General features: G+C 43.8%; 3 protein-coding genes and 2 long non-coding RNA genes across 7 annotated transcripts; 1 reads left to right on the top strand and 4 right to left on the bottom strand.

Moving 5' to 3' along the window:
* Window positions 1-18,788: 18,788 nt before the first annotated feature.
* On the bottom strand, window positions 18,789-21,234 carry LOC127321694 (uncharacterized). Its single transcript, XR_011745895.1, has 5 exons — window positions 20,703-21,234; window positions 20,055-20,322; window positions 19,782-19,829; window positions 19,579-19,694; window positions 18,789-19,399 (listed from the first exon to the last, which is right to left on the bottom strand). It is a non-coding gene; the product is annotated as an uncharacterized lncRNA (long non-coding RNA).
* Window positions 21,235-33,546: 12,312 nt separating this feature from the next.
* LOC139830966 (uncharacterized) lies at window positions 33,547-36,945 on the bottom strand. 3 transcript variants are annotated; one of them, XR_011744603.1, is made up of 3 exons: window positions 36,340-36,942; window positions 35,041-36,148; window positions 33,547-33,820 (listed from the first exon to the last, which is right to left on the bottom strand). It is a non-coding gene; the product is annotated as an uncharacterized lncRNA (long non-coding RNA). The 3 variants fall into 3 exon arrangements; XR_011744604.1 differs by having other exon boundaries at window positions 33,547-33,790; XR_011744602.1 differs by lacking the exon at window positions 33,547-33,820 and having other exon boundaries at window positions 34,467-36,148; window positions 36,340-36,945.
* Window positions 36,946-40,019: 3,074 nt separating this feature from the next.
* On the top strand, window positions 40,020-40,885 carry LOC127321695 (agamous-like MADS-box protein AGL61). Its single transcript, XM_051350720.1, has one exon. It carries the CDS (start codon window positions 40,063-40,065, stop codon window positions 40,852-40,854), a length of 792 nt encoding a protein of 263 aa, XP_051206680.1. The 5' UTR covers window positions 40,020-40,062; the 3' UTR covers window positions 40,855-40,885.
* A 765-nt stretch (window positions 40,886-41,650) lies between these two features.
* Window positions 41,651-46,706, bottom strand: LOC127321700 (protein DA1-related 1). The gene is made up of 12 exons (XM_051350723.2): window positions 46,474-46,706; window positions 45,317-45,455; window positions 44,984-45,074; window positions 44,628-44,793; window positions 43,953-44,073; window positions 43,797-43,880; window positions 43,580-43,699; window positions 42,934-43,146; window positions 42,788-42,847; window positions 42,559-42,677; window positions 42,361-42,419; window positions 41,651-42,262 (listed from the first exon to the last, which is right to left on the bottom strand). Exons 2-12 carry the CDS (start codon window positions 45,416-45,418, stop codon window positions 41,928-41,930), a joined length of 1,470 nt encoding a protein of 489 aa, XP_051206683.1. The 5' UTR covers window positions 45,419-45,455; window positions 46,474-46,706; the 3' UTR covers window positions 41,651-41,927.
* Window positions 46,707-55,651: 8,945 nt separating this feature from the next.
* Window positions 55,652-58,195, bottom strand: LOC127321693 (BTB/POZ domain-containing protein At3g50780). Its single transcript, XM_051350719.2, has 3 exons — window positions 57,973-58,195; window positions 57,070-57,784; window positions 55,652-56,810 (listed from the first exon to the last, which is right to left on the bottom strand). Exons 2-3 carry the CDS (start codon window positions 57,715-57,717, stop codon window positions 55,911-55,913), a joined length of 1,548 nt encoding a protein of 515 aa, XP_051206679.1. The 5' UTR covers window positions 57,718-57,784; window positions 57,973-58,195; the 3' UTR covers window positions 55,652-55,910.
* Window positions 58,196-72,089: the final 13,894 nt, after the last annotated feature.

Below are 72,089 nucleotides of genomic sequence, written 5' to 3'. Positions count from 1 at the left end.
CTTCTACATTTTAAGTGACCAAGACAAGTATTTAGTTGCTACTATGGTTCTTATGATTTGAAAGAAGGTACCATGATCACATGATAACTTGGGTTTAGGTTTGGAACCATCTAGGGTTCACATGTAATAATGGAACTAGGGTTCCTAATTGAATTAGGGTTTTAGGTTTCACATGAAATGATAGGGTTGTAATATCATTCAACATGGAGTTAGGGTTTACTATTTACCAGGTAGTTCTATGATTAATAACTTCATTTTTTAAGTTGAAGTTATTAGTAACTTGGAAATAAAAATAATATTGAATTTGGCATTTTATTATTTTTAAACAATTAATAATTAGGGTTATTATTAATTAAGGTTTAAATCTCTCTAATAATGATTTAACAAAATAACAAATAAAGAAAATTAGTTTTAATGTTTTATTTATTTATTTACTGGATTTTATTTAATTTGGACATTTTTCTTAATTACTGAATTTTAATTGCATTTTGAATAAAAGAAAAGACTTAATTATTAAGTTTAAAACAATTAATTTTTTATTAAAAATAAAAAAGTTCAAATTATATTTTTAATGGATATAGTTTATTTTTAGGAACATTTTGATATCTCATTTGTATTTTTCTGAGCTAAATTGAATTAGATATGAATTTCTAAAGTTTCTGCTATTTTCAGGAATATTGAAATAACTCTAAATTCTAAAGGTACCGGTTTGGTTTGTACCCACAGCCGCAGACATGTGGGGTCTGGTCCCAGTCAGCTGCCTCGTTGGCAGTTGACTGGTTCAACCCAGTTTCGGACCCCACCGCCACCTCACCTCGCCGGTCAACACGCCGACGGCGAGTCAGCGGACAACGACGACGACGATACAGGCCACGGGAGGACGGCCGAGTGGTCTCATTCGGCGCGTATTGTCGTGCTGAGTAAGATAGTGGTTTTACCGCCAAGAAATGGTCACCGGAAGAACTCCGGCGAACCTTCCTGCGGCGGCGCTCGCCGGCCGAGTTGCTAGATCTTGCTACGGTGGATTAAATGGCGTAATTTAGGAATCTAAAGACGCACAAGATCAACCTGGAGCTGATGAGATGCTCGACGAAGCCCGGGGTAGTCGGAGATGATGGTGAGGCCGCGGATTCCGGCGATGGCCGGCAGAAGGGCAACGTTCGATTCTCGGTACCCCGTGCTCCCCTCGATGCGTGACTTGGCCAGAAGAAGGAGGACATCAAGGCGCACCTTCAAGACCTAACCTCGACCTCCGGAATGGCTTATATCGGCGGCTAGCCGGAGAACTCTCCGAGAGCAGCCCCGGTGTGTGGAGATGATTGAGAGAGGTGGATGGTCTGAGAAAGATTGTGGAGGGGCGATAAGCATCAAGGGTTCATTGGAGGTGCTCCCTGTGCTTTTATAGCTCCCGTTGATGTCGGCAATGACGGTGAGCGTTGGTGACGAGCGACTGAGATTCGGCGACGTTGGTTGGGGTTTTTAGGGCGTGAATCTTGGCACAATTTGGATAGGACAGACGCAATGATTCTTGTATGTGCCTTGGGCTTGGTCTCTGGCATCCGTGCACCCTTATCCTCGACGAGGAGGTGGCCGGCGAACTCGTTCACGACTTCGTCGTGTCGACCATGAGCAGGAGGAAGACGATGCCCTCCCCTGCGAATCGGTACGGTGGGCTGATCTGGTTCCTGGCTGTTGGGTGGGTTCTGGGCTGCTTGATGGGCTGCGCTGCTGGGCTCGTTTGGGCTGTGCTGGCCTGGTGCGGTTAGGCTGCTGGTGGGCTACTCCACGGGCAGGTGAGTCCAGGTAAGGCTCCTTTCCTTTTATTTTTTGTTTATTTATTTTCTGTTTTCAATTTCATTGATTCAAATTCTGTTGGAATTCAATCATGTTTTGTACTTTTTTTATTGTTTGAATCTTGCTGTAATTCACTCAAGATTCGTTAAAAATTATTGTTGTGTATTATACACTTCAATATGGGCATTGAAACATTGGTCTATTAGTTACTATTTGACTTTGAATTAAATATCCATATGGCATGAATTTGAGTATCATCTTGGAAGGACTCAAAGTAGTTTCCAAATGATATTGTTCTTATTTGATGATAGGTAGGGTTTTATTGAGTATTACTTTGTAAGAAACAAGTCACCAAGTAAGGCTTGTTTATGGAGTCCTATTAAGTAAGTGACTAAGTGGCATGATTTCATGTGCTGAAATATTTCTAAGGACTTGATCTCCCATTTGAGAATGTTGGTCACTTACACATGAATTTATGTGAACACCTGTTTATTAAGGTCTTGTGAGGTTTATCTTAATTTTATTTCAAGTTTAATACTGGTACTATTATTTTAATAACACCTTGAAATACTTAGAGTAGGTATTCCTCCCATCATGGTTTTGTCCTGATGGTATATGGTTTGGAACTTCATTGTGGCTTATGTTTTAGTTGTGATCACCCAAATGATGCACCAACTAATTTTTATTCTCCCAATCCATTATAAGGTGGTTACTTGCTTAATAGTTGATGTTCTCCTTTAGTTATTAAGGACTTGAGAGTTGGTTTTATCTTCTACCAATTGACTTTCATTACTATCCTCAATTTATCATTAAAGTAACTGAAGTGGTTATGGTCTTTTTATAGTTACTTTGGTTATATGGATGAATGGTTTCTCACCATATAAAGTATAGAGTTTGACTCTAACGTTTGTTTAGGTTCTTAATATCCTCTACCTTAAGTTCTTAGGGTTTATGATCCCTTCAAAAAAATTATAATGATTCAGGTTTGTCTTCCTAAGTTATCTCTCATGGAATGGGTTCTCACTTCCATGATCAAGCTTTGTCTTGATCAACTAGGATATAACACTTCTATTTTACTTTCTTGGATGGGGCTACTATGGTTGCCTCAATAATTTATATCCCAGGAGAATTCCTGAGATATTCTGTTATGGTTCTACTTAAACAATGTTGACATAATCATCTGGGTATATGGATAGTTCTCTCCCTCAATTTCAAGTGTTGCCTCAACTTTCTTGAGTGTAACACCTTAGCTTGAGCTCTCTCTCATAGGAATAGTTATTCTAGGGTTTATGGTGTATTCCTAATATTTCCTTAGGTATCTAGGCTAAGACTCCACTTGGCTATCTTGGTTGGATTAGTCTCATTCTTACTTTATCAATTCATGGATATAATTTTGTTCCACTTGATATTAGGTTATCCCACCACTCCAAGAGGAAATGGTTTACAACCTAATATTTTAGTTCAATGGTTGTCCTTTATTCATGAATAGGTAGAACTAGGATTAGTATGGATGGTCTCTCTCATTTGGGAAGGACTTCAATGCTAACCTAATATTAGGCTCCATAGAGGTTGATGTGATCATCAATATTTATGTTTAACCTAATTAGGTCCTCTCTATTGGTAATGTCTTAAATAATATCTTAGGGCTTCTCTTAAAGATGATGATTTGAATACTTGGATGTATACCCAAGGTTTAGCTCAAGGTTAGTTATTGCTTCTCTAATAATTATAATAGAACTCTCACCTCTCTAAGTTGGATGCATAATAATTTGGAATAGAGAAGAATTATATTCCTTAGTTGGATCTCCTTGTCTTGTTTCCAAGATTTAAAATAGAATGGATATCATAGGGTCTATGATAAGATCATGAATTAGTTTAAGACATGGAGAAGATAAGTGAAGAATAGTTTCTCCAATTATTGTTACTTGATTTCCAATTAAATGGATGTTCAGATGTTATGGCAAGGAGTATCATGTTGTGATCTTTAATAAGATCAAGTAGTTGACCCTTGATTAATAAGTTCTTGTGTTGGTTTTAATTCCATTTGATCTAACCTCTTAGATCAAATTATCTCTACCCAAAACAAGGTTTTAGCAAAGGCACACTGAGGTTTATAGCGCTTGACTTGATGAGCTACTTCAATTCCACAAAGGTCAAGTGAAACTTCAGTTACTGTGACTGTTTTACTTTAAAGCGCGAAAATTCACCAGATTTTCTATGCATGAATGCAATGCACACATCTGTTTCCTCTATTTTTGTAACCCCAATACCTGGGATATTACATATATGACATAAGAATAATATGTGCTCATTTTATTGATTAATTTTCGAATTTTTATCCCCATTTGTTGAATCTTGGTCAAATCCTAGGTTTGACCAAGATTTAAACAAGTTTAAAACATGAATATGAAAAAGTAAGCCAGTATCGATCCTTCTTAGTCACTCCAAAATGAAGCTCGTGGGAGGTTTTTGAAATTTCCATGATTTTTCTGGTTTGAATATGTCTAGACCTTGTTTATCAACTTGAATGCTTACTATATGGCATACAAAGACTATGTGCTTTGGTTTATGATTTTGTTTTTGAATTTTTATGCCCATTTAAATCTTTGTCAAATCTTAGGTTTGACCATGACTTAAAAAAGTTTAAAGCACGAATATGAAAAAGTAAGCATGTATCCTTCTTAGTCACTCCAAAATGAAGCTCTTAATTAGTAGGGTTTTTGAAATTTCCATGTTTGAAACCAAAAACCACTTATCTTCACCATGCATGCTTGACTTCATAAGACAGAGTTTAGGGTTAGGGGTAGATACATGATTTTTCAGGTTTAATATGTCTAGACCTAGTTTATCAACTTAATTGAATATTTACTATATGACATATATAAGAAGACCTTGGTTTTTCATTTTTTTTGAATTTTTATGCCCATTTGAATCTTGGTCAAATCCTAGGTTTGACCAAGATTTGAACAAGTTTTAAACATGAATATGAAAAGGTAAGCATGTATGCTTCTTAGTCACTCCAAAATGAAGCTCTTGGGAGGGTTTTTGAAATTTCCATGTTTGAAACCAAAAACCACATCTCTTCATGCTTGACTTCATAAGAAAGAGTTTAGGGTTAGGGGTAGCCACATACATGATTTTTCTGGTTTGAATATGTCTAGACCTTGTATATCAACTTAATTTTATGCTTATTATATGACATAAGAAGACTATGTGCATTGGTTTTTCATTTTATTGATTTTTTTGAATTTTATCCCCATTTGTTGAATCTTAGTCAAATCCTAGGTTTGACCAAGATTTAAACAAGCTTAAAACATGAATATGAAAAGTAACATGCATCGATCCTTCTTAGTCACTCCAAAATGAAGCTCGCGAGAGGTTTTTGAAATTTCCATGATTTTTCTGGTTTGAATATGTCTAGACCTTGTTTATCAACTTGAATGCTTACTATATGACATACACAGACTATGTGCTTTGGTTTTTGATTTTTTTTGAATTTTTATGCCCATTTGAATCTTGGTCAAATCCTAGGTTTGACCATGACTTAAAGAAGTTCAGAACATGAATATGACAAAGTAAGCATGTATCCTTCTTAGTAACTCCAAAATGAAGCTCTTGGGAGGGTTTTTGAAATTTCCATGTTTGAAACCAAAAACCACTTCTCTTCACCATGCATGCTTGACTTCATAAGACAAAGTTTAGGGTTAGGGGGTAGATACATGATTTTTCAGGTTTAATATGTCTAGACCTTGTTTATCGACTTAATTGAATGCTTACTATATGACATAAGAAGACCTTGGTTTTTCATTTTTTCATTTTTTTGAGTTTTTATGCCCATTTGAATCTTGGTCAAATCCTAGGTTTGACCAAGATTTGAACAAGTTTAAAACATGAATATGAAAAAGTAAGCATGTATGCTTCTTAGTCACTCCAAAATGAAGCTCTTGGGAGGGTTTTCGAAATTTCCATCTTTGAAACCAAAAACCACATCTCTTCATGCTTGACTTCATAAGACAGAGTTTAGGGTTAGGGGGAGATACATGATTTTTCAGGTTTGAATATGTCTAGACCTTGTTTATCAACTTAATTGAATGCTTACTATATGACATAAGAAGATTATGTGCCTTGGTTTTTCATTTATTTTGATTTATTTTGAATTTTATGCCCATTTTTATGCCCATTTAAACAAGTTTAAATCATGAATATGAATAATTAGTCACTCCAAAATGTAGCTCTTGGGAGCGTTTTTGAAATTTCCATGTTTGAAACCAAAAACCACTTCTCTTCATGCGTGCTTGACTTCATAAGACAGAGTTTAGGGTTTGGGGTAGAAAGCACGCGCCGACGCGTGGACGCAATTCATTCTTTGTCCCCCTGACATGCACTAGCCAGTATCTTCAATAGTCTGACACGAGCAGTGAAGCTTTTATTGGAGCCCAGCGAAGAGGGGCTCCATTTCTCGAGCGGTAGCGAGGTGACATGCACCCCGTGTGACATGCGGCCTAAATCCAAATTTAAACATTGCGAAAAAATCTGAAAACCCATGCACGTTCGCAACACATATTAAGATAACCCCTAAAAATTTCAGATCAAAATTCGAAACATACATCGAGAAACAAAAAAGAGAAACTCAGATGTGAATGGTCTACAGAGAAACTCAGATTTGAATTTGGGAACTATTCATGACAGATTTATCTTTTTTGTTTCTCGATGTATGTTTCGAATTTTGATCTGAAAATTTTAGGGGTTATTTTAATATGTGCTGTGAACATGCATGATTTTTTTCAGATTTGTTCGCAATGTTTAAATTTGAATTTAAACCGCATGTTACACGGTGACATGCAATAGGTGCATGTCACCTGATCTGCGGTGACGCTGGGGCTAAAAAGAAGACCTTTTTTCTCCATCAAGTCAATGAAAAAAATACCCCTTTTTCACCTTGCGCGACATGAGGAGCAGTTCGACCGGGGGGAGTACTGTTATCGGGTCTGGTCGTCGCCCTCCTCCTCCCCACCTCGTTTCCTCCACTGTTTCACATATTTTAGCTTCTATTTATGCGGTGCCGTGGAGGTGGGGGTCTGGTCGTCACCCTCCTCCTCCCCACCTTGTTTCCTCCACTGTCTCGCAACTCCTTGATCTACTACTCCTATCCATATACATGCCACTCAAATGGATGTATTTGTAGATACATCCATTTTAGTGGCAGTTAATATGGATCGGAGGAAGTACTAATAATATGAGGCTTGTTTTTGAGTTGGCCCTGTTTAGTAGAGTTTACATTTAAGAGTTTACATCTTTCTACCACCATTATTTTTGATTTAGCTTGTCTTTTGTGCCCACCATTTTATCGAGCAGGGTTAATGCAAGATCCATAGCAAACTAGCTTGTCATGACATTTTTTTGGCGGAGTGCATCTTCTCATGGCGAGCTAGCGACTTTGCCTACTAGAGTTTTTTTTAGTTGAACTAGATTTTTTGGATTTTCCCATTTTATTTGTGCACAAGCTATGAGCCGCCCGCAATTCAGCACCATATATTGGCGGGATTTTCTAGTTCAATTGTTTTGTACTAGGATATTAGCAGGATGCTATCTTCTAGGGCTTTCTTTTCCCCTATATCCAGCCCCACCCATGGACAAGCAAGTGCTCTCTCCCTACCTCGCTCCTAGTCCGTCTCGCTCCCTCTCAGTCCTCCATCCGTAGCTGACATCCACCGCGCCGGAGCTAGCTCAGCGACGCCGTCAACCACACTCCGTCCGCTTCGTCGGATCTGCTTCCCCAACTCACTGGTTCATCGTACTGGCCGGCGAGATCGGTACACAAAGCGCCACCATGATCCACCGAACCAAACCGAATGGCCAACGCGCCACCTCCCCAGTCGACCAAGGTTGAACACTTTGTCCGGCAGCTTTTGTTATGTATTTGATTTCCGGGACTAGTTTATTGCTTGCTTCCACTGCTTGTTATTAGCATCAGGTTTTTTTGTAATGCCTGCTAGATATTCCACTCGAGAATGCCTACGAAGAATCTCGGAGGCAAAATATCTTGCAGAATAAGATAATTGCAGCCTCGATCGGCATACTGTGGAATGGGACAAAATCACCGCAACCCAAGTCGTTGCCGAGATTTTTCACCCGTGTGATGTGCCGCCAAAAGGACGATCCCGTGGGGCTGCTGCTGAAGAAGGTATTTAGCCGCACTGTCAAATTTCATATGTGTTGTTTGCTGATTGATTTGATGAACTTTGATTTGCAGCAGCTAGCCACTGCTCATGTTCCTAACAAATACAGTGAGCACGCCAGTGATGCAGACATTGGTAGAAAGGAGGCGGGATTTGGTCCTATTGTTCTAGCAAGCAATCATTTGAGGGGCCACCTAGGATCAGCACATCTGGATCCTCCTGAGCTCAACATTAAGGAGGTAATTTTATAATAGTGTTTTAAACATGACATAATCTAATGTACTGAAAGAGATCAAACTGTCAACAGGAGTGGAGTGGTATAGATGGTAGAGATATAGATATAGATTTCAGATTTCCTAATTTTTTCTTCAAAATAGGGTCGCCCCGGCCTCTGCATCCAAATGATGCACCCACCCTTTTATTGCAATGTTTTAGACTCCATTTAAGGTTTAGAAACTCATGGGTTGCTCAAAGTGGTGACATGAATCAACCAACATATTTCCTTTTAATCTGCTGATTGATTTAATGCATGGCAAATCGCAGAAGCAAGTGAATGCTCATGTCCCTGCCAAGCAGCATTGTAGCACATATATCCAGAGTTCCAGTGATGCAAACGTTTGTAGGAACAAAACAGAAGGATGTGGCACTGGGGAAGGTAAGATTAGGCGTCTTCAAAAGGACTTGGATGTGGCCACTTGGCGGAACAAAGAAATGAACCGAGGATCGAATTCTACAATTCAAGATGGCCTACATGCTGTTGCTGATCTGCAGAAGCTAGTGGCTGGCAACTTGGTTACCGCTTTGGCTGATGCAGATGTCCATGAGATCAACTGGACGATCTTGGAACAGGTGAAAGCACGAGCAGAAACTCTGCACTCATCTTTGCAGGTAGATGATTTTCAAAGCGTGATGTAAGAGCCGCTATATGAATAGATTGTTGTTTCAGTTGATGATGTCCCTGGTTCTTTTGTTTACTTATGTGCTGGTAGTACTTAGCGGAACTAGCTTGTACAAGTAATTTTTTACGATAAAGTTGTACAAGTAAATGGCACATGCTTCGCATGTTTGACCAATTAAGTTAAAAAGCTTCACAAAATCCTGCTATCATGTAGGCGGGCTTCCATTCGCTTTCAATCCAAGTGACTGTTGACTGCAATCTGTAATATGTACCCCTGTGTTGCACTTAATGGTATCCAAGCCCTTGGGCCCCCCTCCTTTGTTAAAAAAGATCGAATTCTTATTGCATCGAAGTTGTTTCACTAAAAAAAAAGAGCTCTCACGTGCAAGGCACGTGCAATTTACTAGTATATACTACTAGTAGAGATGGTACACCTAGACATTAGAGATTTGTTTGTTTTAAAGATATTTTTAATTGTGTACAAGATGGAAAATATAACTTTAGTAAATTCCTAGTATTTTTCATGGTCGATGTAAAAAAAATATTTTTCATGGTTGATGTAAAAAAACAAGTTTTTTTCATGGTCGATGTAAAAAAAGAGAGAAAACATGTCTCATAAAAAGCCTTATGGTTAGCACAATTTTTTTACGGAGTAACTCTTTTTTACATAGCCCAAATTACTATTCGATTTTCCATTGAAATATTTTATGTGTATATACCAAGCGAAGAAGTACACATGCATTTTTTGTTTTATTCTTTTTTTACATTTCAAAATGTATAGAAGATGAATTTCGAAATAAAGAGATCATATGTACCCAAGAACCAACAAGCATATCCCCCTGACCCCGAACCTACTCAGGGCCCCTTTGTTGTGGCTTTTTTTGGCTTTTTGGATTTTGGAAGCCAAAAGAAAAGATCCTTTTGTTTTTGGCTTCCAAAATCCAAAATCCAAAAAGCACCTATTTAAGTGCTTTTTTTTTGGCTTTTGCCAAAGCCAAAAAGCCAAAAAAAGCCACAACAAAAGGGCCCTCAGCTTCAGACCTGGGATTTTGTAGGCTAGGGTTCCACAGTTTTCCACCAACCAGTAATAATTTCAACTCAGCCCCAAAATTCCCGCCGAAATCCCCCCCGCTTCCAAAATTCAAAGCGATGTGAAATAAGTACAGTGCCGATCTTATCCCCCGGACCGCTCAATTCATACCTATCACCGGCGGCGCCGAACCCCGCATCTCTCTCTCACGCTTCCACCTTGCATGACCCACCGGATCATCTTACACGTCGGCGCCGGCCCACTCCCACACCAGCATTACTGCCTTCTCATCGTCCACCGTAGTGACCGACAACGTTCCACCGTCTCCCTTGCTTTTTAGCAAGCCGGAGTAGCTTCCACCTCCCCCCACCCCCACCGACGACCACTGTACCATATGAGCTCCTCCGTAGCCGACTTCCACCACCGCCTTGTCAGCGACATTCACCATCGCCGGGTTCTCGTATCTTAATCCCCGACTCCTCTCGACCACCGGACTGGAGAGATGGGTACACAAAGCGCCTCCATGGTCCACGTCAGGAAACCAAAGCGTACACGCGCCCACTCCCAAGAAGGTTGATATGGCCGCTTTCGTTATGCAGGTGATTTCGAAAAGTATTTTTTTGCTTACTTGCACCGCCATCTCATTAGCATTTTTTTTGTAATGCATGCTAGATATTATTGCACTACAGAATGAATTAAAAGAGGAACGGAGACGGAAGATATGTAGCAGATATGCAAGCCGTGTGGGCACAAACATCTGTAACGCTATTGCCTCTAGTGCAAACCTGAACAAAATCGGAGAAGAACCCTTTCCCCTCCCCAAAGATAAAGAACAATGTTATGATTCACAATTTGATCCTGCTGAGCCTCTTGGAGAGCTGACTCGGGAAGATGCCTTGCCTGACCATTCTCCTCAACCCCACCAGGTGATTTCTGTTTTTTTACTTTGAGATATCTGTTGCAACTTCCATGTGGTGTATACTTCTATCCTGAATCCCACCAAACATGTTCACATGCCACCTCTAGGTCTCCTTAACGCATCATATATATGTTTCAGCATGCACGTCATCCTTTACTGTTCTTCATTCTATTTCATTTGCATATAATCATATATGGCACTTCTGTAGACTTAAATATCGTTTATGTGTGCTAGGAATCTGCAGCTTCAAGTAAGAATTTCGCAGGAACCACCAATGAGAGGAAGATCATTCAACAGCCTGAATCGGTGATAGAACAGCTGCAACCAAAAAAGAAATCTGCTTTTGCTACTAGACAGTCTCAGCGATTCATGGCACTAGTTGAAGAAAATAACGCAAATGCTAAGAGTACTGAAATAAAAAAAAAACGTGGTGAACACCCCAAGCGGTTGAATCAGCCACCTGTTACCAATCCAGTCAACCAGCGACAATCGGCAGCAGAACCAGTTTCCACAGCAACTTCTCAGCCACAATTGGCAGCAGAACCAGTTTCCACAGCAACTTCTCAGCCACAATTGGCAGCAGAACCAGTTTCCACAGCAACTTCTCAGCCACAATTGGCAGCAGAACCAGTTTCCACAGCAACTTCTCAACCACAATTGGCAGCAGAACCAGTTTCCACGGCAACTTCTCAGCCACAATTGGGATCAGCAGTAGCTGTGGTAGGAAATACTGCCCAAGGACACACTGTACCAGTCCTAGATGACACAACCACAACTGGCCAAACACTGCTAGCACAACATCAACAAACTGTTGATGATCTCCCACTGACCCATATTAGTCCTGCCATAGACAACTCCCCTGAGGATGAGCCCCACACCGAAGAATGTACATTTTCCAATGCTTATAGTTTCATTCTCTGTTATAAAGTTATACTTTATAGATAAATATATATATATATATCTACCTTGATAGCTTGATGTAATGCTTAACTTTGTAGTTGCACTTGCACCACGATCAAGAAAAACGAGGGGCCCAACAGTAGGGAAAATGTTCGTAGCTAAGCTTGCTGGGATGGAATCAAGATTTCGCCTTTCATCTATCGTAGGTGGCAGAAGGCCACTGGACCCAGAAGAATCTTGTAAATTAGCATCGGATGTAGGAATTTTCGTCAGGAATGAAATTCCTATCTTCCCAACATGGAAAGAGCACGTAGACACATCTGCGCATTTTGAAAAATTAGTGCACAGGTTACACGTAAGTCATCTTTCTCTTGGTAATGTTACTCATACTAGTATACCACATTGGCACGTCCCGTTCCTTCTAGCTTGTTGTTGGCTCTATGTATATCGCACCAATGGTTTATATTGTTGTGAACAGTTAATGTTCGAGTTCGATGATGACCAAGAGGAAGTAAAGCATGTTCTCAACAGTCTATTCTCAGGTATGTCTGCGATGATATCGCAGCAGGCTAAAGAAGAAATACTTCACTGGAAAGATTACTGAGAGTGTTCCAACTGGATCTCCTCTTAAGCAAATGACTGACAAACAGTGGGAAGATCTTTTGAAGCACTGGTCTGATCCAAAGAATATGGTATGATTTGTAAGACTGAGACCAGATCACATCTTGGATTCTTATTTATAGCAGTGTCTCACTAGTCTCCTTTTTGCAGAATTTGGCTAAACAGAATCAGATAAACCGCGGTAAACTACTTTTACCTAGCCGTAAGGGATCTCGTAACCTTATAGTGCACATTCGGCAAAAAGTAAGGACATGTTGTTTTATACTGCTATTTAGAAATATTTTAGTAAAAGATCATGCAGAGTATATACACCAGTGTGCAGCATATATTATGATCCTCCATTTCAATCGCGTTATTCGATTTATAAATGGTAGTACTAAAATGCAGATGTTATATAATGCAAGAGGGAACCAAACAAAGAGATGACTCTGCCAGAGATTTTTGAAGCATGCCAGAAGAACAAACTTGAAGTGATTGGAGAAGTCGCACAGAGTGTTCTTGTAAGTCTTCTCTAAGATTGAAATTTTGTGACGACTCACATCCCAACTTGTAGGAGTAGTAAAGTACATGTCAATATGATATTATAGATGTTTATTAAAATTCATGTGATGTGAATCAGACATGCCAAACTGTAGGAATAAAAGTAGGTTATACACATGATAAATCTACTATCAGCAAGTTTCTCTGTAGTAACTATCATGTTTACACACGTGTACAAACTGAATTTTTTGCAGGAAGATATGAAATTAGAGATGGCAAAACCCGGTAAAAACAGTCTGGAAAAAACCGATGAAGAATGTGTGAAGGCATTTTCCATGGCAATAAAAAAGAAAGGCATTGCCAAAAACACTTTCTTATGGAATGCTGGACCGGTGAAGTGCAAGTCCATGTCCAAGTCAAAGTATTTGCATGCTCAAGTTCTAGAGGAGCAACTCCAAGTAGAACGAGTTGCATCAGCTGAGCTAAGACTGGAAGTCGACAATTTTAGAACGATAGCAGCACAGAAGGAGACCCTACTGGAGCAGCTTAGGAATGCTAGTAAGTAGTAAGAAGAGTATCTGCTAGATAATTGGAGATGAACGGGGACAGTGACAGGTCATTATCTTGGTCTTGTAAAATGGTTCCTTAGTCTGAGCATACTTCGTAGGTGCATTTATCTGCAATTGCTATGATCTTGGTGGTCGTTTCCTTGTTGTGATGTGGTTTTTTTTGAACCGGAACCCTGCTGATTGTTAATATTATAAGTGGATTACCTTGCCCTTTCCATCAGTTCTGACTTGTGGTTCTGTTGGCTTGTGGATGAAGCTTTGACATGGTATCAGAGCCCATAGTCTCAAGTTCGAGTCATCGCTTTCGCAAACCTTCTCTTCTCTTCTCCCAGTCTAGCCCTTTCTGTCAGTTTGGACTTTTTGTTGCGTTGGCTATGTTGAGATGTATAAAGTGGATTGCCTAGCCCTTTCCATCAGTTCGGACTTTTGGTCGCGTTGGCTAATGCATTAAAGCTTGACACTGATGATTTTCTGTGATCCATTGATTTCTAGCTTTCTACATATAGCCCAGGTCTAGAAGCTTGTCAACTGGTCTGGTTCATTCATCGCTGTATTGAGTGCAATGAACGGAACAGTGGCTTCTCCTTTGTGTTGTGCTGCAACTCAACAGCTGTTCTTGCTTCTGTAGAGGCGAGTTGTGAACAGAGATACTTATGTATGCTACCAAATTTCGACTCCATATAATCAATAGCTTAACAACCGTCTAATTCAAAATCTCAACACTGTAGCATTTACCTCCTGCCTATCGAATACAATTATTTCACACACTGAAATATTTTATACGTGTTTTGAATTGGAGAACATGGGAACCGACTTTGGTTCTGATTATGACTTGATGTGACCCTAGGCCCTGGATTCCTGAGCAGAACGTATGTGTTAAAACAAAGAGATTACAAAGTGCTAATTCCCTTTTTTGTAAGTCCTGGTGGCATTGACACTCCTTTCTTACTTGCTAATTTATTTTTTTGGTGTTTATATATAATAGAGAATTACCAGCTTATTGTCGAACCCGTTAGATTTTGGGCAATGATTGTTAAGTGGCTGCTTCCTAATTAAAGTTTATGATGTCATGTAGATGGATTTGTGAAAGATGCAGCGGGTCGTTCTTCAGATCATCTACATGGGATTCCCATCTACATGTATGTTCATGGTTTCATGGAGTACTTCAGCTCATAGGAGCCACATACGATCCTGCAATATTTGCATTTTTTTGACCTTGCACGATATGCATTCAATGTATCGCCAAGGCGCGTCCGTGAAACATCTTCGTCAGACTCGTTTTGGCGCGCGCAGTTCCCGAGCGAATCAAATGAATTTTGACCGTTCTCTTAAAAAAGGGAACTTTGACCGTTGGATCAAGTGTTGGAGAACTGATGTGCCAACGGCCAATAATTGCTTGTGCATCATGGTGATGGCTTATCTGATTTAAAAAACTGAGATTTTTTTATATATATAGTGGATATGTGGACAGATATAGATATAGATGGACAAATACAGATATAGCTTCGACTGTAGCCACACTCAAACTCAAAATCAGTTGAGCTGCAAAACCACTAGCCAATTAACTCCGAAATATTTCAGAGGCATTTTTGAATTGCAGTTCGGAGGAAATGGGAGTAACTGATTTTGTTTGTGATAATGGCTTGATATGACCGCTGGGAATAAATGCCTGAGCAGAGCTACTTCGCATGGTCTACCATTTTTATATTAGACTAGTCATAGTGGTAAGTACTACCTCCGTCCCAAGGAATAAGGCCCACGCGTATTCCAAGACGAACTTTGACAATAAAAATTGAGCAACACAATCTTGATTATATTATACTCCGTATGTAATTAGTATCGTTGGATTCGTATTGAAAAGCACTTTCTAATGATTCTAATTTTCAACGTGATGATGACTTGATGTGACATTTGGCCGTACTAGTACGGTCTCATATTTTTGTATTACTTGGACTGTAGCCAAATTCGAAATCTCATTCCAGCGGCAAAACTTCCCGCCCGAAAAATACAAATATTTCACACGCTTCTAACTTCCCATTCTACCCTCGTAAAGATGACAACAATGTCCATGTATAAGTCGGTTGGTGGGGGGTCTACCCATCATTTTTTTCGATCACCACCTCCCTAGCCCCGGAAACTAACCGAAAAAAATTCATTTCCCTCAGTCTCTCCTCTGAGACCACACCCACCGGAACTTCCCAAGTCCCTCTCTCTCCCACCTCCACGACCACCGCACCGGAACATCCCCGCCGGACTTCCCTGGCCTACCCGAGGCCTCGCGATCCTCGTCATCCGGCTGCCTGCCGGAGCCGCTTCATCGACGCCGTCATCAACCGGACCGGATCATCCCCGCCGAACCTCGAAACCATATGCTCATCCAGCAGTCTACCGCAGTCGCTTCAGCTGCGGTATCGTCCACCCCACCGGAGCCACTTCGCCGGATCCGTCGTCCACCACATCGGATCTTGCTCACCGACACCGCTGTGCATGAACCGGATCTGCTTCACCGGCGCCGTGCATGATCTAAACTCTTCTACTGTCGCTTTTTTATTGCTTGTCTGCAAGTTCTTGTTTAAACTCGGGGGAACCTGTTTGTGCTAACGACGCACCGTTACGTTTTTTGCAGATGAGATGAGTAACCATGAATTGTAATGGCCGTCTCTCCAACCCCAAGTAGCACATGTAGCGTACTTCATCACCGGATCTATCAACCCCAGGAAGATCTGCTGTGACTCCCACAGAGTGCTTCTCCTAATGTAAGTCCCTTGTTTTAGCGTCATGTTCTTGGTTCAGATGCTTGTATGTCTGAAGCTCTTTTAGTTCATTCCTAGATATGACCGTAACACCTTGCTATTTTCTAGTTCATTGCTAACTTTAAGCGATTGAACATTTTGGTTTGCATTCCCTGCTCTGTAGATGTAGCCATCATAACTTCTATCTTGCTCAGTCGTTGTTACAAAAATTATAGGCTGCTACTATTTTGTTCATGCCAATCTTGTTCTCCCTGAACATGTTGGTTTCCATTCCCTGTACTACAGGTGATGCCATTGGTATTTCTATCTACTTCGTCGTAAGCTAACAAAGTAACTGCCTGCTATTAGTTCCTGCATGATATCGCTCTGCCATCCTGCAGTACAAATTTATTTGAACTCATCACAGCAGCTACTTCCATCATAATTTTGTCTGCCATCTGATTCTTCAAAAGCTGCAATATTAACTTGTTTCTCTTAATTGGCATGGCGCTCACATATAGAATGGTGAACATATTGGTGTGCATTCCCTCTTCTACAAGTTCACAGGTGATCCCACTATATTCCGTGTCTGGTCCATCCTAAGCCGTAGCATTAACTATCCTATATGTGTTGCTCATTTCAACTTTATATCCCGAAACAAATTGATTTGTTTCCCTTATCTACAAGTTTATGAGTGATGCCATTATAACTCCTATCTGTTTTATTCCTAGCTATTATAGTAACATCCTGCTATTATTTAGTTCATGGCCAATTTTAAGTAACTAGTACAAATGCCCGTGCGTTGCCACGGGTCTTCAAATTTCATTTCTCAATCCACATATATATAATTTACAACTCACTATGAAAATTCAAAACAAATTAGGGATATTATAATCTACTACTACATGATAATGCCGAACGCAATAACAAGACAACATTATTGTTCATACGTGTGAAGTTAGATCTTCTTGTTACTCATCCACTTAAGTCCCACACCAACCTCTCATTTTGGATGTATTATTGACCGTCATAATCTAGAATAATAATCACCAAAAGTGTTACAGATTTTGTATTGATGTAGTATAAAGCTTAAACTAATAAAATAATCAACACCTATTTTGGATCGGAGGGAGGACATCAATTTTTCCAAATACTCATCAACTAAATTATTTATTTTTTCAAATACTCATCAACTAAATTATTTGAAGTGCATTTTAGACTATTCGCACAAAAATAAACTTAGTTGAACAGTTAATATAAATCCAAAAGGAACATCGCAAACAAGGTAATACATGATGAGCATGTTTGGATAATCTGGAAATTATCTTAATAAATGTCTTACCAAAAACAATAGTGGCAAGCAACTCCCCGGGACAACACAAATAACTATGTAGAAGCCCTGGGAAGCATACCAGGGGCCAAGCATTTAAGCTGAAATGATCAAGGATCATAGTTGATACATGTAAGACAAATTTTAGTGACATGCCCAATTTATCGCCTTAACATGTTGCGACATAATATTGCTTACATCTCACAATTCATATTTAAGAACCGAAGAACCAAGAGGCCATAAATAGACGCCGCAGAAACTGACTTACGTCTCCCTGCAAATCAATCAGAACACAAAATGGCACAACCTGCAAGGGTAAAAAACTCTATTGCCAACCAAGATGTACAACAGTGAAGTTTACAACTGCCAGACCAACCCCAACAGCTCTAGCATTTATATTAGTATTGAATCAGAACATCAGATTAAATCTCATCACACTGGAGGTAGGCATCCAAAGCATGCTGCTGCTTGGGGTTCTTAAGAGTTTGTTCATCTTGGGTAAGAAGGAACTATCTGTTCTCTATCTGCTTTCCCCCAGAAAGCTAGCACGGCACAAACAGTGGTAAATTCCTCTACCAAATGCAAATGTCAGTAAATCGGCCTACGGTTAACTAAGGCATTGTATCCAAAATACACCTCTAGCTTAATCTAGCACTGCTTTGTTTTGATTTGCAAACACATCCGGGATAGTGGTAATCCTACTGGTGTGTTTGGATGCCGTCAGTCAAGACATGCATGCCATTCTCACTCATTTGCTACACTTCTGATGGCGATAAGAGACGTAGTTGATAAATTCTCTACAAACAGAGAGGGAAACCAAATACATTGAGTGAGTGACTTACTATATATGACCACTCAAAGGGAAGAAGAAATGATATATGCTGCGCTGGATATTGACAAAAAAATCAGTGTAGAGCTGACGATACTTACTCCCATGGATCATCGCCGACGAGAAGGACATCGTTTTCGTAGTCAACATAAACAAGCTTCCAATCTGAACTTGCAGGATGCTCAAGCTTCCCCTGGAGTCCAAACATGGATGTGATGGCCGATCTCAGCTCACGGTAATCTCTGTACCGTGTCACATCTATAGATCTTTCAACGGATCCAAACTTCTGAATCTGTTTTCATGAATTAGAATATAGCAATAGCATAAGCAAAAGTGCCAAGTATTATGTTCGCTACCAAAGAACTCAAAAAGCTGAAGGGTCATCCATTGTTCTACCAAAGAATATAGCAATAGCATAATATCGTGATGAAAAATAATAAAAGGAATTACACATTAACTGATTTCTTACTTTCTTGAACCTTGATAGGACAAATATTCTCAACATTAGAATCACCATTATTCAGAAATTAGGAAATAGCATATCAAAACGAGCAAAGAAATAACATTTTAAAAATATATAACAATATTTCCTTTCATCTTTACTATGAATAATTAATGACTGTAGATTGAATGGCTTCTTGCTTTTCTAAAACTTAATATGATAATTTTATCATCATTAGAATTTCTATTGATTAGAAATTAGGAAACTACATATCAAAATAATCAAACAATTTTTTTTTTCAAAATATATAAACGTTGTGCTCAAAGCATCTCGGAAGATCATACCACATATTAGAAGAAGATACTGTTCTACGGACTCATCTTGAAGACATAATACTCACCTACGAGTTTCTATCAAACGCAAGAAAGTAAAAAATTCAGGACTTTGGATATATGATTTGTTATGCATTTTTCAACCATTTGAACAATTCATGGATGTAATTTAAATGAAAGGAGGACAAATGGATCAGACCTCCTGAGCGGCACACTGACGGCCAATCAACCTACGCGATGGTGGCTACCTGGTTGGAGAGGGAAGGACAGTGTAGGCGGCAAACCTCGGCAGCGGCTGTGTCAGTGGGAGACAGTTAAGAGGCAATGGATTCCAGAGATCATCCCTAAAAAATGAAACCAATTAATCTTCAGATGGCATGGCAACACACTGTGTACTACAACCAGATGACATGACTAACACATATCCGCATTATTTCATTCTAGTGCATGTCCTATAACAAAAAATGGATTAGTACAGCTTAATAAACAATCAAATGAACAACAATATGCACCATGGTATCACCTATGTTTCCTCGCAGACTTATCTTGGTGTGAGTCCCCGAGCTGGCACACTCGATATAAGGGCTGGAAGGAGACCAACTTAGCCTCTACAAATATGTATTGATGCCACTCCTAGTGCTGACAACATTTTACATACACATCATTTCAGTTACTGTTTCTAGTACCTAATTGAAATGCATAACCGGCAATGTGCATTGTACTCACCAAAATCTGCAAGCTGACATTATGTGTTACTCCTATTCCGGTGTTCATCTGCAAGAAGACATGAACATGTATTGTACCATGAGAACTATTAAAGCAACGGGCCACAACACTAAACACATAAATCATTGGTTTCATGCTATTAAGATTTTAATCCGGAGAGCAGAGCACCAATTCAATAAAGTAGCAGACTATGGATAAATTTTCCTAAGAATTAAAACAAAACTATTAGGATAACACAGATTACATGAAAATGGTACACTAAAGAGTACTCACCAACAAGATCAGGAAGTGTGTTGTTGCGTGTCCTCTGATACATGGTCAGTCAACAACTCAAGGACCACAACTTGCGAGCAGATGAAGCCGCCTGTCAACTAATAGCTCTGAGCTAGGTAGCTACTGGTGCCCTGGACACCGCTACCGATCTAGCTGTTAGCCTTGTTGGAGCCAAGAGTGTTTAGACCTCAACGACAGTTTGATGCCTCACACCTTGGCAACTTCTTGATAGCAAATTCCAGCATGGAGAGGTAGCAACCCTCTATCTCTGATTGAAGGCATAAAATATAATCAAATTCATCATCATTCTTCTGGAGACGAATAAGAAAAAAGCCATGAAAATTTTGGACAATATTGAGCTCTGCATCCAGTCTTCCCCAAAAGACTGGCTTCTCTCTTCCAAAAATATTCTAGTAAACATGATGGGCATTGTCTATCTCTACTCTTTTATTTGGTATTGCATGGGGGCTTTGTAGTACTGTTCTACTTGACCATGAAATCTAGAGAATTGAGATAAACATATGTTGCTTGATATTTTCTCAATTTACGCTAGCCTGTTGCTGCTGTACCAGTACTTACTGTGCTTGATATTTCTGTTTCCATCTAATTTGATTCTAGTCTGCAAGTTTGCTAGCAGTATGAGACTACCTGATTCCATACTTCCCAGCCCAGAACGCCAACCAGCCGCAGCACAACGGGCAGATTCACAAGTCCTAAATCCCAATCTCCAATCCAAAGCAAAGAAGCTCAGATCGGCCCACGCCGCACGGCTGCAAATGTATGTAGCGACAGCAACATAATAAACAACAACGGTTGCTAGTATAGCTGGAGCCCATGGAGGCATACCTAGGCGGCGCGGACCTCAGCCGATGATCTGGTCCCGCATCCCGTCGATCTAAGCCCCGCAGCCGACGATCTGGCCCCCAAGCCGGGCAGCGACGCGTGCGAGGCTGAGGGTTGCCTTCGTCTCTGGCCATGCCGCCAGGATCAAGGGGGATCCCCACATACATGTGTGGTGGAGAAGAAGGGCGCATCAGCTAATTCCAGGTATGCTCGGCGGCGCACATATGCGGGGTCGGAGAGGTTAGGGGAGGACATAGGGAGGTGGGCTCACCGTCGACGGGGAAGATGGAGTGTCGGCGGTAGTCCACTGCGACCGAGAGGTTCACAGGATAGCCAGTTCGGCGGCGTGGACGGTGCGCTCCGGATTGCACTGGAGACGGCGCTTCCGCCTTGTCTCCATCCTTGTCGTCGTCGTTGCCGCAGTGGTGGTCGGGGTGAGCGGCAGGAGGAGCACAACGGCGGCGGCCTCCGCCTGCCCCTGGTATCGTGAGATCGGATCCAGGGATTGGGGTTGGGGTTGGGGCATGACGAGGAGGTTTCCTGCTGGCTTGCCCACCTGTCAGCGCATGCGTGAGGGCAAGCGATCGATGGACATAGGTAGGTTGGACGACCAAACGTATTGTGGCAGAATAAGAAACCAGTTTAGTCTTTTTAAGTAGTAGAGATTGCACATGTTGGTTCGCATTCCCTGCTCTATAGCTTTTGGAATCGTAACTTCTATATTTGGTTTACATTCCCTGCTCTGTAGATCTAGCCACCATAACTTATCTTGCTCAGTCGTTGTTACAAAAATTATGGCCTACTACTATATTATTTGTGCCAATTTTTTACTCCATGAACATGTTGGCTTGCATTCCCTGTACTACAGGTGATGCCATTGTTTTGTATCTAGTTCATTGTAAGCTAACAAAGTAAGGACTTAGTTTGGCATGCTATCACTCTCCTATCTAGCCTGTAGTACAAATAAACTTGTCATACTACTAGATAATAATTTTGCGTGTCATCTTGTTCTTCAAAAGCTGCATTATTGACTTGTTTCTCTGACTTGGCATGACGCTCACATATGGAATGCTGAACATATTGGTTTGCATTCCCTCTTATACAAGTTCACAGGTAATCCCACTATATTCTGTATCTGGTCCATCCTAAGCTCCAGCATTAACTATCCTCTATGTGTTGCTCATTACAAGTTTATATCCCGAAACATCTTGATTTGCATCCCCTTCACTATAAGTTCAGAAGTATTATTTAGTTCACGGCCAAAATGAAGTAATTTCACTTGGCACATGTTGGTTCACATTCCCTCCTCTTTAGCTTTTGCCATCGTAACTTCTATTTTTGGTTTACATTCTCTGCTCTGTAGATGTAGCCATCATAACTTCATCTTGCTCAGTTGTTGTTACAAAATTTATAGCCTGCTACTATGTTGTTCATGCCAAACTTGTACTCCCTGAACATGTTGGTTTGCATGGGACTCGACAGTAGTAAGTCTGTTGTTTCATTCTAACATGCTCTGTTATATAGGCTATTGGTATGCGGCATGCACTCTTTGTTTGCTTATTGTGCGCATTACAATGATCTTGTTATAACGACGAAATGATGAGTTCCAAATTCTTTGGCAAACAATATTGTAGTGTCTTTGCCTTTCCATTGTTGCTGTCTTAACTTGTAATGTCTTTGTTTCTGATATAGGTGCTGCATGGACAACTTAAAAGATTGCCGGATCGTTTCATTGTATTGCTAGGTTTAATTACCATTCAATTTCTCTGAGTTCTGTAATATTTTTTCAAAGCCTTGCAGCTGATGCAATATTTAGTTAGTTTTTATAGTTCTTTCGCGCATTTTTTCTTTGGTGCTTGTGGTAAGTGAGGCTATCCGACAGAAATCATGTGTTGCGTAAATATTCTCAGTATCTAAATCACAAATTCTCATCACTTAAACGGCCCAATTAAGCGAAATCACATATGTGCCGGCCCGCAAAATCCTAAAGCGCCTATTATGCCGGCATATACACACCAACTAAACGGGCTGGCCCACTTACTTATTGGGCCAGCCCACTTGCTTTAAGGTGGACCCCACCCACTACTGGGCCGGCCCAGTAACAGAAAAGTGGGCCCCACAAGCTTATTGGGCCGGCCCGCTAACTCGTCGGGCCAGCCCACCTGATTTACCGTGGACCCCACATACTAATTGGGCCGGCCCACTAACTTGTTGGGCCAGCCCAAAAGCTTTTGTGGTGGACCCCACACACTAAATGGGCCGGCCCTTTAACAGGATAGTGGGACCCACCTGCGTTTTTGGCCCGGCCCACCATCTTGTTGGGCCGGCCCACTTGCTATATGGTGGACCCCACATACTAAATGGGCCGGCCCTTTAACAGGAAAGTGGGACCGACCTGTGTTTTTGGACCGGCCCACTATCTTGTTGGGCCGGCCCACTTGCTATATGGTGGACCCCACATACTAAATGGGTCGACCCTTTAACAGGAAAGTGGGACCCACCTGTGTTTTTGGCCCGCCCAATATCTTGTTGGGCCGGCCCACTTGCTATATGGTGGACCCCACATACTAAATGGGCCGGCCCTTTAACAGGAAAGTGGGACCCACCTGTGTTTTTGGCCCGGCCCACTATCTTGTTGGGCCAGCCCACTTGCTATATGGTGGACCCCACATACTAAATGGGTTGGCCCTTTAACAGGAAAGTGGGACCCACCTGTGTTTTTGGCCCGACCCACTATTTTCTTGGGCTGGCCCACTTGCTATATGGTGGACCCCACATAATAAATGGGCCGGGCCTTTAACAGGAAAGTGGGACTCACCTGTGTTTTTGGCCCGGCCCACTCTTTTGTTGGGCCAGCCCATTAGATCTATTGTGGACCCCACGTACTAAATGGGCCGACCCGATAGCAGGAAAGTAGGACCCACATGCTAATTGGGCTGGCCCAATAACTTCTTAGGCCGGCCCACTTGCTTTAAGATGGACCCCACTTTGTAAATGGGCCGGCCCGATAACAGGAAAGTGGGTCCCACATGTCTTGTGGACCGGCCCTTTTGCCTGTTGACCGGTCAAGCGAGTGCATTCGGCCCGGCCCACATGCTTAGTGGGCCGGCCCATTAAAGTTTTGACCAGTCAACCTGAGAGGTTAGGCCCGGCCCACGTAACTAATGGACCAGCCTAGCTATATAGTTGACCAGTCAAACTAAGTCAGCTGGCCCGGCCCGTAAACTTAATGGGCCGGCCCGCTTAAGACGTGGCAGGCCTCGTGTGGGCCTACCATCTACCACGGGGTTTCAGCCGGTTAACGCCGTTAACTGCCAGTTAATGGCGTCTGCCACGTGTCAGTTTGCATGACGTCAGCAGTCAACGGGCTCCCGGAAACACTTCTGCAACGGTCCGATTTTCCGTGGCGGAAGGGCGCCCAAGCGCGACGGACCGAAAAAATCGTCGTAGAACTTTGCCTGACGCAGTTTCGACAACAGAACCCATATCGTCTGGTTAGGCCCATAGGCGACGAAAAATACCCCTTAGCGGACGATTTTGGGACGTTGTCTATCAGAACTTTTCTTGTAGTGTATTGCAACACGATAAAATCACAAAGTTCACCATTGCGACAATTCTGAAAGCGTAGTAACCTAATCTGTAGACAGTGAGATCATATCTAATTGTTATCACTGGAGGCTGCTTTGATTGCATCAACCGTAACATGGTAATTAGTTTCTAGGTATTCCTAAGGGATAGGCTGAGGTGTATGTATCAAGATCGGGATTTTTTTCATCCTCATGATGGAGAGATACTCTAGGCCCAATCGGTGAGATTACATCCATAAAGCTGCAGCGTATGACTAGGTCATGAGGATGGAATATCAGGGGAACGAGTTAAGTATTCTTGTCGGTAACGAGAATGAACCAGGTGTAATGTTACCAACGATCAGGTCTCGGACAAGTCTGCTATCGAAGTAACAAAGGGAATAGGACTCAACATTTATGGTTCAACAGCTTATGTATATTTGTGTAATGCATAGGGGTCATTACGGGCATCGTGGTCCCGCTGATGATCATTGATCAAAGAGGCGTCTCGATCATGTCTGTAGTATTCATGAACTGTAGGTTAACACGCTTAAGGGTTTGGTGATGCTTAAAGATGCTTTTGGATTTGTTGGAAACACTAGAGAATAGAGAAGAGAGAACTGAAGGGTTTCGGGAGAGTCCGAAGGGTGTTCCAAGTGATTCGGGAGGTGTCTCGGATCATCGCGGAATGAATAATGTGTATTATATATTAATTAAATGAATTAAATATTATTTATTTATTATTAAAATAAGGCAGCCCACCTTAATGGGCCCCTCTTGGAGGGGAGCCCACTAAGAGGGTCGGCTAGACCCCCCATGGGCCAAGGAGGCTGGCTAGGATTTCGCTAGGGGCGCACCAAGGGGGCCGACCGCCGCGCCAACCCCTCCTCCATGTCGGTCGGCTGACCCCTCCCCCTATATATAGTGGGGGCACGTGGAGGGAGGAGAGCAGACGATTCCCGAGGCCTCCTCTTCAGGGTGCCCCTCTCTCTCTCCCTCTAGTTTTATCTCCCACACGCGATTCCTCGAAGAGATGCCCATGCGAGGGTTCAGTCCATCCCGGTACACCTCCATGATGTTGGGGTTCCGATCCAGAAGATCTACTTCCGCAATATCAGTTGGATGAAAGGTACGGGAGTCACCGCCGGACAGTACGTGTGCGAGACCTCGGAGGTGCTGCCACTTGTGGCACCTGTCATTATACGAGGAGCTTCGCGACCCTGAGGTCGGCGACGAAGTATGACTACATCATCCACGTTCTAGCGGAACGTTAACCGCTTTTATTCTACGAGGGTACATCACCGAAACACTTTCCATTACAACATTACTCTTAGATACATCTGGGCAATCAGATTACACTTGTTACAAAAATTATTGTTTTTGCTACGAACCCCATCGGCGGCATCAGAGCCGATCTATGCGTAGTTATGCTTGTGCGGTTAGAACACTGAATGTGGACATCGAGTTTGAGCCAAGTCGATACCGAAAGCTACTGGTTTAGCTCATGACATTCGACCCAGGCCTAGTCTCATTACAATATAGAAGTGGGGCGTCAATCTCTCATACATCCCATGGTAAGATACATGTTGATTGCCTCTCTCATGGCAATTTAGGGGATTTTATCTAAAATAGGAAAAATACCCATGCGTTGCACCGGAGCGAAAACATTAACTTTTGGCCGAAGATCCAAGACTATTATTCTTAATCTTAGTAGTCATTTGTATATCTCAAGTTAAACAAGCTACTCCATCCGTCTAAAAATAAGTGTCTCAATTTTTTTAGATACTGATGTATCTATAACTAAAATGCATATACATACATTTGTATCTAGGTAAAAGTAAAACATCTATTTTTAGACGGAGAGAGTACTATGTAGACCAAGAAAATTTGACTCGTAAAGTTGCACAACAAAAACTCTAGGCATACCTTGATCGACTAAGAAATCCACAAATAATACCAGTCTCCATTCATTTCGTAGCAACCCTATACACTTAACCCTCATTTCTGAAGAAAAAAGTACATATGGAAATGTATATGGGTTGATTTATTTGTTAACTGAATGTAATACCAAAGCGTCAGTAAACAATATTGAGCCTAATGAGACTATAATTTTGTTTTACAACCACTTTAATTAACTTGACCACGGATAAAATGGAATGACGAACAATGCATTTGCCATGTGTTATTGATGTACCAAAGAAACGCGAGGTGTACCAAAGAAAGATAAAGTGCACATCAGAGTTGGTGTTTGTGCTTTATTATGGGCCATGTGGAATACTCGGAATGATTATATATTTAACAATGCAAAATCAACTTCTTTTATGCAGGTAATATCAATGGCTACACATTGGATCCGTATGTGGTCCTGCCTACAACCAACGGAGAAACGCGAGGACTTGGATATTGGGTGCAACCGGCCAGAGAAGGTTGCACGGGATATATACAACCAGTTCAGCTGGCGTTTTGATCTTAGATTAACATGGTAGCGCAGAGTCGCCACATGTTTTCTCTTGTCTTTAGATGGTTGATTCATGTCTCAACCCTGTGTGACCCATGATGTAATTTTTTGTAAAACATACACTTAAACTTAATAATCATCAATAAAAGCTGTATGCATCACTCGATGCAGAGGCTGGGGGAGAGTCTCCATTTCGAAAGAAAAAAATGTGTTATTGATGTATATCTAGGACGCACAATGCATTTTCTTAGTTCTACTTAGAGTCTTAGACTAAGAATTGTATGGAAATCTTAATATTGTAATCTATCTATACTTTCTCATTCATCGACAACAGTTTGGAAATAACCAGTACAGATTCCCCCTAAAAAGGAAGACAATATGGAATAGCCATCAAACTCTATATTGAATGTAAAATATAAAGTTCAGAACAACGATTTTCCGCCATGATAGTCATCGAACTCTATATTGAATGTAAGCTATAAAATGTAAGCTATAAAATTTAGAACAAATGTTTTTTTGGCATTTTTTAAAATTCCTTTCGGATCTGTAAAGTTTTCTCATTTACCTCGCATAGAAAAACGGATCACGGATGCAACCAGCTTGTCCTAAGGGAAGAACATTCGCAGGGACTCCAAACCGACTTTTCATGACCTTAAACACAGAGAAACTTTATAATTTGTACATTATTACATGAAACAACTGGAAGGCACCGCCGAGAACAAGACCCCTGACCCAGGGCCGCCGAGAACTGGTATGCCCAGCTTACCCGCTGCCGCGTCGGTCTCTCGCCGTGCTGAACCTCGATTCATACAATCTTGGCAGAGGACATTCTCGCGAGCTGATCCAGATTAGTATGTCCAAGGTCCCAGCGATAATGCCATAGAACTAATCTGGAGGTGGGAAGTTACGAAGACATTGCTGGTGCACCAAAATTTACAGTACCAACTGAATCAGCAGAGAGCACGTACAAACCACCGAAACCAGAATCGAACAGAAGTAGTGAAAACGATCTCTTAAATTCTGGATGCGTTCCGCCTTCTCACGAACCTGAATTTTTTCGGATCAAATCATTAAAAAACAGACCAATCTGACAGGGAACATTGCGTTCTTGCCGACCACACAGCCTGAGAGGGAGGCGCGTGGGCGTCACCGTCGCTCTGAATGGCCCTTGTGACGTGCTCCGTCGAGCGCGCGAGCTGCGCGACGCGATCGACTGCACGCTCGCCATCCTACTTGCAGGCGGAGCGCCTCATGCGTGTCCGCAACCGGGTCCAGCTCCAAGATCCTCCCATCGCCGAGTATACGGGCTGGCCGCTCGACGCCGGCGAAGAGGCTAAAGACGCCTCGTCGCGGGAAGGTGGAGAGCGCACCCACGCGCTGCTAGGCAGAGATCGATGGGTGGCGGCCAGATGGGGATAAACCTGTACGGGATCTGTTCAGGGGTGGAAGAAAAGCGAACCTGTACGATGGGTTTTGTATTCGCGCTTCGCGCGACTGCTAGTCTGCTACGGCGTGCGATGAAATTGGGCCAGGCCCAGCCACGTATGATGCAACCGCTACGGAGAAACGTGAACTGCTTTTTAATTACTAGTACAAGTGCCCGTGCGCTTGCTACGGGTCTCAAATTTCATTTCTCAATGTACATATATAGAATAGCACCAAACCTAATGAGCAACATCTTCAACCGAGAAAGAAATATCTCCTAGATGGATACTATTCTAATATCTCCTAGACGGATACTATTCTGGTTACTCCAGTAAGCAGTCATTAGTTGAATCCTCAAATTCTCCAATAGTTTCCACACGATATGTAGTGCCATATCAGCGTTTGTCCAGGCGGTCGTTTATGTCGAACATGCTCCAGTCCATGCTTCCACCACACACCAGGTTAACCTCCTTGCACTTGACGAAAACATGTGCTCCTTCCTCCTAACTTCCATAGTTATATTGCCAAAGAGACACTTGTTGAAGGGGGACAACCTAGACACATAAATAATATTCCAACTATCGTTCACAATTGAGATTTAGATTTAAAGAGAATGGTTCCATACCAACAAGAACTCCAACAACAAAGCTAGCTTGGGCATAACCGCATAAACGTCTGCAACAAATTTCTAGAGGGCAAAGAAGCAAATATGAGTGAAGGGATCCAAACTTCCAGTTGTTAGCTGTTTCGACATGTCGGCTTTGGAGTTGTAGGTTAGTCAGAGGTTGTCAGATCGACCTTGAGCTAATTCCTCTCTCATGCTCTTCCTTTCTTGCATCGTCATGAAGAGAGCAACCTGCGACCACCGCCATTGTCGTGATCAGCCACCTACACCACGCCCTCTGCGTGCATCACAAGTCAAGCTGCCAGCCATCCGTTGACCTGTCCCGCATGCTCCCTATGTTCATCGTTCCCGAGGTCGACAGCCCTCTGGCGTCCCTTCTCGCATGCGTGGCAAGCAGGAACGGGCGGCAGATGTCGCCTCCATCGCGTCCCTCCTCGATCCCCTCGTCGCGCCTTTCCTCCTTCCGGCGCCCATCGACGCCGTCATGCTAGGGCACCACCTGGTCCCACTCTTCACCCTTCCCGGAGGTTGAAGGCCCTCTGACGCCTCTTCTCGCGCACTTCGTGAGCAGGAACAGGCGGTTACCGTGTGGCCTACGATCTTAGTGAGAAGGGGTATAAACTGAACCGGTATCATGGCATGGCAGTATTAATGGATTTAGTGGGAGGGAAAAGCAATCAAAAAAAATTTGGAATCAGAGCACCGACCGAAGAAAATTCCTCCTTTTTAAGTAATAGTACAAATGTCCGTGCCTTACCACGGGTCCTTATATTTCATTTATCAATACATATACACAAATCATAACTGGCAAGAAATAAAAGTAATAAAAGAAAACGCAAAGCAAAGCAAGAAAAGAAAAGAAAATGAAAAAAATGAAATGGCATGGGATGGATGCGTATGGACGGTTAAGATTTAATTTGCTTGTTTAGTTTGCTTTTTGAAGTACTGGAGATAAGTTTAGTTACTTAACTTTCAACACTACCGCTGCACAGCCTCTGGCATCGCCTTGCCGCGCCATCAGGCCATGCCATCATCAGCCGCTCCATAACCGCGCCGCCTCCCGGTGCGCGCGACGACGCTCCTCCGCGCGAAGTGATTTCATAGGGGTGCACCACACAGCCCACCGCCTTTGGCGGCTGGGCGCCGCGCCGCCACCACCTGCGCCGGCCAGGTAGGGTCGCGACACGCTCTTTTAGGGTTTCGTGGTCGTCTCTGGAGTCGCCCGCGCGTGCGACCCGGGAGGCAGGGGAAACTCGTAACCAATCAAAGGATTTCAATAAAGAAGATTGTTATCATTTCACCTTTAACAAATATGAATGGACATATGCTTTTTTCAATGTCTCAATGTGTGCTTGTTTCAACAATGAAGCGGCGTGCTTTACAAAAGTATTCACACCAGGTCTAAATACAGACTGGTATGGTTAATTAGCGAAGTATAATTGGGACACGCCCAAAGTGTTTGTCTAGTAAAAAAAATCCCAAGTATATGACAGCACCACGAAAGACTGTGGCTGTAATATCATTCGTTTGTTCCAAAATCCAGTATCCCATTCTTTAAAGCAGTATACATTCAGCTGCAGGAGTCTCACACCCCATATGACCTAGACAAGATTCTAACTGCTGATAAGCTAGTCATAGATGACCTCATGAGGCTTTCATAACTCTAAGCATACTCACAGAGAGAAAAAAAATCCTAAACCAATAGCAGCATCACCATAAGATTCACGCTTGTTTTCTAAAATACAAGACCAGAAGAACTTGTTAAAGACATATGAGATCATGGTAAAGAAGTTACAGTCCTTGATCCAGAATTGAGATACCTAGATTACTCATTTCTAGAAGCAAATTGATGAGGCCAAACATCGAAAATCGGAGATGGAGAAGAAATTGAAACAAAGGGGCATGTGACAAAGCCGAGACCTTATTGCAGTAAGGCCCCCTGTATTTGGTCAAAAGGAAAATCCAAGGACCCCGACCCCGTGTTGCTCCCGCACGGGGCGACACAGGGAAACCCTAGCCACCGCCCGCGGGCTCCCCTTTCCGGCCACATCCCGCCGCCGCTGCCGCCCCCTCCCTCTCCTTACGAAGCGGTGGCAGCGGCGCCCTTGACGCCGAAGGCTATGGGGGCGACCTGCCGTGGAGGCATAGATGTGTGGTAGAGGTCTTCGTGCCAGGCTCGTCGAAGGCGCTGGTCGCCGGTGCAGCGCCGGGGCGAGCTGGGCGCCGGGGCGGCGGTCCCAGGATCTCGCGGTGGAGGAGGCGGCCTGCCATGGTGTTGGTCGGCCTGGGTGACCCAGTAGGCTGCGGTTCCTATGGTGGCCAGTGAGTCCTCTGCGCACCCTCCTTCCGAAGGCTCATGGCCTTCTTCGGTTTTGGGGGTGGCGGCGGCCGGCAAGGATGGATCTACCATATTTTCCTGGCTTCTTCGACCGTTAGGTCAACATTTTGATAAGTAGTCACTCCACTTCGATAAAGTTGTCATTGTACTTCAGTAAACCCGGCATTGACATTAATTTTGACCAAGGTTAACAAGTTTAATGAGTAATTCGTTAAACTGGATCTTTAAACCAAATGGGTAAAGGAGGAGCAACAAATAATGTATTTACCTGGTAATAAATATTGGTTTTATTTTATACAAGTGAGTTGTGGACATAGTACACCCAATGATGCCATATCAAATAGTACAGTCTTCGAGAGATGTACACAAATTTATCCAAGCACAACCCTCATATCATTATAATCTGTATATGTTGATAATTTGTTGAGGGTCTGACCTGACTGTATGCTCTCCAGTCTGAAAAAGTGGTCAAACCATGACAGATCTTTTAGCTCACAACTTCGTTCATATTTTTCGATAAAGGGCGCTTTCATTACTTATAAAAAGTATTACACCCGGCCTCTGCATATCAAGATGCACACAGCCGCACACTCACGAAAAAACAAAGAAGTATCCGCGCAAGGAAAACAAAAACCAGCACAAAAGTCTGCGACATGGAATGACAGCTACGACTCCTAGGACTCTATCCTTAGATTACGCCGCCATCCATGTTGGGAAAAAATATCCTTCGCCACATCCTCCAACCGTGTAGAAACCTCCATAAAGAGGTCTCGGCTCTCCGGCTTCTGAAGCAAGGACCACGAACGGAGCAAAGCGGTGGATCGGTAGATAACCTGCAAACATGAAGAGTTAGTATCATGGAAAATCTTGTCATTTCTACATAGCCAAAGCGACCAAATAATGGCAATCGCTCCCACCCTAATAAAAGTTTTATACCTACGATCTACCCCATTGAGCCAGTCACCAAAAAAATTGGCCACGCTCTGAGGGGGATACAAGGTCGAACCTATTTGGGTTATTCACCATACAGATCTCGCAAATTGACAGTTGAAAAAAAGATGATCAATTGTCTCGTCGTGATGACAAAAGACACACTTTTTACTACCCTGCCAATTACGCTTTACAAGATTATCCTTAGTAAGAATTATCCCCCTACGAAGATACCACGCAAATATCTTTGTTTTTAGTGGTATCTTCATAGACCAGATTTTTTTATTGGTAAAAACTGGCGTGTCTGATTGGATTAACGCTTTATACATTTAATCTACTGAGAATTTTCCACTCTCATTTAGATTCCATCTAACCACATCGGACCCCTGCATCAATTGAACCCTTTCGAGTCGTTGCAGCAAAGAATTCCAGGATTCTAGCCTAGGGCCTAGAATATCCCTTCTGAATGCCATATTACTCGGAGAATTATGCATCACCGTTGCAATGGTTTCAGATTTGTGGCGGACTATACTGTATAAAGCAGGATACTGTTCCCGAAGGGTGGTATTTCCTAACCATTTATCCTCCCAAAACCGTATCTGAGATCCATCTCTGATCGAGAAAGATGTGTATGGGAAAAAGAATCTCTTTGTCGCCATAAGACCAGCCCAAAAGTGTGAGTCACCAGGTTTCCAAACCACTTGGGACAAAGCCTTTGAACCCATATACTTTCTCTTTAGAATCGTTTGCCATATACCTTCTTCTGAAAGAAGTTTAAATAACCATTTTCCAAGTAAGGCTCGGTTTTTGATCTCAAGATCATGGATACCGAGTCCCCCCTGGTCTTTTGGTCGACAAAGTATATTCCATTTAGCCAGACGATATTTCTTCTTTTCACCATCTCCTTGCCAAAAGAATCTAGATCGAAAATAATCTAATCGATGCAAGACTCCTTTAGGCAATTGGAAGAAGGAAATCATATACAGTACCATATTGCTTAGCACTGAATTAATGAGAACCAACCTTCCACCAAGAGACAGTAGCTTTCCTTTCCAACTCGTTAGACGTTTCTGAAGTCTTTCCTCAACTTGTTTCCACTCAGCTAAAGTGAGTCTCCGATAATGAATCGGAATACCCAGATAGCTAATTGGGAACTGGCCAATCCCACATCCGAAAAGTTCGGCATATGAGGAAGCCTCGTGTTGAGCATCACCGAAGCAGAACAATTCACTTTTATGGAAATTTATTTTAAGCCCAGAAAGCTTTTCAAAAGCTGAAAGTATCAACTTAAGATTTGTCGCTTTCTCAAGGTCATGTTCCATAAATAAGATTGTGTCATCGGCATATTGAAGTATAGAGAGTCCACCATCAACAAGATGTGGGACCACTCCTTCAATAAGACCGTCTGCTTTAGAGCGTTCAATAATAATAGCTAGCATATCCGCCACAATGTTAAACAACTTCGTTCATATGCACTATAGAGTAATAGAGGTCTTGCAAGGCTCTCAGATCAACAACCCAAACCACAATCGGACCTCTTGATGCGTCCATCTGTTATGCGATTTATCAGATCACGCACGTCTAATTAAAAAAGATGAAATGAGAAAGTGTTGACGCGCAGTAGCTTCAAATGAAAACAAATCACCTTACCATACATATATGTATGCAAAAAATATCTAGATATAAGGAAACATTGTACGAACTCCAAAATGATTCAAGTAGTAAAATGATGTGTCAAGCTCTTCTCTAAAACATTCTTGCAATCTTACATTTTGTACTACTAACAATGGCACAACTTGCAAAACAATAGCATGGGTATACATGGGTAGTTATAAATGTTGACAGCCTGCAGGTGACCTGCTCGTCGATTCATCTTTAATCATTGGCAACACCCAAATCAAATTAATTTATCTACCTGGTGCCCAAGTCTATTCAACTTTACGATTCTTTCATTCTAAAGCTCAACAATCTACAAAAGGACATGAGTACTATGTAGCTAATCGTCCAAGAATTACAATCAAGAACAAAATTGACAAATCTTAATACTGTATCCCATTACAACAATAAAATGCAAGAAAATATTAAATGCATGCTAAGTAATAAGTCCATGCATCATTCTGAATCAAAATAAATATTGAAGATGCCCATCTTAGTAAGTATTTGAGAATACAACCCGTGCATACGGGTTAATTTTTATTAAATATTTTCTTCACTACCAGAAAATAACTGACAAAAAATGAATATATCTAGAGGAAGTAGAACATATATACTACACGTTCCTTCACTACTAAATTTGAAAATAAATATTTGCTTCTCTTTGTTCTACCTATGATTTCCAATCTATCTTACTGTTGAAGAAAGAAAATATGCCACCTTTTTTTATTTGTACCAACAAAGAAGAGCCGTAGAAGGCATTGCCTAACCAACGTATCTGAAGTTCTCTACGTAAATCAGTTGAGATCAATGGAAGAAGTATGAAGACTCCAATATTTTGATGTGAAATATGAATAAGATTGTGGCTTTTTGCATACCAAAATTAGGTGTACGGTGCATGCTTTAACCTGAGGATAGTTATGCAAATTAGTACTCCATATTCGTGCAAACATATATATATATGCACCCATCATCATGGAGCCACGCATGTAGCAGATAGAATGCATGCACCTGAAAAGCCAATGTGTAGCAGATAGAATGCATGCACATGAAAATCCACGCATGTAGCAGATAGGAACCTGCCTCACTGTAGTTTGTGACTTGAAAATAATTAGCTTGTGAGCAAAAGATTCAGGTTAAGCACTTACCTGCAGTTGCACTTGGGGCACCTCCGCGCGACAATCCTCAACAACAGGTCCACGCGACCGTGATCACCGTCGTCTTGTCGAGACACTGGTGCCCGGTGCACTCGAACGCCCCAAATCTTCTGAAGTGCTTGATGGTTGAAGTGCAATATAGAATGATTGCATGCTATCTTTAGCTAGTTGTTCAGTTCATGGCTTCATGCCTCTGAATTTACTGTGGCGATTGCGCCGCCGTCCTGCATCAGCGACCCAACACGTTCTGGCCGATGGCCATGGGCATCAGCGACCTGTCGGACAACGCGCACTCTGTACCACCTCCGCCTCTGACTCTGACACCGCACACCCAGATGCACTATTCTCCTGGTGAACCCCGAATGCTGCCGCCATCTTCCCCTTCCCACTGTCACCAGCGCGGCGGCCAGTGATGGAGCGCCGGCTGATGTTGCTTGTCCCTCATCACACATTGCAGACGGATGGGAGGAAGGATTTGTAGCCCTCCATATGCTCCCCATCTCTGTTTATTCTGTTGCGCCTTCCATATCATCACGCCGGGCTCGAACATGTCGGTGGTCAGGTGTTGCCCCCACTGAAGCACCCAGTGCAAGGTGTACGTGTGGATCAGAAGTTCTGAAGTATTAGTCCACGATGGCACCGTCACCACTCGGGACTGCAGCAGCAGGGATATTTCTGAATTTAGCGACTAAATCAACATTACCATATACAATTAGAAGAACACTACAGAGTAGCTCCTGGGATGAGTTTGCATAAACCGGAAGCATGATGTTATTTTTTATTCCATCAACAGTCGCTAAATCTTGTGACCATCGATAGTCCAACACGAGTGCATAGCGATTTCATTCATCCATTGACCTGCCGCAGTTAGAAAATTCAGAGAGAAATAGAGATGAGTTGAATCATTACCATGGAAACATATTGATGATGCGCTTGGCCTGGTGGATGAGGTGTAGAAATAAATATAGAGAGAAGAAAACCTAATCGTCGTGGAGTTGAGACAACTTTACTCTGGTAGCTGCAAATTGCTTTTGACTCTATATTGAACTGCAATAGTGCTTCTTCTCCAAAAAATCACAACCATGTCCAACGAAGCTACCTGAGAAGCGAAAATAGGAGCAAATCGATAGAGCACTCTGATGCAGAATCAACTACAGTACAGAATCACTTTGACGGGACGGGCTGGCGGCGGAGGAACTCGATGTAGGGAGGGCGGGGATTGATTCTCGCTACTTGTCTCCCAGCAATAGTCTTGCCGTATGTTTAAGAAAGTCAAACAGGGAAAATTACCAAATTTGCCAGTAAAATTGAAGCCTTGATTCCCATCGGGAGGAGTAGCGGAACGCCGCCGCGTGGTGATGTCGAAGCCCTCGCCGTCGGATTGCTCTCCTCGCCCATGACCCCGGCTCCTTGAACCGCTCAGATATCTCCGAGATTCAAATTGTAAGGTTGGATCGATTTGATGCAGATCATTCCCATAGTGATGGCGATCTTCTGGAATCGATGCGGTTCCCCAGCCTGCTCCAGAGGGTCCGCATACGCGAGTACTGGGCGTGGGTTGTGGAACTGGTTGAATCGCCAGGCCTCAAGCCCTCAGAGTCCAGCGGCGCTATGGTGGCTGGCGGCGCCGCGGACATTGCTCCACATGTTGACGGCCATCCACTGCAGGATGCATTCAGGCCGTTGCCATGGCGGGGGTGCAGCGCGACATGAGGTGGATGGCGCGGGGAGGGACGTTGGAGGCTGAGAGGTGGATGAGGGAGCCGGAGCTGCGGGCGGCGTGCCGATCGGAGAGGAGCTGTATGGGCGTGGTTGGGGCTGATTGCGGGGAAAGTTTGACGACGCATTTCTTTCGCGAGGCGTTATTTGCGGGGCGGGCGAAGCTACTTGCGAAGGTTCAGCGGACGACGAAAGGAACGACCATGCAACGACGAAACGTATTGTGGATGGCAGAATAAGAAACCATTTTAGTCTTTTTAAGTAAGTAGAGATATAAAGCGGTGGCAATGTTGGTAATTTCGATGGAAAAATAGAGGTAATTAAAAAACGGACGAAAATTTGGGGAGAAACCTTACTTCCTTTATTAGTATGTAAAGAAATACAGGGATTTTATTTAAATACTTTATGTTTGGTGACATCTCATAAAATTGGGTTTATATAGGTGGTGACAATCCGGGTTTATATTGGCTTTAATAAATGAATTTGTGTATGGAGGTAGTGTGGCAATCCGGGTTAATGATGACACCGGCTATTATTTTCAAACACGAAAGGGGTTACGCCAAGGTGATCCGTTATCACCAATGTTATTCAACATTGTGGCGGATATGCTGGCTTTACTCATAGAGCGGGCCATGTCTGATGGTCAGATTGAAGGTGTGATTCCACATCTGGTTGATGGTGGTTTATCTATCCTTCAATATGTCGACGATACAATTCTGTTTATGGATCACGATCTCGAAAAAGCTCACAACCTGAAATTAATTTTGGCGGCTTTTGAGCAGTTGTCGGGTTTGAAAATCAATTTCCATAAAAGTGAATTGTTCTGTTTCGGTGATGCCCAAGATGATACAGCTCTATATAAAGAGTTGTTTGGTTGTGGGCAAGGCCAATTTCCTATTTGCTATTTGGGTATTCCGATTCATTATCGGAGACTTACAATTGCTGAATGGAAAATAGTGGAAGAAAGATTACAGAGGCGCCTTAGCAGTTGGAAAGGTAAATTATTGTCCCTGGGGGGAAGATTGGTACTCATTAATTCGGTACTGACAAATATGGTACTGTATATGTTATCATTCTTCCTATTGCCAAAAGGAATTCTGCATAAACTTGATTATTATCGATCCAGATTCTTTTTGGCAAGGGGACAGTGAGAAGAAGAAATATCGATTGGTTAAATGGAGTATAGTTTGTAGTCCCAAAGATCAAGGCGGGCTTGGAGTTCATCACCTGGAGGTCAAGAATTCAGCTCTGCTGGGTAAATGGCTTTTTAAGCTTCTTACCGAGGATGGGATTTGGCAAACTATTCTTCAGAGAAAATATATCGGCTCCAAGACGTTATCCCAAGTGGTTTGGAAACCTGGGATTCACATTTCTGGGCTGGGCTAATGGCGACAAAAAATGTCTTTTTTCATCATGGTACTTTCTCAATCAAGAATGGAGCAGATACGGTTCTGGGAAGATGTTTGGTTAGACAATGCACCCCTAAGTGAACAGTATCCTGCGTTGTATAGTATTGTTCGTCGCCAAGGTGATACCATTGTTACAGTAATGGCTACCTCGCCACCGAACGTGACGTTCAGAAGAGTTTTGCTAGGACAAAGACTATTGGCATGGAATGCACTAATTCAAAGAGTGGGGGATATTAACCTATCACCTGAATAAGATGAATTTAGGTGGAACTTACATGTAGATGGCTCTTTCTCGGTCAAATCTTTATACATCGCCATACTTCATTCTGATATACCAGTTGATAATAATAAGAAAATTTGGAAGATGAAGATACCATTAAAAATAAAAATATTTGGATGGTATCTTCGTCGAGGTGTTATCCTCACCAAGGACAATCTTGTTAAGCGGAATTGGCACGAAAGTACTCGATGTGTTTTTTTTCATCATGATGAAACCATTAAACATCTTTTCTTCCAGTGCTAATTTGCGAGATCTATTTGGTCTGTCATCCAAGTAGCGTCTACCTTGTATCCTCCGACTAGTGTGACCAATGTCTTTGGCAATTGGCTTCATGGTATAGATTCAAGGTTCAAATTGCTTCTTAGGGCGGGGGCGCTAGCAGTTATCTGGGCGCTTTGGCTTAGTAGAAATGACAAGATTTTTAACGATAAAAATTGCTCTTTGTTGCAGGTCGTCTACAGATGTACATGTATTTTCCGTTTGTGGTTACCTCTTCAGCGCATGGATAACCGAGACCTATTTACGGAGGTCTGTACATGGTTGGAGGCTACGGCAAGGGATACTTTTCCCTACATGGGTGACAGCATAGCCTACGGATTGAAGCCCCACCCACTCCTTAGGCGTTATATGATTCATCGTTGCGACATGTATTTCGCCTAGTTTTTTAGTTTGACATTGTTTGGACTTAAGACTCATAAACGGCTGTGTGCATCCTGGTTATGCAGAGGCTGGATGTAATTGCTTCCAAAAAGTAATAAAACATCCTTTATCAAAAAAAAAAGGTGGTGACATAACCTCACAAATTAATGGGGTAATGGGTCATAGACACGATCGCATGAATGCATGCGTAGCTAGAAACACACCCTTCAGGGCTGTCACCCAAGAGCAATGCATCAATGATCCCTATCAATCTCCAAGAAAAAAAAAGGAAGCACATGAAGATTAGAGTAATGGACATCCTAGCTAGCATCAACTTAACCATTTCCCAGAATAGCAATTCATTAATTACCATTAACCGTCGGCTAGCTCGATCGCATTCACCACCCCATTGTTGTTATTCCGCTAGCAAGGAACTACTGTAGCTAGCTATGCATGAGAAGAGAGTTCATGCGCATGATAAATTTCCAAAAAAAAAAATTTGTCAAAATAAATCCAAAATCGTTTAGAATTAGTAAGAAAAACGTGTGGAGTGCATATCCTTGTATCATCTCAGCTCCCTGGGTTGTGTGGAGAATCGAGAGTGTGATGATCATGGTGACGATCATATGGTTGTGACCTGTCCAAACTAGATGGTCTCGATGATTTGTGCCCACTAAAATTTCGTTCTGACTGTGCCCCTCATCGATCTAAGCTGTTGTGACAGTGTCGAAATCCGGTCATATAGGAGTACATCGATCTTTCTCCTACGCGTGACAACTCAGAGTATATACAGCAGTGGACAGATGAGAATTTGCACTCGCCATGAATGAGTTGCCAACTCGGCATGAGTACCTCGCTCGTCTCTTCTCTCCGTCGCTATATAAGCACGCCACATGACATGACGATGGAGAGCGATCAGCGCTCCTCCCTCTCCTCCTCCGATCCAGAAAGGTTTTGAGTGTGGCAATGGCGCCGCGGCGCACGAGCATGGGCCGGCAGAAGATCGAGATCCGCCGCATCGAGAGCGAGGAGGCGCGTCAGGTGTGCTTCTCCAAGCGCCGCGCCGGGCTGTTCAAGAAGGCCAGCGAGCTGGCAATCCTGTGCGGCGCGGAGGTGGCCGCGGTCGTCTTCTCCCCGGCAGGCAAGGCATTCTCCTTCGGCCACCCCTCCGTCGAGGCCATCCTCGAGCGCTTCGCTCCGACCGGTGCGGCGGCGGCGGCCGGAGGAGGAGGAGGAGAAGACAGCAGGCAGCTGGCGGAGCTGAACCGCCAGGTCGGGGAGCTGAGTGCGCAGCTGGACGCGCAGAAGGCGCGGAAGGAGCGCGCGGAGGCGGCCATGGCCAAGGAGCGCTCCGCGGCGAGCCCCGTGACGGCGTGGCTGGAGGCCGACGTCCGCGACATGGGGGAGGAGGAGCTGATGGCGTTCGCGGCGGCGCTGGCGGAGGTGCAGGACGCTGTCGCCGCGCGCGCCAACCAGGTGCTGCAGGACGCACTCAACCACGGCCGCGCCATGCAGGCCAGGGCCCGCTCCTCCAACAACAACAACCAGGTGCAGCAGTTCCTCGTCAGCAACAGCGCCGTTGGGTTTGATCAGTTCGGCGCAGGCAACGCCAGCAGCAACGACGGAGAGATGGACATGCAGATGCAGCAGATGATGATGATGGCCATGGCGCCGCTGCCGCCGGGGTTAGCCGGTGCCGGCATGGAGACGATGCTGCTGCAGCAGGGGTTGGGGTTCGGCTTACCCGGCCCCTACTGAGTTCCATCATTTCGTGTTTTTCCATAAACTAGCACGGTCTTTAATAATGTAAAACAAAATTATTAATTATCTTATACAAATAGATCCTGCTCCTATCACAAGACGGTTTAGAAATTGAGAGATCAATATCTTACATAACTATTCATTTCTGACTGAAATATGTAAAAAATGTCTAGAAAATATATGGATCAGTTACATGTGCAATTAGGATTAACATGAATCGTGATGTTAACCTTGATGTTATGATGAAGTAAAAAAAAGGATTAACATCTTGTGATAACAAATTTCATGGTGAATAAAAAAGTCACAGAAAATTTAACTTAATCATTTTTTAATTTAGTGGTAAATCATAACTTCAAGATTTAGAATCATATCGGCGAGACAATGTACATTTTGTATGTGGCGATATTAGAAAAATTCATAGAGCTAAATCCACATGGTGAGTTAACACATATTTTTTATTTGATGTTATATCAGTGCATGGCAAAAATACCGCATATATTTCACTTACCTATTCTAGATCAATTTAAAAGTTCAAAAAACAAAGTTGGTCCATATTTTTATCCATTTCCTCTATCCCTTTCCTTGATATGTTCCTTTGTTCAATCGTTCTCACTCACACAAGTAGTCCTTTCATGTAAAATGGCTACATAGATCTTAATTAACCAGTCACTGATTATGTCCTTCGATCCCCAGATGACACTTTTGAAATCGCAAAATACAACTATACCCTAGCTCTACGACCGCAAACCTCCAAGTAAATATGGTTCGCACGATTTTGAACATGTACAGTACATAAGACTCAAGGCACGCACGCCATTATTTAAAGATGTTGGTAATGTGGAAAACAGTTGTAGCACCTCTATATCTGAAGACTTACATAGTATTATTATTTCACAAAACGACAGTAAATTTTACAAATATGTGTACAGACTATCTTTCTTTCTCTTCTTTCTTTACTGTAAACTAATCTTATACTGTGGTATAATGTATGACGTGTCTAATTTAACCCTCCAAAGTATGCAGCCATCTTCACAAATCGAGGAATGTCCTTCGCTTTACTTGAATGATGATCAAATAGGAAAAGACCCTGTGATCTTCATGTGGTCAAGGGTGCTTCTTAATCCGTACCGTTCGACCGCCCGGTTGCCCACCCGAAAACCATCTCCGTACTCCACGGAAGAGTCTGTTTCGATCTGGTTCTTGATGAACGCTCCGAGCTTCTTCTCAAACTCTGTCTTTGCGCCCTTCTTCGAAGAGGTAGCAGTTGAGGAGGAAGACGACGATGATGCTGCCGAGGTGGACGCAGCATTGCTCGTAGCGCCGGCGATGATTTCGGACTCGAGCCACATGTGGGATAGGACTTGACAGATGCCTTCTTCAACCTGAGGACTAAGGGATCGGTATCCTACAGTAAGAAAAAAAGAAGGCGACACTGTCATGGTGAGACTAGGATGCGGATGCGAGTGAATCTTCCTAAAGAATGATGATCATAAGTACACTTACCTTTCAGGCGAAGATATGCGTGCATCATTTCGTGAGCAAGAATGGAGCCTGTTTGCAATCTGCATGACAACTAATTTAATGAGAAAACATATCTGGATAAATCGATACATAAGAATTTTGTGACAGGTAATGAATTTTGAATTAACCAAGGTCTTAAAGAGTAAGGATCAGTCAGGGGAAAGAAATACACAATAATACCTTGGTAGCCCGTACAGTATAAGGATCGCAGTCACTTCACACCGCCTGACCAGCTTGTATGGTCCCGTAATCATATCCATGATTCTGTTTCCTGGTCCAATTGTTGGTCTTCTTAAGATCTGGAACGCATTGGATTACTCAGTATATGGAATTGTAAACCATAATACGGAGTATTGTACATGCTTGTACTCAAATAAATGGAGTACTGCAGCGGCATTTAGAAACTCACAGTTCTGACAATTTGTTCTTCAGAGAGACACAGACCTCTGGTTTCGGGAAGGTGATGTCCCTGAGAGGAAGGAAAGTAAGAAACTCATAAGTTGGGAGTAACTAAGAATTGTACGCACTAGATAACCATATTATCATCTTACTTACACTTTTCTCAGCTTCCAACGCTTCATTAAGAGCCTGCCTCTCTACCAAAAGTAATGGAACTTGCTGTTCTACTTTCATATTCAAACCTTCAAAAAATTCCTGAATATCCATGTAAAGATGTTGGCATTCTGGAGAATCCATTGTTGCAGAAGTCAGACATTCCAAGCAGAGTTTCCTTCCATCCTCCAACGTTATATATTTGACATCTGTTGGCTGAATTCCAGGAAGAAATAAAATGGATTACTCTAAATATAATTCTTATATACCAAAGGAAATAGTTAAGAATATGCCCATACATCAAACGGTAAAAGGAATAACTTTATACTTAACTTAAACAACCAATAGTGACACAGAAAATACTTTGTATAGCTATTAGTTAGTTAGATATATTTGAACATTGTACTAAGGCGGATTTTCAAGACTCATACTAAGCTGTAGTCTGTACGTCACTACTGAGAACCATATGACAAAACCAGGAGTAAGTGCTCTAGCTAGTTCCATCTATGTTACACTGATAATAAGTGGTTATACTGGTACAGAAAACATTACTTAAAATCAACCTTTTTCCAATTTTCAATGAAAGCTACCAGGAACCAGCCAACCTGGAAAAGATGATCTGGTTGAGGAATCTAAAATCTTTACTGACCTCCATCCTTTCACAACTGCAACACCTGGGAGTGCCATCATCTTCATGGGAAGGACAGTACTTCTGCATCCAGAAAGGATGTGCCCGGTATTCGATCAGGCCATTCTTATTTGTTGGAATCTGGGAAGAAAACACAATAATGCAATTCAACTCATATCAAGAACTTAACTCTAGCTAATTTTATGCTCTTCCATAAAAATGGCTGCAGAACACTCACAAAGCTCTTGCAGACATCGCATTTTGGATGGAAAAAATCTTTATAGCAGGATTTGTGGTATGGCTGGTCTTCATGCATGGCGAACTGCATAGAAGAAACACTGGCGTTAATTATTTGATCTTATTGAATGTAGATACAGGCTGTAGGTTTTTGTACCTCATACTCAGATATGGGCTTGTTGCAAGCAAAGCATCTAAAGCACTGAGGGTGCCAGACTGCATCCATACAACTAAGAAAACGTCCATGGCCAATCGGATTTTTGCATCCAGCACAAGTCCTACACAAGTTGTAAATAGCTATGAATAAACAGAAGCATACAATAGTGGGTTCTTCTAATAAAATCAAGACTGGCAATTATACTACTGATGTTGCTTATTTTAAGGCAACAAATGACGGAGAATTTGCACTGGGAGTATGGAGCTAATCATTCTGTGAAAAAGAAAAAGGACTGCTAGCATCCATATGTGAAGGCTAACCATTCCGCAACTTTGTGGAACCTGCAAGCTCGTAGAAAATACAAATTGCAGGCCCTCTTTTACTATTTAAGTGTGAGCTAATCATCCAACTACTACTTATATTTGCATTGTATTTTCAGATAAAACTAAGGGAGTGGTTCTAGTTTTGCAACACTACTATTTTGATAAAACTCCATAGCAACACTATTGTGTTTCAAAACAGAGAAATGGAATGCAGCAGGAGAAGAAACATACATACTGGAGCATTAACCGAATATAACATGTGTTGGGAAAAAAACAATACAACTTGTGATTTTTTGCAACTAAAAATTTGTTAAGATTGAAGATCAAATAAACCATAGCAGCCAGTAGGTACCTGTATCCACTTGAGGGAAAGACAGGCTGAGGCGGCTCCCTTGTTGGGATACTCTCTGATGGAACATTTCTGACAGGAACGTGTTGATGAGGAGGAGACTCGGTATTAAGGCTCTCCTGCAGAGCCCGTGCAAGTTGTTCATCTTCCTCCAAACTGTAATCAGGCTCTGCATTAAAATCACCAATGAGAATGGTAAGCAAAAAAAAACTATACTTAGTAACTGACTGTACTGGGTCATTTCCATTGCAGAGGCGACTGTTCCCAAGGAGCTAACATTTATCATATAAGACAAGATAGTCGGTTACAAATAGAATACACGAAGGGATAATAGGATAAGAATTGATTGGAATACTAACCAACAGCCTTTCCCTTATCAGGATCTCCCTCTGCTAGAGATAATGCAATAGCTCGATCCATATCTTCATTGTCGCTTTCGTCATATGCACCCTACAGCAATCACGACAAGCAACTTGAACGACCATTCTTTCATATCAGGTATATGCATCCTAAAGGTCCTGAATAATCACATGGAACAAAATGTTGATGGCCAGTTGTTTTAACTTCTACTGAATGTGTTTATGCTTAGGTTATATGATCAAGAAAGAACTAGCTGCAATAGAAACTAGAAAGAATAAATGATTGAGAAGTATGCATATGGGTAGACAGAGAGTAAATGGCAAGAAGCTAACTCTGATGTGATCAGGTGAATTGCCTTCATGCCAGTTGCCATCATAGTGACCCCTTGAAACTCTGTTTACTGAGCCTTTGAAGATCTTATTTAACCAACCCATGATCTTGAGCTTATCTGAAGATCAAATTGCTTTTAGCCTGCAACAGGGAAGACGATGAATTCAGAAACAGAGGATCAAATTGCTTTTAGCCTGCAACAGGGAAGACGATGAATTCAGAAACAGAGGATCAAATTGCTTTTAGCCTGCAACGGGGAGGATGGCATATTCAGAAACGGAGCTTGTGGCCACAGCGACATATTTCATTTGTGTTTCAGTAACAGATCTAGGCTTCAGTAATCCAAGGGTTGGCATTTCTGCATTACCTATGGGCCACATCGAAGTATTGAACAAAGGTGGTCAGTGATGAACCAAACCACATGTCACTCACATATCATCAGTGTCATTCTGAGGAGACAAGAAATAACAAGAAAAACATCCCCAATGCAGCAAAGCAACTTTGCATCAGTGATGAACTACTAGTAGGCTCGTTGGCAATCAGTGGAGGCCAACCCTTAAGCGATGATGACCTAATATTTGTCTTCGCAAGGCACCTAACAAGGGGTGGAGATTATTCAACATCCAATGGGACACAACAAATATTCTTGCGATCAATTCAGCAAGGGGGCTCCAAGAGCAACCAATGGCCATGCGTTCAGACAAAAGACAGGCGCGCGCTTCTCTAAGAATAGGGCATGATGACCACACAGTGATGATCAGTAGCAAGTGGCAACCAAACTATCCGGCAAGATTCCTGAGCACCGGCAAGCCCATGTTTCCCCATACCAGTGCCGACAGGCATAGCGTGATTAGACTGACAAAGGGAACTTTCCCCACATCAGAAGGTCTCTCTGGCAACCCACTGGACTGTTTTTTTTTTCACTCGATCAAATCGATCGGGATCATAGAGAGGATAGCGCCAGGCCAAGCTCTATGGAAGCTCTGAGTTCTTGAACGAGCAGAGGGCAGTTCGAATTGACCCATCAGCATCAAGAAAATCAAGAAGGACTGATGTCAGAGGTTGAGCACGGGATCGAAAGAAGAACGGCAGAAGCAAATCAGTAAAGCCCGATCCTAGGACGGGATCAAAACAAAGAATTTGAAACAGCTGAGCAAACCTTGGAAATCGAAGTGATGCCAGAAGGGAGGGCGATCGGCGATGCGGCAAGAAAGAGCCGGCGGGCGGGCGAGGCAACCAGCGGTCGCGTAGGCTGGACGGCGCCCACGGGGAGGATAAAGAGAGGAGAGAGGCCGCGCGCGAGAGAGAGAGAGACGCGAGCGACAAGTAGGCGGGCAGGGGTGGGAAGAGGACAAGCGGGGTGGGAGCAAAAGGGAACAAATGCGTGACATGGACGGCAGGAGGAGGAGGGGAAGCGGAGGAGGTGGTGGAGGAGGCGGTTGCCGGGTCAAAAAGGTGACGTCCCCCTCGCGCCACCCTCCCAGTCCCAGCGCGGCGCGGCGCAGCTGGCACAGCGACGTCTCGCTCGTGCGCGCGGCGGGCGGCACGGGAGGCGCCCACATGGGCGGTGCGCGGCGGCGCATTCCGTCGAACGCGTTGCGGGCGTCGTGCCGACGACGGAGGGAATCAGTCAATGATTGGGAAGAACGAGGGAGAGAGTGAGGAGTGGCGGGGTTGACTTGTTTTACCGCCGAAACTATCGCCGTATATATACTGGTACTGGTACTACTATTTCAAACAGAATGAAAAATTTACAAGTGTTGTGACAGTTCTCAAATACTTTTGCGTGCTTGAGGAAACTCCATCATCATTGTTGTGGAAGGTTTTTGATATTTTTGCCAAAACTGTAGCGGTTAGACAACTAGACTACTATCTTACACAATAATTACATATTTGATTTTGGTACTTTTGTTGTTTAAAAGCTATTGTGGAAGAGGAAGCGAATGAGGTGGTAGTTGATGATGTACACTTGAGGATCATCTCTTGTCTTCTCTATTTACAAATTAAGTGGCATCTCTTGGCATGCTAAAAGTACCACAACGCCAACACTATGTTGAACCCAGTAGTTCGGCCGGGCAGCGGCATGACATCCTTTATGGTGACGGGACATTATACCGCGTCAATAGTATTAACGTGGCGGTGGTGTTTCATTGTGATCTATGGCATCGATCTATGTGCAGGGCTACCCGAGCACGACCCTACCTAACCACCCTCCTCCCCCAGCAGTTCCTTTGATGTGGATCGAGTGAAACGACACTCCCCTCACTCTCTCGCGCCCTCTCCACACCACATGGCCCCGACACGCCGCTGAGCAGTCAGATATTGTCATGTTGGGTTAAATAATCTTTTCGTGCCCTCTCTATCCATTGGAAGTATCAGTGTCCTTTATAGTGGGCAACTCGTATACGTTGTTAGGTGCCGTGAAGATTGCACCCTCCTACATCATATGTCTAAGGTGTAAGCATTGATTAGTTAGATAAGTATGCCGAGGATAAGTGTTCTCTATATCAGCAGTGGCAACAAAGGCTCATTTAAGTCTATCATTATCGCCCAAAGATGAAACCTTTCCGAGGATGAGGAATATCGCCTCTTGGATACCATACCGCAAGCCAATTCCTTTAATGACGTGTCATTTGTGACTCATTTGACAAACTCTAATTTTGTCAAACACAATGTGGTATGTTTTTCAAATGTAGTTATTCATCGTCTTTATTTCTTATTTTTGTGTCCATGATTTGTGGCGGTCTTTTAACTCATTTCTCCATTTGTTTTGCATCCACGACGTCATATTAGAAATTTCCTAAGAAAACGGTTTCCTCCATTACCACCCTGGTGTCTTGGAGTAGGTCGTGTCAACCCTATTGTGTGCAAGACAAAGGTCGATGCCATCTGCCCTTGAACAGAGAGGCGGGCCAAGATTTCCACATGGGTGAGGAGGGACCAGGCTTCATCCGGGTGAGAGAGTGGATTTGGTGATCAGGGGGATACGTGAGCACCCGGTTATCACCGTTGGATTTGGTCCACCACCGTTGGATCCTGCTACTCACTAACGACCACTAACGGCCACTCACTAACGGCCACTACCTCGACGGCCTGCAGCTCCACCTCGCCGGCCATCACCTCGCGCATCTGAGGTCGCGCCAAGTGTCTCCCCGGCCAAGCGCGTCGCCGTGCACCTTCCCCGCGTCTCTCCGCCCTTCCACTCGACGCGCTGGACCGCGTCGATGCGTGTACATTGGTAACATCGTTAGACACGTGTCGAGCAGAGAAGGGGTGCTCACGTATCCCCCCTGATCACCAGGCTTCATCCGGGTGAGGAGGATATACAGGTTGAACAAGTTGTGCTTATCACAATCAAGATTTCAATACCACGGGGCAGCCCAACTTGAACATGATATTTGTGATGGAGAGCATACATATAGAGTGTTCTAGTTATTATAAGTCAATACGTTTCGTATGCATGTCATTTGTTTGATATATATTGTGAACATTTAGGCAATCCTGTCTAGGATGATTGTCAAGATGTTGAACCAATTAACATTGTTAATAAATACTTCCTCTGTTTCTAGATATAAGGTTTTTTTTTGCATGAAAATGAAAGAATGTACATAGAGGGGAAATTATATCAGGTTTGGGCGAGATTACCCACGGACAATTGACACATGAAAATAGAGAAGTTCGCAAAAGATAAGGAAACACAATCAAATACATAAAGAAATTGTCTGCAATGCAATAGACCTTATACTCAGAATTTTTTTTCTCAAAAAACTATACACCTTATATCTAGAAATGGAGGGAGTATATGTTTGACTGACGATTATAAGTTAATAAGTTTCTTATGCATGTAGTTTTTTATATAGCGAGAACTACTGCCATAAAAGTTGAATGAAATCAGCCAAAGAAAACATTAGAAAATAAATAAGTGGTGTGTAGAAATGAAAAAAATACCAAAATGACGAAAATACCACCACCGTGTTCGCTAATAGTGACGTGCAGCGCACCACTACTGGTTCCAATACTGGTGACGTAATGCGCCACACCACTAGTATTACCCATACTGGTGGTGTGGCCATGCAACCCCACCAGTACTACGTACCAGTGGGTCACTGGCTGTGGCGTCATACTGGTGGCGTGCCAGATCCATGTCACCAATGGATAAAACGCAAAGCCATTAGTAGGTTTTATTTACTAGTGTAGGCTCAAATTTTGGCAAAAGGAAGACCAAACCAAGGCAAAGAATGGAGGGTCATTGTCTATATGTCAACTATTTTTCCGACGAAGTAACATGTATCCCCAAAGGATTTCTGGTGGTGCTTTAGGATGAAAGAAGAGTTGTTTATGAAGCTGGTGTATGGTGCAAGGAAGTACCATAACAACTCCATGTTGAAGAAAGACTGCACAAAAATGTATGATTGCTCATCTATTAAAAAATGCATTACTGCTACCAGCATGCTAGCATATGGATCTCCTACATATACACAAGATGACTACTGAAAGAGCAAGGTCTATATCCCGTGTTTTGTGTGTTTGATAACAACACTTGAATGAATTTAACCGTGTGCAAAGATTGTCTTTGATAGATTTGCAGGTGCACGGTGCCCTCACTGAACACGTCATGATCGGAAGACTGAAGCGTAGCTTATAGGTTTTCTGGTTTTGTGTGTGTGTCGCGAGGTGACATGGTTGGAGAGGAAAAGAGGAAAAAGTAGTTTCTGCCTGACCGGTACTACCGGTACCAGGAGCGATAGTACCGCTACCCTACTGGTACCGCCCTGCAGTACCGCTCTGGAAGATTGCACTGAAAAGTCCCACAGAGAGCCTTACGGTACCTCTACGGTACCTTGAGCGGTAGTACCGCTTGAGAGCGGTAGTACCGCCTTGGTACCGCTTAAGTACCGTAACGCAAGTTACGGCACCACCGTTGTGGTACCGCTAAGGTACCGCGCGAGGGTCCAGGAACTCACAGAGGTCATTGCGGTACCTCAAGCGGTACCGCAAGCAGTACTACCGCTATGACTCCACGTGGCTAAATTTGTGGGGGATTTCGAATCCAGAGCGGTACTACCGCTTGCCAAAGCGGTAATACCGGTTGTGCGGAAACTGCACATAATGGTTGGATTGGAGGGGCCCTATAAAAAGACCCCTTCTTCCCCAGCTCGTTTTTAGCTCTTCTCTCTCTCTCCTCCATTATTGCTGGGCTCAAACCTTGAGGATCTCCCCACCTACCCAATCAATCTTGCCCAAATTTGGAGGAGTGCTGGAGGAGGCCCCGATCTATAGTTATACCAAGAGAGATTTCACCAATACTTGCTAGTCCTTGGTGGATCTTGGTGTTAGGGTTCCTATGGTGGGATCTTGGAGGAAGTGCTCCCATGGAGGCTAGCTTGGAGGTTTGCTAGCCCCATAGGGTGTTGGGAGCCTCCTAGTGTTGTGGAGCTCGCCCCAACCTTGTGAAGGAACCACCGCCTCGACCGGTGCCTTAGTGGAGAAGGGGGAGCCCCTTTGTGGAGATCTCTCGAGGAAGAAGGTGAGGCCTTCCTTCGTGGTGTGGCCGTCTAGCCTCTTGTGTGAGACTAGCACCTCCTCAACGCAGACGTACTCCCTTTTGTGGGAGGAACTGCGGGAAACAAACATCGCCTAGCGACCATTCACCCCCCCTCTTGTTCGCTACGATCCATTCAACTACTTATGCATGTTCGAGTCCACAACCATTAAAGCATATGGTTAGATTCTCCATGGCGGTGGCGGAAGTGTTTGGACCAATCTATTTGAGGGCACCAAATAAAAAAAACAAAGCTCAAATCCTGGCATACAACACATTGAGAGGATTTATTGCGATGTTTGAAAGCATTGATATGCTATCCATTTGCTTGGTCACGCTTGTACAAATGTCATACAAGAGAATGTGGTGTGTCAGTTAAAGTTGCTAGACTATGGCATGCGGATTTGGCACGCTTTCTTTAGCATGGAGGGATCTTACAATGGCATCAACATGCTATAACACTCTCCATTGTTCGAGAGACTTGCTGAAGGACATTCATCAGAGTGTAACTATGATGTTCAGGCCTAATTGGCCCCCGGCTCACTAGTTGGAATGAATTGCTATAGAGGTTAGTTTCAATACAATTATCCCAGGGGGCTGATGAAATCAGATGGAACCTCACCAAGAACGGTGTTTTCTCGGTCCATTCATTATATAGGGCGCTTATCATTCCTAGTCAACTGGTTATCAATAGTAAATACATTTGAAAGATGAAGATACCACTGAAGACGAAAGTTTTTTGCATGGTACCTTCGTTGCGGAGTGATTTTAACCAAAGACAACCTTGTTAAACACAACTGGCACGGTTGTAAGAAATGTGTTTTCTGTCATCAAGATGAGACAATAAGACACATTTTTTAAACTGTAGGTTTGCTAGATCTATATGGCCAATCATTGAGATGGGTTCTACCTTATACCCGCCTCGTAGCGTTGTAAATATATTTGGTAATTGGCTAAATGTGGTAGATACTAGGTATAAAACGCTTATCTGGGCACGATTGTTGTCGTATGGACGCTATGGTTATGTAGAAATGAAAAGGTTTTCAATGACAAGAATTCTTCTCTCATGCAGGTCATTTACTGATGTACGACTTTTCTTCGTTCATGGTCGCCACTTCAGCGCTTGGAGGACCGAGACCTCTTTATGGAGGTGTCTACACGGTTGGAGAACACGGTCAGGAAGTTTATTTCCCAACATGGGTGGCTGCATATTAGGCGGATTGAAGCCAATGAAACATAGTCTAGTTTGGCTCTTTCGATCGATCTTTTATATTTTACTTGTTCAGACTTGATACTCGAACGGCTCTGTGCATCTTAGTTATGCAGAGGCTGGGTGTAATGCTTGAATATTTTGAGTAATGAAGCGCCCTTTATCCAAAAAAAATCAATGGCCACCAATACACATCAGGGTACTACCTAGATGATGACATCTATCTAAGACAGTCCATATTTGTGAAGACAATTTCATCTCCACTAGATCAGAAAAAATCTCCACCAGGAGAGTCGTAGGAACGATGTCGAGCCGGGCATTTGGTGTGTGCTCCAAGCTTGTTTATTTTATTATTTGATACCCTACTTTTACCTAGTCAACATATCATATGTGAAAGGTCATGAATATTTGTGTGATCATATACAACATGATCATCGAGAGTGAGCGCGTTGCTACAGTGGTTGATGGTCATCTGTATAATAGAAAATGACCTCTTTCCTAAGTTGATCACCACGTGTCAGCCGAGTTCGCTGATTTCCTCGCCATACATTCGGAAATCCTGTAATGAGCTTAAATCCTGTAATGAGCTTATTCATCACACACTCCAAAATGATCAAGTCGAACAAAATGTCACTTGATCTAGTTGACCTTCTCGGATTTCATTTTACTTAAATTGTATGAATTATTTTATTTCTGGTTTCTGTTATTGCAAAACTTATTTTAAGATGAAACTATGCAGCTTTGTTACAGATATGGTTGAATTTGAGGAAGAAAACTGAAAATAATTTATGAACACGTCGTTTTGTGAGGCTCGCTGGGTGTAGGTTGGTGCTTCTTAAACGATGTCACCATGCGCCGATGCTCCCCAAACACTAGCACTATGTTTGGGCGCTCCGATCAATTTAGCGTTGCATAGGAGCACGGCTGGATATGCTCTAATATAAACATAATAGCATCTAATGATATTATTATTTTATTGAGTACATGATTTTTTCTGTGATACAATTTACAAAAGTTAGGCTTAAGACAAAATATTCTTCGTTGTTTATTTTAGATTTCGGATCTGTACGTAGCTGTGCGTATATTGCTGAGCCTAAACTCTGAAGAAACACCTAAATACAAGCGTAAATTTATGCCCGGTTTTGAGATTGCTGTTTTCGCACGTACATCTTCACATGCTATACACTCACAAAGTCGTTTCATGAAAAATCGATTTGTCGTGTGTGTGACGTGTGTAAAAAAGACAAAATTCAATACTATTTTTTTTACATAGACATACAAATATTGGTTTCCTCGAGAAACTTGACAAACGAGCACATATATTATAGAGATGTACATGTAGATTTTTTTATCAAAATGTTTCAACATTTCGAAATATACTTTTTTGGCAGAGGGAGCATATGCACCTGGGAGCCGAATTGACTTTTCAGTTTTAAACATGCAATTAAGGTAGGCTCATTTTTAAATATATATAGCCACACGGGGTATTTGTATTTTGCAAGGGAAAATTTGTAGATTGGGTAGTTGCACGTTATTAAACATAAAAATTGTACAATCTTCTTGTAGGTATAGATTATTTATTAAAATCCCTGGCTAATCGTATTTGCTTTTGTAGACAGACCTTTTGCCAAAGGGAGTTATTTGAAACAAGTGTAGTCTGCTGGTATCCAGTTTTTTTTAGACTGGCCTATCCTACCCATTCTTGTAATGCAACTTTATAAAACAGTGCAAATTTTCTAAGTATCCCTCTACTGCACTCTCTATCCATCTAGTGCAAAAAACTCCACCCCACTCCTAAATAGTTTATCTTGGTTTAGGAAAATAATTTGATCCATCAAATGGCTTCATGATAAAAAAAAAAATACTCCGTACAACGTATCCTTGACCACAATACACAACTAGGAGACTTGGTGCATAGAAGTTCTTACTTTACTCTAGTTAGGTTCACCGGCTCAATAAGATACTTCACCAATCCGTGCCATGTAGTTCTCTGCTCAGCATTTTAATTAGGCACAACTAGCACCACTCCTGCATACAATAAAAGAAAGCAATAACAACAGTAACATGCAGATGCAAAGAAAGATATTTGTCTATTGCATGCTTACACATATGTTATTGCCAATACACGCCCAGAGTTGGTATCAGCTAATGAGATGATTAGGTACATGCATAATCAAGCAAGCTCCACTGTAACTTGCTGATCTGAGACACACCATGTGGGGCAGTTGGTTCAGCTCATGTTAGGCAGAAATTTAGTAGAGACACTACCTCAGAATTCAGATTATTGAACTTCTGACGTATCCCCAAACAAAAAGATAACTGCGAACATAAAAAATTAGAACATGCCAAATTGCCATTTTAGCGAATAAGCTTTCGTACCAAAACCTCGATCATGAGGAAAAAGGTCACATGTTCATCTTTCCCCCTTCCTCAATCTTTTATAGATACAATTGGAATTTTTTCTTGTTTCATGCAGGAATTGAGCCATTTTCAGGAAAATTCATGCATCCCAGACAAGGCGCGTGGGATCTACGCTTGTTTCAGATTCAATAAGATGCAGTCGAATCACAAATATGTCCCATGAGTCATCGACAATGACGCTTACTAAAAGCATCACATCATGTCATCATCATCAGCATCACTAAATGCTAAGTTGTGTTGCTTTCCATGTCATTTCTGAGGTGCAAGCTTCCACTGATACCATGACACAGAGAGCATCTGGGCCAAGTTGATGTATACAGGCATGGTCATAGGTAGCGATAGCTCCTTTCTTTCTCCTAATCATGCCCTAGTCCTCCATCTAAGGGTTCATCCGCCATCTTTATCCAAATTTAAGTCAGTTAAAGAAATAAAAAAATGGTCCAAAGGAATATATTTTCCACATGAAGAACATTTAGCACTCTCTTTTTCTGTGGGGATTTTTTTTTCATATGAAGATCATGTTGCCCTCAGAGACGAGCAAAACAGAACTCTGATACCTAAAGAAGTAAAGAGAAACATTATATGGTGATGATCACAAATGGAAACAAAAAAAATCTACAATCATGGTACGAATGTCACAATATAAGCAATAAAGAGAAATTTGTCAGATTTTGATGCGCATACTTCTTGTCAGCATCTATCTTATTTTATTTAAAATGTTTCTGTGTTTCACTTATGTTTTCTTGAAATGTTTCTGCATTATACAGAAACCTCAAGTCCTCAACCGAGTTAGTCTAGAGAAACAAAATGTGATAGATCAGTCGGTCAGTGTCATCTAGATCAGCTTGTTTGGGAAGTTCACAAGGAGATTTTCGGGGATTTTTTGGGCTTGTACAAGTTTCATGGGGAAATGTAAGACCTGAAATGGACTATACATGCACACAGTCACCATTTTTTCTATCTGTAAGCTTCTGAGAAAGAGACATTTACTATGAAAGTGACTTCTGCTTTTGTCATATCAGTGAGTGATTTTGAGGGATTCGGGTGGGTACCGGGGCCCCCAGTTCATGCAAGCAACCTTCAGGTAACCATAACAAAGGGAAGTGCTGGTCATATTTGATAAGAACATGAAAATCAAACAGAGGTACAAAGGGGAGGGAGCTATTGGTCGAGGTTTTCTTATAATAACTAGTGGAAAACCATACAGCTTTACACATAGGCCAAATGTGCACTCATACAAATTTCTGGTGCCATCGACATTTACATGATAAGAAAAAAGCTAGCCACCTAGATTCTCACCGGGTTTCAGGTAGTCCACTATCAGATTGACCACGGCAATCTCCGAAAGAATTTATGGGCACAATCTGTCAATCACTACTCTTCCCTATGATTTCAAGATGAATTTGTGTTTGATCATAGCACGTTACCTTGTCTGACTGACATAAGGCCTGACGAAAGTCCTTCTCCACCATACTTCAAACGCCCTCTGTAAATTCGGACAGTTATCGCCTAATTTCAAGAACCTCCCAAGCCATGACAGTAGTATAGACCGCTGGTCTTCCAAAGGAAGTGTCAGGATTGTCTGCCCAATCCCTTCCTCAACGAGCTTCCTATCAAATGACCGGCAGCTGCATTGTAGCCATGAGTAGTCATCGATGAGTGCCTGCAGCCAGACTTGCAGGAGAAGAAGACGAGTGTCCTTGGACGGAAGCATTTCTCCTCTTCCAATGCCAACAAAAAGCCTTGCTGTGATAGAGCTAACTGTGTGGCGAGACGCAACAGGCAATTTTTCATGTAATGAGGCAAGCTCACTTTGGTTTGCCCACATGACCACGAAATCATCACAAATTCGGTGGTTAACCAATATCTCGACCAACCAGAGGAGATTATCGGTCTCCAGAGTTATTTGCCGTGTAACTTGAGAAGGGAAATCTGCTTCAGATGCTTCTGCAAAGAGCAGCTGAAGTCTCTGTAAGCAACACCGACATGAACTGTAAAATAATTCAGAACAGATGTCTGAAGTCCCATACGTGCAACGGCTGCTGTCCTTGAGAAGATTCAGAACTAAGGCTTTCATCTCACGACGCCCCCTGTCGTCGTTGCTCTTCAAGACCATCTCCATAATGTTAGATAAAGTATCGGTTGGTGAGTACACACTGTCAGAAGTAACCCTTTTCAGTAAAGGGCTAACTCCATAGGCTTTGCTCTGCAGATGTCGTATTGACGACACAACGCTATCTTCTTCCTCGCCTACCCAAGGAACTGCTTCCAAATAATCCAAGCATGACTTGACGCAGGCATGGAAACCTAGTGATTCAGCAACCTGCAAATTTAGCCAAGTATTGTGAGATATGCAGGACAATTGACTACATGAACTAAGATTATAAAATATGGTGTTACCTAGTATTGCTAGTGCCTAAACATCAGAACAGGGCAATAATTGACTGTCATGTAACTCTTTTGGAAAATGCAACTCATGCAACTTATGGAAAATGTAACTCATGCAATCTAAGCAAGATGAGGTTCTGCAATAAACATGTCAATATTGAAATGTGAGTTACCATTTCCGAACATCCATATACCTTCATGATGCGGAGCACACGAGACACATTCTGCTTGAGCAGCTTGTGCTTCGCCTCATCGCAGTACATCAGCCCGACGGTCTCCACATAGATCTCTGCATCATCACAGTCATGGATCTCCACGCAGCGCACCGGAGAGCCACCATGACCATCCTCCGAGAGCTTCTCAGCAAAGAATGTGCTGCTTTCGCAGAGCACATCCCTGTGCACACTCATCCTGACGGCAATCCCTTCCTTCCCGTAGAGCATCACCGTCAGGTCACTCGTCTCAGGCTGCCCAAATCCAACGCAGATCATGTGCTGCTGGGCCTCGCCTCCCACGTCGCCAGTCTTCTCCTCCCGCTTATCCGCCGCCACCTCGGCCGCCGCCGTTTCCTGCTCGTCGGGAGCTTCGCGGCGCGCCGATTCGCCGGTTACGGATGGCGCGTTCTGCACGGAGGAGGGCGCCACGGACGGGGGCGCTGACGGGATCTTGCGCTGCTGCTGCTTGCTGCTGTTGTTGCCGGTGCTGTGATGGTGGTGGTGCGGGTTCTTGAGGCTCTTGTGCAGGGCCGCCGGCGAGGGGCAGCACCAGAATCCCTCCGGCGTGACGGCGATCGGCACGGCCCGGACCCTCGCCGGCGCCCTCCGCGGCCTCGATTCCTCCATCCCCGGAGGTCAGTTTCGCATCCGGTTCGCTCGCAATGCGGCCAGGTGAGCAAGATCTTGAAATCTCCTGCAATTCATGCGAAATCAGAGCTCCTGGAGAAGAAGTGAAGAAAGAAATGCATAATGACAAGAACAAGATTCCTCCGCGCCAACCAAATCCATGCAAGGAACTCCGGTTTTTTCGCATCTGGTGCTCGAATGGCTATAACGTTTCATATCAACTGGGAAAACAAGAGCAAGAATGCAAGGTCTCACCTCAGGAACGACCCCAAGACGAGCGAGAACGGGAAGGTGGCTCTGCTTCCTTGACCACCGGCACCTGTTCCAGCTTTCAGCTCAGCTGCCGCAGCCGCACGCTGGTAGCTGCTGCCACTTTCACACTTTGGGCAGGGCACAATCAAGGGGGGAGTAGTATATTGCTGCTCCGTATCCAATGCCTTGTCTCGACCCACTCACAGTGTGCCTGTTTGGGTAACCGAGAAGAAGAAGCAACCAGGCGTGGGTTCTTGTGCCTTTCCTCTCCACTGATGACCTGCCATTTACTCCACTTCACTGCACAGATTCTGCTGTTTTGTTCAGAATTTCAGTTAAGATTAATCTGCCATTGTATACTGTTTCATGACAATTTCCTCCACCAATGGCTCATTTGATTCATACAATTTTTTTATAGGATTTAGGTTTTATGGAAACATTTCCATATAAATAGTTTGATTCATAGAAATATATCCTATAGGAATTAATCCTGTAGAAATCATGTAGTGTAAATCCTATAGAAAAACATTAGAAAATTCTTTTGTATAGGAATTATAAAGGATTTAGGTTCTATGAAATTTTTTCCATATAAGTTGTTTGATTAATAGGAACATATTTTGCAGGAATTAATCATATAAGAATAAACCAATAGAAATCTTATAGCAAATTTTTTTTTTGAAAATTGCTACAATCAAACATATTTCATATCCCATAAAATTTAAGTAGGCATGATATCTCAATTCTATATTTTTCCTATTTCTATGCCTTTTCTATCCTATGAATCAAAGAAACCCTCACACTAGAGTACAATGTTAGGCTAGCCATGGTCAAGGGTAATATATTATCGTACCATACATACCTCTCTTGAAAGCATTTCTCTGATTTATAAATAAACTCTACACGTAGAGCAGTGGCGGACTCAGAAAATTGTCGAAGCCTAGACGCGCCCCAAGGCAGCTAAACTTTTTTTAAAATATTTTCTTTTCTCGGACAAATATATGTATCACATGGGGCAATAATCGTTCTCTTGCTAGTTTTATGCCAAAACATGAAAATGCTGCCTTACTAGATATATAACAACACATCCAAATGTTTATAAATTCAGGACACATTTGAATGTTCATAAGGGATGCTGAGGTCAAGCCCGACAAATTGACGCCTACCGGAGCTAGAGCCGCCAAATGTCTGTCTCACCGGCACTTGCGGCCATTCTATGCGGCTAGGCCTAGGACCAAAGGCGGATGAAGGATTTACATGCAGTTCTCAACCTCGTTGTCGGCCATAGCCTTTGGTAGTTGTTGGGGTAAGGGTTTCTAAGGGCATGTACAACGCTCCTACATCAGCCTTCCCTTAAGAGCTCCACGTAGGACATCTGCTGACGTGGATGTGAGAGAGAGCCCAGAAAGACCCAAGCCTTCCCTTCCCTAAGGGATCTTCTCTTGTTAAGAAAGAGAAGGCATATCTCTGCGTTGTACGACTTTCTTTCCCTTATCCTCGGGTTTTCCAAATCCCCTGCGCCGGACGCTAATTCTTCTCAGTTGGCGCGGAATAATTTTCCTCCCCGCGCAAATTGTTCTTCTCCCCGCGCTAAAATTTCCTCTCGCAATGGCATATATTCCCATCAAATTAGAGGAAGAGGAGCCACAAACCCTACCGCCGCCAGCGCTAATCCTGTCTTTGAAGATGTCCTGCGAAGAAGTGCGACCATTCGTGACCGGGAGACACATACTCAGCTCAAGTCCGATTTAGTCGAGAATATCTGGGATTGTTTTGGCAAAATATAATATTTATTTTTCTTTACTTTGAGTCAGTTTTACTACACAATTATTATGTATATCTTTTACATACTACACAATTCTTATGTGTTCCTTTTATATAATAGTGGCGATATGAATAAATTCACCTTAGCCATGACTTGTTGATCGACTGTTTTTTATTTATTTCATGTACTTTCATATAGGTCTGTATCTAGATAAAATTAAGCAGCTTCTATTTCAACATATTCAACCTCTTGATTCTTTTGTACTCAGTGTATAAAACCTAGGATTTACACTAACACGTAAACGCACCATAGTCTGCACAAATACTGTTTATTGTTGATCCCTAATTTTCTGCAAGCATTTAAAGTGTTAGGGATAACTCTTACTAGCAATAAAGCGTTGTATGAGTTGTTTGTTTTGCTTTCTCTTGCTGAGGTGGAACGCATAAGGGAAGGCTGCCTTCTCCAGCATAGTACATGCCCTAAGCGAGGGAATTGGGGAGTCGGAGGGAAGCTCGGATAATTTGCACACAGGGACAAGGTTTTTACAAAAGGTGCTTACATACTCACCACATGCAAGGGTGAAAATAAAATCGTTACATTTTTTCAAAGAAGGGGCCATAATTTAGCACGCCCGACCATATTTTGTCTTAAGCAAGAGAAATACATCTGGTAGAGGTTAGTGAAGATTGGCCACCAGCCCACCAAAATATTGTGACGCCGGTACATTAAACGGACGAGCGAGTAAAGTTTTCTCTTAACTTTTAGTTGTGGTAGGGCTGTAGGGGTACATGACAGGTTTGATATCTGGACGAGTCAAAGATCAAAGTGATCGGAGATTTCGAGTCATGGAGTGTAAAACATCTTTCTTGATGTATGTATGTAGAAACCAGGAATTACTTGGCGTGTTACCTTTTTTATCAGCCCAAGAAACAATCATGCATGAAAAGGAATGCCAGCGGCAAGAAAAGAAGTGGGGTTTGTCAGGGAAAAAAGAAATGAGCACATCACCCTTTCTTAAACTAAAAGGCAAAGGCATGCTAAAAACTTAGGGTATGGTCAATGCATAGCTGTAGGGGTGTTGCCTAGCAGATTTATCTTGGTTCGGGTGGTCCAAATTAGGTTTGGATAAGGATGCAGTCTCTTCAGCCATAAAGTGAAAACTGAGTAAAAATGTGAGAGAGAAAGATAAAAACCAAATCAGCTTTTGAGAGAAAGATATATTAATGGGATCATAACATGCCACGCATATGTCAAACGTTTTATCCAAACCTAATTGGACAGCAGACTGTCAAGCAAAGCATTTGTTCTTATGATAACTTGATGGGTTGTTTCTTCTATATTGTTGAAGAGCTTCTCATTCCTCATTTTCCAAAGGCACCAAAGGAAGGTAAAGATGTTGTAAATGGACGTGTGATGATGATTCAGAGCTAAGAGCTGCAAAATAGTTGTATGAAAGTTTGGAGAATTTTCAGTGATCAAATCCATTCTAAGATACCATGGTGAATGAAACCAAGCAGCTCGAGCAAAAGTGCAAATGAAAAACAAATGAGTGACACTTTCCTGAAAACCACACCTGCAACAAATAATCGTCGGCGGCCAACTAGGGATTGGCCGCCGCCGCCGATTTACGGCCTCCCGAGATGCGCGGTTAGTCTCTATCGAACCCCCGTGACACGCTAAGGCTGATGGTTGTGGTAATTTTCTCAGAGGACCACCGGAGCTAGCTCCGGTGATGAGCTCTGCGGCGGTGCTCTCCGTCGAAACATCAATCACGAGCTACAGCTAGCCAAATGATGCAAATAAAAGGGCTACGGGTGCGTATTCATACCCTGAATCTAATGATGTGATCGGAGACGACGATCGTTGACGGAGACGGCGAGGAATTCGCCGATTCTGGCGAGGTGCTGCGGAAGGGAACGTTGAAATTGGGTCGATTCCTTGCTCCCCTGGATGCGTACTTCCTTACAAATGCTCTACACGTTGAGGCGCATCTCCTGGACCTCCTCACGGATGCTGGGGCGGCTCCAGTCGTCGGGTTCTTCCTCGACTCCGGTGGCTAGTAAGTGAAGATGGCGAGAGATTGAGAGTGATTGAGAGGGATTGGGATGGCGGAGATGAACAAGGGCAGCACGACGGTCTTCCTGGTAGTGTTATAGGGCTCGAGATGGTCCGTAATGGCAGCACGACTGCAGTGTCCGATTGAGATGCTCGGCGATGTCGGCATGGTATTTGGGCGTGAATCTTGGCGCACCGACTAGCAACGGATGCCAATGGAGTTCTCCTCGGCTCTGGGATGGTTGTTGGCGTCCGAGGTCGAGCTTATCGACGATGAGGACATGGCGACCGACATCACCGTGCTGTCGAGCTTGGAGAAGAGGACGAAGACGTTTCTCTTCTATTTTCATACCGCTTCGGTGGTGGGTTTGGTGGGGCTGGCTCGTGGGTTGCGGCTTGGGCTGCTCGTGGGCTTGGTTGTTGGGTTGCTGCTGACATAGGCATTCCCAATGGGCCTGCCGAAGAAGGTACCCGGGGTTTACCGAAGGCCCATGACTCGAAGAATATCAAGCCCGGAAGCCCAATTAACTGTCGATATGGAAAGATAGAATTGTATTAGGAATAAAGACTTGTAACCAATACGGGACGAACTCGAAGAGTCTCCCGGAGTTTGTAACTTGTGTAATACGAAACCCTCGGCTCCGCCTCCTATATAAGGGGGAGTCGAGGGACGAAGAGAGGATCGATTCATTGTCAACACAACCCTAGCTTTTTAGCAGTCGAGTACTTTTCCGGCTGAAACCCTCGAGATCTACTTGCCCTCTACTTCCACTAAAATCCTAGTCTAAAACTTGTAGGCATTGACAAGTTAATACCTTGTCAATTAGCGTCGTCTGTGGGAATTAGAGGCGACAAGGAGCTGATCGCGATGGCACGTTCAACATCGTCGACATCTTCGGTGGCAAGCAATGCGATGGATGGAGGTAAACAGATCAAAACTGGTCTCGTCGATTTTGTTCCTCACCCTCCCGCCCGTTTGGATGCATATGCCTATCTGGAAGAGCCAATGGAGATGAAGTTCGGGAGCTTCTACTTTTGCGTCGGGAGAGAAGGATCACATCGTTTAGCGGCACCGATCCGTTCGGGACCGTTAGCGGTTGGTTCCGATTCCTCAGAACCATCATCGTCAACCAAGTCGAGCGGCGGTGAAACTTCATCGACAAGCAGCATCAAGCCCGTCGCCGGTGGAGATCTCGCCAATCTGTTCGGCGGGATGCCGTTCGGGTCGTTCACGGACTCCGATCTGGACAGCGATTCGGAAAGCATCGATAGCTTTAGCTTCATCGACAAATCTACCCTTATTTGGGAGGTCTTCGCCGATCGTTACGACGGTGTCACCGACCCAGAGGATGATCGCTCAAGGCCAACATACCGTCAAGTTTACGTGATTGGCGAGTCAAGTCATCCAGAGGGCGAAACATCAGAGGCTTTCGATGATTTGGGAAATCCATACATCGATCCCGCTGATCTTACGTGAGGCTTAGGCAACAAGTATGTCGGGACTACACCAAGCTAGAGGTTGGAACTCCCGCAAGCAACTTGGGACAGAGCGACAACAACCTTGAACGGTACAGATCCGTTGACCACCGCCGCTACGGTGGAGGAGTTGCAAGCATACTGATGACCCACAAGTATAGGGGATCGCAGCAGTCTTCGCGGGTAGTAAAACCCAATTTATTGATCCGACACAAGGGGAGACAAAGAATACTTGAAAGCCTTAACAGCGGAGTTGTCAATTCAGCTGCACCTGGAAACAGACTTGCTCGCAAGAGTTTATCAGTAGTAACAGTTTTATAGCGAATAAATAGTGAAATAACAGCAGCAGAGTAACAGAGACAGCAGTAGTGATTATAGTAAACAACAGGATTAAAATACTGTAGGCACGGGGACGGATAACGGGCGTTGCATGGATGAGAGAAACTCATGTAACAATCAAGCAGGGCATTTGCAGATAATAATAAAACGGTGTCTAAGTACAAAGCAATCAATAGGCATGTGTTCCAATTATAGTCGTACGTGCTCGCAATGAGAAACTTGCACAACATCTTTTGTCCTACCAGCCGGTGGCAGCCGGGCCTCAAGGGAATCTACTGGATATTAAGGTACTCCTTTTAATAGAGTACCGGAGCAAAGCATTAACACTCCGTGAACACATGTGATCCTCACATCACTACCATCCCCTCCGGTTGTCCCGATTTCTGTCACTTCGGGGCCATTGGTTCCGGACAGCGACATGTGTATACAACTTGCAGGTAAGACCATAAACAATGAATATCATGATGAAATAATAACATGTTCAGATCTGAGATCATGGCACTCGGGCCCTAGTGACAAGCATTAAGCATAACAAGTTGCAACAATATCATCAAAGTACCAATTACGGACACTAGGCACTATGCCCTAACAATCTTATACTATTACATGACCAATCTCATCCAATCCCTACCATCCCCTTCAGCCTACAGCGGGGGAATTACTCACACATGGATGGGGGAAACATGGCTGGTCGATGGAGAGGCGTCGGTGGTGATGATGGTGATGATCTCCTCCAATTCCCCGTCCCGGCGGAGTGCCAGAACGGAGACTTCTGGCTCCCGAGACGGAGTTTCGCGATGTGGCGGCGTTCTGTAGGGTTTCTCGCGACTTCGACTTCTCCTCGTGCGTTTTTAGGTCGAGGGCGATAAGTAGTCCGAAGGAGGGCGTCGGGGGCCGACTGAGGCCACCACACACTAGGGCCGCGCCGGCCTAGTGTGTGGGGCCCTCGTGCCCCCACCTGGCTTGCCCTTCTGGCTCCATAAGTATTCTGGGAAAATAGGACCTTTCGCATAAATTCCGAGGATTTTCCTGAAAGTTGGATTTCTGCACAAAAACGAGACACCAGAACAGTTCTGCTGAAAACAGCGTTAGTCCGTGTTAGTTGCATCCAAAACACACAAATTAGAGGCAAAACAACAGCAAAAGTGTTCGGGAAAGTAGATACGTTTTGGACGTATCACATACCAATATAGGCTCACGCGTGCTTGCCGAGAGCTAGAGAAACAAAGGGAGATACTTGAGAAGAGAAAAGCTGCAGCATCCGCGTCAAGCAGGCGAAGAGCTGAGCTGAGTCGACAATCAGGAACTTCGGGAGATAGTCACAGAGCATCTCGTAATAGGGGAAGATCTCGGCTGCAGCATATACCTGAAGGTGAGAGGGAGCATCTGGTCCAAAACCTCGACATGTCCTTTATGTCGATAGACACAAGGGGAAACATTATTCCCAAAACACCGGAAGCTGGATATATGGCGACTCAGGCTTACATACTGGCATCCAGGCCACCTCCCGGAGATCCAAGAGAAGTGTTGTACAATATGGCTATGGCAGGAGTTGGAGTCATGGGAACAGCGTTCGCGGGCACAAGTACACCTCCCGAAGGTGCTCCAAGGCAAAATAGTCCACGACCCACGGTGGTGGTGCAGGATCCCCCAAGAACGGGCGCGGCGAGAGATACAGCGACACAGGCGCGGGTCGATAGGGCGCGGCAAGAAAGGAGAGAACGTCGGCACTCACCAGAGGTAGATGAGGAGGATATGTGCGGGCTCCCTTGTTTCACTCGACGAGTTCGTAAAACTCGGGTCCCATCTCGGTTTAAATTGCCCGATAACTACAAGAAGTTCGATGGCCTGCAAGATCCTGAGGACTGGTTAGTCGACTACCTGGAGACAGTAAAATTGACGGGTGGAACCAAAGCAACTTCTATGCAGAGCATCCAGGTACACTTAAGTGGAGCAGCGCGGTCATGGATAAAAAAGCTACCGCCTGAATCCATCGACAGCTGGGAAACTTTCGAGGACATATTTGTGAAGAATTTCCTATCCACATGCAAGAAACCCGCGTTATTAGAGCAACTGAGGGCCTGCAGGCAGAAGTATGATGAACCAATGAGGACGTACATCCAGAGGTGGAACATCATCAAAAACTCGGCAGAGAACATATCTGACGAAAGAGCAATAGATGTGTTTGTTGCTGGAATCCGAAGAAAAGACTTAGTCGAGGATTTGGGAAGGACTAATCCAAAAACAATAGCAGCGCTCATGGAAATAGCGAATCGCTGAGTAGATGGAGAAGATGTTGTTCACAACAAACGACATAGCTCGCCTGAGGACGACCGAGCCAAAATAATCAAAATAGACGGCGCTTTTCTCGGCAGTTTTCATATTACGATGGTCCTGGCCAAATATCGGTTGGCTTCCGAATAACTAGTGGAAGTAATAATCGAGACGATTATCAGAGATGTAACGAGCAGCGCAGCGATCAACGGGACACTCCCCATCCAAGCAGACAAAATAACGGGCCAAGGTTCCAGAGGCCATATGTGTCACCCGAGGATCTCTTAAACGGACCATGCCAAATGCACTTCTTCCTCGAGAATAATGGGAAGAGGCAGTCAGGACACGTGTAGAAGGACTGCCGAACTTTCCTGGCACTGCATAGATACGCAGGGCATACCAATGCACAGGCAGCAAACAGAAACCCCCAGGGGCCAAGTAGTGAGATTCACCTTCCACCTCCACCCTCAATTACAGACGAAAATCGACACCAGTTGCAATTGGCGACAGCTCCAACCAACGGTCCTTATATCGATACCAATGGGGCAGTCTCGATGATTCAGAAGGGCAGGCCCTCCAATAGAACTCAAAAAGTGATTTCGCGACAAGTTTTTATGGCAGAAAATATGCCTCCACCAACAATCGAGTATCTGAATTGGTCGGGGCAGGACATCGGCTTCACTATAGCGGACCACCCGCAGCAAGTTCCACGACCAGGGCAATCAGCCTTGATCCTACCAGCGGTGATTGCAGGATTCGACGTTTCACGGGTGTTCATAGATGGAGGTAGCAGTTTAAACCTCATGTATGCAGATACATTGAGGAAGATGAACATATCCTTGGCGAATTTAACACCAACTGACACGTGTTTCCATGGTATCACACCGTAGAAGCCAAGTTATCCATTGGGAAAGATCAATCTCGACGTTCAGTTTGGAACTCGGGAGAATTATAGAAGAGAGAAGGTGGAGTTCGAAGTTTTGGATTTTCCATCACAGTATCATGCCTTGCTGGGACGACCCGCTTATGCCAGATTTATGGCGGTACCACATTACACATATCTGTTGTGGAGACTCCCTGGACCCAAGGGCCCAATCACAGTAAAAGGCAGTTTCGCGCTAGCAGATAAGTGCGACAAGGATTTTCATCGGCTGTCAAAAACTTTCGGGATGCAAGCAGAATATATGGCGTCAAGGCTAACAACTGATTATGTTGTGCTGCCTGACGGAGGGAGGCCACTGAATGAGCCAACCTTTGATACTACCAAAAACTCGAAGGAAGTACAGATTCACCCGACAGATCCTAAGAAGATGACAGCTATCGCAACAAACATGGATATCGCATAGGAAAGCGCGCTCGTCGAGTTCCTCCGTGAGCGTTGGGAAATCTTCGCATGGTGTCCAACTGACATGCCAGGAGTACCCAGGGAACTTTCCGAGCACCCTCTTAACTTAGATCCAATGGCTAGTCCAATCAAACAACCTTTGCGGCGTTTTTCGGAACCAAACCGCAAAGCTATGCTGTCGGAAATTAATCGACTTCGAGAAGCAAACTTCATCAAGGAGCTACACACAGAGGCCACATGGGTCGCTAACCCAGTTCTGGTCCCGAAGAAAAACACTGACGTCCTTCGCATGTGCGTTGACTTCACGTGTCTCAGTAAACACTGTCCAAAGGGACACTTTCCCCTCCCGAGGATCGATCAAATTATCGACTCCACAGCGGGATGCGAACGTCTTTCCTTCATGCACGTGTATTCTGGTTACAACCAGATCCGCTTAAAAGAAGAGGATGAGGTCAAAACAGCTTTCATAACACCTTATGGCGTGTTCTGCTATAGAATGATGCCTTTCAGGTTGAAAAACGTGGGAGCTACTTATCAGAGGATGATGCAAAAGTGTCTCGCCACACAGATTGGCAAGAACGTCCAAGTATACATCGACGATGTCGTAATTACAACAAAGAAGGGGTCATCTCTGATTGATGGTCTCAAGGAAACCTTCGACAACCTCGACAAGTTTCGTCTCAAGTTAAACCCGACAAAGTGTTCTTTTGGCATTCCTGCGGGAGAACTCCTTGGATACTTGGTGTCAGCCAAAGGAATCGAAGCGAATCCCGACGAAGCTTAAGGAGATACAGCAGCTGACAACACGTGTCGCGGCTCTGAGCAGGTTTGTCGCCAGGCTAGGAGAAAAAGCGTTGCCCTTCTATGCGCTCATAAAACAAGGAGAAAAGTTCGAGTGGAACGAAGAAGCAGATAGGGCGTTCGAGCACCTCAAGCGCACCTTCAACTCCAACCTTTAAGTTTTCTTGCCGAAAAGCCAGTCCAAGATCCTCCTCAGGAAGGAAGCGCCTGGCAAGCTCAGAGAAAGTATATGGTTGTTTCTGCTTGGGGAAGAAGTAAGGGAAGAGGCGCGTAAACGCGGCCCGCGCATTAGCAATGCTGCTACGCGCCAAATCCCCATGAAGCTCAAGGATTGAGAGGGTGTCGAGAAGATGATCCTCCTCCGCTTCGTGAAGTCTAAAATCTTCACCCATTTTTCCTGCTAAAACAAGTTTCGAGTTCATCAATATATGCAGAGAGTCAACCTTAGAAGAAGCTTAGAAAGCAGTACTAAGGAACTTACTAACAAAGCGCTGGTTGAGATTCTAAGCGACCTATGATGGCCTCTTCATGCGCAATATGCTGAGTCGTCTTCTCGCTTAAAGCGTTCTCAGCGTAACGAACCCTCTCGCGAAGATCTCCAATAGAAGCAGCATCTTGCTCAGCTTTTTCTCGAGCCTTTTCACTTTGTTCAAGCTTAATAACAAGATCATCAGCGCGTTTGTTGGCTTTGCCAAGAGCCTATGAAGGAAGGAGGTAATGACGTAAAAATACAATACAGTCTATCCGAAGAAAAGGAAAAATATCTTATCCGCAAAGAGCAAGGTTTACCTTTCAAACCTTCGACAGTATCACGATACCCAATAAATTAGGTACCGAGATTGGAAGGGAAAAAACTCGACAATTGGTAATAAATAAAAAATGAGACTTGACAAAATAAAAATAGTTGTAGAATTACTTACGTCATCCAAGGGAGGAGTAGTTGAGCTCCCAGCAAAACAGTCGTAGCTCTCGCCAAGTTCAATCCTTGGTCTTTTCGGCGAAGGAGCTTGGGGGCTGGCGACAGGAGTCGACGCTTCCACATCTTGCCGGTGAGGATATGAAGGTTCTTCGGCAGCACGGCGTGCTTCAGAAAGAACCAAGGTATTCGACGTACTCGTTGGAGCCGTCACATTAGCAGCGGGTTCCTCTTCTTCTTTGCCACTATCAATGAAGAAAAGTGAGAATATTCACAAGAAATATGCAAACATAGGAAGCAGCGTAACTTACGAGCTAATGATAGCGTCGTCGTATGGGCAGAAGCCGCCCTCCTCCTCAGGGGAAGTTTCCTCGACAGGTGACCCACTGGGTTTGGAGGTGCCGGAATCTTCGATTTCACCTCTTTTTCTTTTGTTCCTTTGAGAAACAGCGGAAGGAGGAGAGCGCGCTGATTCAGAAGCCTCTGACTCAGTCTCTTTTTCGGAGGAAGCCGCGGATTTGTTAAATGCAGCGACTTCACTCTCGAGAGGAGTAGATTCTTGCGGGTCGTCATGGACAATGGCTCGCTCCTCTACCTCTCCGCCATCGGGAAGGGGAGGAAGAGAAGTCAAGATTTGATGCTTCTTCAGGGACAAGTATATAGATGAATACACAAAATATAAACAATATAGAGCAGTCAAAAAAAGAAAAGAGCAACTCGAAGGAAATATCATTTACCTTGGGAAGGGGGTGGCTTCCGCTGTATGGTTCCACCCAACAAGAGGTTGGAACCTCATCTTTCTTGCTCAGTGAAGAAAAGCGTCGAATAAGCTTTTCCAAGTCCTTCACAGCAAGGTCCTTGGAAATGCGATCAACGTCTTTCTCGCCAACATACATCCAAAGGGGATTTTCGCGAGCCTGCAGAGGCTGCACCCTGATCCTAAGGAAGTAAGCGGTAATCTGAATACCCGATAATTCTTTACCGTGGGTATTCTGGAGTTGGTGGATGCGTTTCATCAGAATGTCGGTAGCCGCTTTTTCTTCGGCAGAAGCTTCGGCGTCCCAGGACCAGCGTCTAATGATTTTCGCGACATCGTCAAAAGGAGCAATGCCGTACTCTTGGTTGCCGACAGATTCGTGTTTGATGTACAACCACCTCTTGCGCCATCCTTGGACGGAATCGGGGAACTTGACATCAAAATAATCTACGTCGGGTCGGACGCAAATGCACACGCCGCCTACGTTATAGACAATGCTGCGAGAGTTGTTGCGCCGGAGATAGAAGATACGTTTCCACATGCCCCAATGGGGATGGGTCCCGAGGAAGCATTCGCAGAGGGTGATAAAAAGGGAGATATGGAGGATGGAATTTGGGGTAAGCTGGTGCAGCTGAATCCCATAAACTAATAGAAGTCCACGCAGAAATTCATGGATGGGGGTGGAGAGACCGCGGATGAGATGGTCAATGAAGGTTACCCAATATCCGATTCGAGGCTTTGGAGCGCTCTCGTCGCCGGGGAAGATGAGGGAGTCCTCCTTCTGCGACAGGCCAAGCTTCTTGAGGCCCGTCTTGTCCTGGTTGGAGAGTTTGGATCTCTCCCATCTGGAGATCTCCACATCCTGCATGGCAGTGGTGGTTTTTGGAGCAGAGTGTTTGGCTATCCTTGTGCGCGGAGGCATGAAGCGAGCTTTGGCGGAAAAGGAGAGTGCTTGGCGGCGCAAGTGAGAAGAGCTTGAGGATGGAAATGGCAGAGGAGAGAGAGAGGAGACTTGAATGGCGCATCGAAGGGGAAAGAATAAGGGAGAAGAATATGGTTGTTATCACCAGATTTTGGACAAATCCAGAGGTGGGCCGTAAGAGAGATGGGCTTGGAAGATTACACGTGGAAGATCTCTGAAGCGGCCTTGCACGGAGAATTTGGGCTAGTTTGCCCGTGTATCTTTAATTATAGTAGATTATGTTTTAGATCAAGATTAGAGTTTGTATCGTGCACGGTGGGATATTCCCACGTTAGAAAGTCCCCTGGACTATAAATATGTATCTAGGGTTTATGGAATAAACAACAACTCACGTTCAACCCAAAACAAACCAATCTCGGCGCATCGCCAACTCCTTCATCTCGAGGGTTTCAATCAGGTAAGCGACATGCTGCCTAGATCGCATCTTGCGATCTAGGCAGCACAAGCTCCACGTTGTTCATGCGTTGCTCGTACTGAAGCGTCTTTGATGGCGAGCAACGTAGTTATCATAGATGTGTTAGGGTTAGCATAGTTCTTCGTATAACATGCTTACGTAGTGCAACCCTTGCATGTCTAGCCGCCCTCACGCCTATCTCAGGTGTGGGGGCGGCACCCTGCTTGTTCATCATCTAGTAGATCTGATCCGTTACGATTGCTCCTTGTTCTGCAAGGATTAGTTTAATATCTGCAATAGTTAGGCCCTACAAAGGGGGGGAGGATCCAGCGGCACGTAGGGTGGCGTTCGCAAGTCCTAAACAGGATGTTCCGAGGATCAACGTCATGTTGGTTTTTAGGCCTTGTTTAGGATCGGCTTATGAGCACCGTGCGTGGCCGCGAGGCCCAACCTGGAGTAGGATGATCCGATTATACGGTGAAAACCCTAAATCGTCGTAGATCTCATTAGCTATATTTTGATCAAGCAGGATCACAAAGTATTCGTGCACCCCGTACGAATCATGGGTGGATCGGCTCTTTGAGCCGATTCACAGGATAACCTGAGAGCCGATCGAGGCTCGTATTTAATGTTTACGTGTATGCCCTGCAGGAACTAAGCGAGGCATCCCCATCACCTTACGACCAGGTATAGGTCAGGTGGCACGCCCTTGCACTTCGCATCGCCGCGTGTGACCAGAAGAGCATTGCGGGCCGTCGCTCGGAGGGGTCTCGGCCAGCCGCAGCTCTAGGCTCTTCCGGCTCTACTGTGTTGACAGGCCGCTGCCCGCCGGTGGGTTTTGGCAGACAACACATTTCGGCACGCCGGTGGGACAATCGACTACCTCAACCACATCGCCATCTACATCTGAGATGGCGGCGGACGGCACGCCAGTCACCTACGAGGAGCTGCCTGCTGAGCTCAAGAAGAAATATGACGAGATCAAGGTCACCCTCGAAGCCGACCTCATCGGCTCTTTT

Source organism: Lolium perenne, chromosome 5 (assembly GCF_019359855.2).
Source record: "Lolium perenne isolate Kyuss_39 chromosome 5, Kyuss_2.0, whole genome shotgun sequence".
Lineage (NCBI taxonomy): Eukaryota > Viridiplantae > Streptophyta > Magnoliopsida > Poales > Poaceae > Lolium > Lolium perenne.
Note: the sequence above shows the minus strand (reverse complement) of the source record. Positions and strands in the feature narration are given on the sequence as shown.

What these genes read in the sequence shown, in the direction of transcription:
- LOC127321695 (XM_051350720.1), top strand. Translation starts at nt 40,063, where the DNA reads ATGGCGCCGCGGCGCACGAGCATGGGCCGGCAGAAGATCGAGATCCGC.
- LOC127321700 (XM_051350723.2), bottom strand. Translation starts at nt 45,418, where the DNA reads ATGGGTTGGTTAAATAAGATCTTCAAAGGCTCAGTAAACAGAGTTTCA. An exon ending in ATTCACCTGATCACATCAGA is followed by an intron (nt 45,075 to 45,316) that starts GTTAGCTTCTTG and finishes TGATTGCTGTAG; the next exon opens with GGTGCATATGACGAAAGCGA. An exon ending in ATACTGTACGGGCTACCAAG is followed by an intron (nt 42,420 to 42,558) that starts GTATTATTGTGT and finishes GTTGTCATGCAG; the next exon opens with ATTGCAAACAGGCTCCATTC.
- LOC127321693 (XM_051350719.2), bottom strand. Translation starts at nt 57,717, where the DNA reads ATGGAGGAATCGAGGCCGCGGAGGGCGCCGGCGAGGGTCCGGGCCGTG. An exon ending in GTGTGCTCCGCATCATGAAG is followed by an intron (nt 56,811 to 57,069) that starts GTATATGGATGT and finishes CTAAATTTGCAG; the next exon opens with GTTGCTGAATCACTAGGTTT.